Genomic DNA, 72089 nt, shown 5'->3' on the forward strand with positions numbered 1-72089 from the left:
AGCACTACCGTATCCCTCACCACCAACACGGATACGAAGGGATACTACCTTCCCGCCCTTTGCTGACAGATAAAGTCTGCTTGTGTTCGCTAGAGCGGATATGTGGAGGACGGACGAGCCGCCAATTGATAAAGCTAATTATTTATCTTATAACATTCACTATATATTGGTAAGAGACTCAGTACGCAATGGGCGTACGGGGTACCGTAATGGTACGCACTTAGCGTAGCAGACGCTAGGCCGTGGTCAAGACGCACGAGCGGCACGTTCGCTCACGGCTTACGCTGGGTATCGAGCACGCTATAGGCGGCCCGAACACCGTAATGCTACGCTACTAGCGTAGCGGACGCTGTGTCCACGAGAGGAACACGAGCGGCGCAGACGCTCACAGGATGACACACAGTAAACCTTGTATGCAACACACTGAAAGGCTAAGCTTATACTGTAAACCTTGGTCTAGTAATGTTAACACAATGTAACGCTGATTAACCTTTATTATATAAAAGCTGATTGAGCGATTGAGACGCTCAGAAACCCTCTATACTAGCTAGAGAAACACAGACACCTTGCTGAGGTTCCAACACCTTTACTAACGAGGTTTAGCTATGTAAAAAAGGGGAAAACAGTTAACAGCTTATACACTACAGCACTAACATAAAACAACTAAACAAAATAACTGGACATAAATATACAATAGCGTCTTAATCCTAAACAATAACAGTGAGAGAGAGAGAGAGAGAGAGAATGGCAAATACAGACAGAGAATAAGTTGGTCACAGAGAACTTACACACGTGGGGAATGATCGCTAGCGCAGTCCTGGAACCAGCTCTCTAGTTAGTCAATGATGAAAACCGTTGTGGAGAGTAGACCGAGCTGGCCCAGGCTGGCTGTTCTTATATACACTACATACAGTACACTACAAAGGGCCCTACAATCTCATTGTTCATTGGACACAGGAATCTGTCTTCACATTATAACAAAAGGTCATAGGTTGATTCGAACAGGTGGGCTGTGACTATTTCAAACTGCTCAGGTGGGAGGGAATCTCAGGTTTCCCGCCGCATGGATAATGAACTGCAAATACAGTAAATATCCATAAACTTCTTATGAACATAACTATACGCAGGAGCGATTAATCTCTTTTAAACCAACAACGGAATGTTACTAATAATATACTCTTCCGTTGCATACTAAACACCACTGCTCAAAACCTGTCTGACCCTTCGTATCATGTAAAGAGGGATCTCTCTGTCCATGAACCAGTTACACTAAACAAACTTACTGATATTATTAAGGGGACCATAACCTATAAAATACACTATTTAGATTAACTATGTAACGATCGAGTCGCCCGCCAGACGCACACAAACTCTACCGTAAATGCGCATACCACGCGCCTGAGCGCACGACCGTGGAGGCGCCGTCACGCAACTGCGAATATGCGCACGCACGGGAGAGAACGTGCACGTGCAGCGGGCAAGCGCATGGGGTTAGTACAAGGCATCATAGGTCGCTATATTTTTCGACTTTGACACAGGATTGACTAATCCTGTTGTTTAGCAGCAGCATTAGAACAACAGCCCTTTTTGCGCCCGAGCACCAATCTTGGTTATTTTCTCTTTGTTGCATCACTATAGTCGACACTGGAATCAGAGTCCGTGTCGGTATCTGTATCCGCTATTTGGGTAAATGAACGCTTCTGAGACCCCAAGGGGTTCTGAACCTGCGACAATGCATCCTCCATGGATTTCCTCCATGTCTGGTTCTGAGACTCAGATTTATTTAATCTCTTATTCAACCGAGCCACATTTGCATTCAAAACATTCAACATATTTACCCAATCAGCCGTCGGCGGTGCCGACACAGTCACTCCCTCAGTCTTTTCTGTCCCCACTCCAGCCTCCTCCTGGGAAGAGCACTCAGCCTCAGACATGTCGACACACACGTACCGACACCCACAACTCACTGGGGCTATAGGGGACAGACCCACAGCAAAGCCTGTTAGAGAAACACAGAGGGAGTTCTGCCAGCTCACAACCCAGCACCTATCCCGGTTCTGAAGCGTGTAATATACTGCCCAGACCTGTTAGCGCTTTTAATATCAATAAAAATAGCACCAAATCAACTGTGCCCCCCCCCCCCCCGTTTTGCACCCTGTTACTTGTACAGCAGTGTGGGAGGCCAGGCTCAGCATGTCTGCAGCTGTGAAGAGAAAATGGCGCTGGTTAGAGCTGTGAGTGAGGGCTAAGCCACGCCCCCTTAAGGGCACGCTTCAGTCCCGCTAATTTTTATATATTTATACTGGCGGGGGTCTGTATTTAGTGCCCAGGCACTGTATACTCTTATGCCAGTGCTATTGAGGTGTTTTATGCTGCCCAGGGCGCCCCCCTGCACCCTGAACCCTGTAGTGCCTCTGTGTATGTGGGAGCATGGCGCGCAGTGCGGCCGCTGCACGGTACCTCAAAGCCGTCACTGAAATCTTCTGCCGTCACTGAAGTCTTCTGATCTTCTTCTACTCACCCGGCTTCTGTTTTCTGGCTCTGCAAGGGGCGTGACGGCGCGGCTCCGGGAACGAGAATCTAGGCGTACCTAGCGATCAGACCCTCTGGAGCTAATGGTGTCCAGTAGCCTAAGAAGCAGAGCCTTGAAACTCACAGAAGTAGGTCTGCTTCTCTCCCCTCAGTACCACGATGCAGCGAGCCTGTTGCCAGCAGTTCTCCCTGAAAATAATAAACCTAACAGAAAGTCTTTTTCTGAGAAACTCTGGAGAGCTCCACAGTGTGCATCCAGTCTCCCTGGGCACAGAATCTAACTGGAGTCTGGAGGAGGGGCATAGAGGGAGGAGCCAGTTCACACTCCTTTTTAAGTCTTAAAGTGCCCATGACTCCTGCGGATCCCATCTATACCCCATGGTTCTTGAAGCATCCCCAGCATCCTCTAGGACGTATTAGAAAATACATTACCAGGAAAGTCCAGGAACAGAGCATTTTCTCCCTCATGGAGAGGGTCAGGTAGGCAAGTATGTAATACACTTTCACGGTCCGGGTAATTTCTCATCTGTATTTACCTTCCAAATGCCTCCTGAGACTGTCCCAGCGTTCCAAGCCTGGATTCCAACTGCGCTGTCTGCGTGCAGCACGCTGCATCCGTACGGATGGTGTAATGGTTAGCATTACTGCCTCACAGCACTGAGGTCATGGGTTCGATTCCCACCATGGCCCTAACTGTGTGGAGTTTGTATATTCTCCCCGTACTTGCGTGGGTTTCCTCCGGGTACTCCGGTTTCCTCCCACAATCCCCAAAAAAATATACTGGTAGGTTAATTGGCTCCCAACAAAATTAACCCTAGATTGAATGTGTCTGTGTGTACATGTGGTAGGGAATATAGATTGTAAACTCCACTGGAGCAGGGACTGATGTGAATGGGCAAAATAATCTCTGTAAAGCGCTGCGGAATATGTGTGCGCTATATAAATAACTGGTAATAAATAAATAAATAAATAAATAAATAATAAATTGCCTCAAGTCTCTTCACTGTGATTCTGGCAGCATCATGGTTAAAACTCACATGCAAGTTACAAACAGTCTCATACCCTCCAAATGTACCTTTTTGGCAGGTACAGTACCTTTTTTTATGGTCTGTACCTTTTTTTTTATGGTCTGTACCTATTTTTTACTCCATTGAAAGTATAGGAAAGGGGGCGTGACCACGCCCCTTTACCGTGGCCACGCCCCTTTCCTAATTTGTACCGATTTTTATGTGTAAAATGTTGGAGGTTATGCAGTCTTTCCCTCCAAATTCAAACATGGGCGCAGCCATGTTTGTTTACATCACATGTTACTTTTCAGCCTATCAGCTGCACTCTGATCTCTGCCTAATTATCCAGCAGCTGCACTCTGGTCTCTGCTTAATTGCCCAGCCAATACCTGCTTCCCAGCTGTTATAAATATCCTGCATTAAGGCTGCTTAGGGGTCAGTGCTTCGGTTGTCAAACCCTGTGATACAAGTATCTCCTGCGCGGTGGTTGTTCTGCTATTGTTCCAGGTATTCCAACTCCTGTGTTCAGCTCCACTAGAGACCTGCACCAGCTACCACCTTGCGGTGTAGCCTGACTCTGCAGTGTCCCAGCATTGCATCCTGTGATCGGCAATTACCTGACACCGGCTTCCAGCTTGCAGCGGTGCTCTGCCCTGCCAGTCACCATCGGTGTTCCGCCATCGATCTCCAGTCACCATCGGTGTTCCGCCATCGATCTCCAGTCACCACCGGTGTTCCGCCATCGATCTCCAGTCACCACCGGTGTTCCGCCATCGATCTCCAGTCACCACCGGTGTCCCGCCATTTGCTTTCTGCTACATCAGTGTTCCAGTTCACCTTCGGTGCTCCCATCATCAAACTTTCTCATCATCGGTGAGTTCCGTAGCACCCTCTCCACCTGGGCCGGTTCCACCCGGCATCCCCGGCAGTTCATACGTGCTCACCTCATTACAGCGTATCAGTACCTCCAGCTTCCAGTGTGTCATCTGCTGGTCAGTTCCTAATTTATTCCATTTATTCAGCGAATGGGTGTTGGTTATGGACTTACCATCTCCAGGTCTTCCAAGACTGTATTGTGTAGATACCACACCTAACAGCATCCTAACCACTGCTGCATTCTAGGAACTGTGTACTACTTCTATGCTATTAGTTCATATTGCTGAGCACTGCTATTCCTACCAACTGCTGATGTATAATCTGAACTGTGCTTAATAAAAATACATTGACTTTTACACTGTTGTCTTTGTCACGCCTTTGGGCATCGGTGCTACAAGATTCCCTGCATGTCCAAGAATCCCATACTGCCTCCCAGGTTTAAGTACACCTCAGCCCCTACAACTGAGGCCTCCTCAGGTCAGCTCCAGCCCTCAGTTGTGACATACACTCTGCGCCAGGCAGAGCACGTTGGACACTCTGCGCCAGGCAGAGCCACCTTGCGGGAACACTACATGACATGCGCCCCAGCAGTGCCAGCTACACGTGACATGCGCCCCAGCAGTGCCAGCTACACGTGACATGCGCCCCCACAGTGCCAGCTACATAAGTGCCCCCACAGTGCCAGCTACATAAGTGCCCCCACAGTGCCAGCTACATAAGTGCCCCTACAGTGCCAGATAAGACCTAACAGTGCCCTGCCCGCCCCAATACATAAATGCCTCCAGTGCCCGATCCATAAATGCCCAATACTTGCGGTGCTGGGAGCCGGGAGGGGGAGTGCTGTTGAGGGCACGGGCGGACTCTTCAAAACTCTTGTGTGTGCGCAGACGCCGCACAGCGCGCACGCGAGAGTTTAGGCCGGGGCCGGGACACTGCAGGCTGGCTCCAGGCACGAATATGGCGGTGCCAGCTAAGGGTGGCGCCCCGCGCAGCTGCTCTATTTGAACATGCCTGGAGCCGGCCCTGGTTCCATGCTCTCTATGTACCCCGTCTGTGTCACCTGTCTGTCTACCCCTCCCCTTTTAGAATGTAAGTTCTCACGAGCAGGGCCCTCTTCCCTCATGTGCTTATCCTTTCTTACTTTAATAATCTTCAACTGCATCAACTCCAGCAGTCTTCTGCCACCTGATAATTGCAGCCCCCCCCCCCTCCAGATCCAGCAGTTCCAAGTGTAACCTGTACTATTTATTATATTGTCGGGTTTCAACCAGGCAGAGGTTTGCAACGTTTTACCCTTTTATATCCCCTTACGTATCTAATTTGTAAAGTCCCTGCTTAGTAGCTGGTTGCAAATAACTGTCACAGTTTCCAGACCACCCAGCAGGTCACATGTTGCAGGACAACCGGCAGGTGCACAGGGAGAGCTCAGCGTCACATTTTCCATAGCACAATGGTGATGCATTGTAAATGGCAAGCGGACGTTTTGCCACAAACTAAGCAACCAATTACAATGCCAATATAATTCTGCTAATCTACAGACCAAGACCTTTAATTTGGTACAGTATACGACGTGCCCTGCTCAGACAACGGCATCATATAAATACGTCACTCATAAAAGTCATCCTTCTGCTATTATTATATAGCTGTAGCCTAATTGTCCCTTAAGCCTACATGAACAATGACAGAACCCATACAATGCTGTCATGTTGCAATAACACAGCAGCATAAAACTGGGAAAACCAGAGTAGCACGTAGTAGTAACACACAATGGTGACAGAGCGTGCTGACGAGCTTCTTCCTCCCACTCACACTATAGTACATATTACACTGACTGGGGTGACTTCACGGTTGCTAGGTAAAGTAGACGGTCATAGCAACCAATCAGAGAGCGCTGAGCCGACAGAGGATGACGTCTGAGAGTGGGCGGCTACCTCCCCGCCCAACCGCTTGCGCAACCCTCCCTCTCCCGGCCAATCGGCGGCCGCGACGAGCCCCACGTGACGGGCCGCGGTGTTTTCTCCCTTGTGGTGACCGTTCCCCCGCAGTCGCCATTTTGTCGGGGGAGAACTGCCGAGCGAGAGCTGCCGCAGCGTCCCCCCCCCCGCCAGTCCGTCCTGCTCTCACACGATGCCGGGTGCGGGGCCCCGGGTGTCCTCAGTCAGCATCCGCTAAGTCTCCCGCACCCACGGCCGAGAGTCCCGCCAGCTCCCCTCATCGCCGCAGCCTGACAGACAAGATGTCGGGGGTCGAGGCCCGTGAAGACGCGTGTCGGGATTACCAGTCGTCCCTGGAGGACCTGACGTTCAACAGCAAGCCCCACATCAACATGCTGACCATCCTGGCCGAGGAGAACGTGCAGTTCGCCAGGGACATCGTCACTCTTATCGAAGCTCAGATCGCCAAGGTTTTTATGACAAAAGAATTTTATTTTATTTCTCTAAACGATCCCCCCCACCTCCACCTCCATAACTCACCTGCCCCCCTCCCCCGCCTCACTCACCCTCGGGTCACCGAGCAGGCCACCCTCCGCCCGTCACCATGCAATCCAAAATGGCGCCGGCCCCCGTCCTCTGACATAGCCTCCTCCCCTCCCTGTATATACACCGCGCTGGGGTGGTATACGATGCCCCAGTGTCCCCGGGCTGTCATAAGCCTCGCAAGATGGCGTCTTATAGGGAGTTACCCCTGCCCCGTAGTCTGTCTACCCCCACCCTCCCTAGATCAGGGTATTACCCCCGCATGTCTCCGCTCTGCCCCCTTGGGGTGGGGTAATATGGAGGGTATCCGGCCTGTGTGGTGGTGTGCCATAATTACACCCTCCTCCTACCAATCATGGTGTTACCCAGCATGTGGTGGGTGCTGTGCTGCACGTCACCCGTCCCTGGTCTATGAATGACCCTGCTATGTGTCCTCAGTGGTGGTTGCTCCTCCTTGGGATGTCATGGGTATAGCGCACTCCCTCTGCCCTATATAGTGGTGAAGTCATGATTGTATGGCCATTCCCTCTGCGTTATGTATCTTGCTTGTTGAAGGGGTCCCCAGGATGTAACTCCAGACCTCGCTGGAGGTGCGTGTTCCCTCTATTATGTAGTTTATGGGAAAAATGGGCCCCAGGGAAGTAATTGTGCGCCCTCCCCCCAATATCCTTCCCTCTGTCGGCCTGACATATTAAATACCTGGGGGCGGTCTCGACTAAGCCATGGAGAGAGAGAAAGTACCAACCAAACAGCTCCTTTAGCTTGTCAAACACAGCCTGTAACATGGCAGTTAGGAGCTGATTGGCTGGTACTTTATCTCTCTACTAGGCTTAGTACATGGAACCCCTGTACCCTCTGCCTGTAATTGGCTCCCTGGGATCTAATCCCACACTCCAACGCTGGGGCTGTCATGGTTAGATACCTGGTCCCTCTGTTTATATCTCAAATATGGTATAGGAGTCCCCGGGATATAATAACCAACAGTCCTGCCCCCCCCCTCTTCCTCCTCCCAGAATGTCACGGATAGATGCCTATACCCTCTAAATTGCTATATTTTATATGGTGCAAGGGTACCCAAGATGGAACTTCCCCCTTGGCATGTCATGGCTCCTTTTTCCCCACTCCCTACACATTTACCTCTCACCCTGTTCTACTTGCATACAATGTAGTGGTCAGGTTAAAATGTGCTTGTCAAACTTTATATTTGATCTAGTCAGTGTTGATCTCTTATGAGCAGTAGATCTTTGGAAAGTAATGCATTGTATATATAACCCCTTCCTTGTCGGCATGTCCCCCTGTCGCTGACATCCTCTAGCCGTTAATGCTTTTCTTGCTGTACTTTGTATCCACATTAAAGCCATCCTGTGGTAGCCCAGCCGCCACGTGTGGCTCCCACATGCTCTGACCGCCTTGTTTGCACCACTGTCTTCTGAGTTATCAGTACATCTATATTTTAATAAATGGCTTTACAATGTGTGACTGGTTATGCTGCAATCTGTAAATAAAATGTATAAAATATGTATTTGTCTTTTTATTTCCCATTGTTATGTATGGTATGTGTTGTACCCACAAGGTTGAACAAAGTATCTCGTTGGGAATTGAAACTACATTTGGGTACTTCTTTTGTAGGCTGAATAAGATGTTCCTATTTCACAGTCTGGGAGTTTCATTTCTCTTGTCATGGTATTCAGTATAGATGGTTTACATATTAAAGATAATGTTCTACATGGATCAGGGTTACTTTACATAACATGTATAAAACAAATAATCTCTCAACATCATAAGGGTAACATTCTAGCTGTACTCTGTTCATAGTGGCTTTGTGGTTTCACATACACGCAGTTAATCCATTTGGTGGTACAAGTTACTTGTTCGTATCCTTACGAAGCTAGATAAACATAATGTTTGGCAGAGGGTGTCCGAACTTGGATTCGGCTTAGTAGGAGTTAAGTTACGTAACAGTATGACATCTATGTAAAGTCACATGCATTGCCTGCACCATTCTATACAAGAAGTGTTCAATACAGAGAGGGCTCACAGTCGCCAATTAACTTTGATAAAGCTAGTTTATTCCTGCTATACTAAAAGTTTGCATTGTACATTAATTTTTTTAACTTTTATATTGCTTAAATGGTTTGTTGGTGAAGGGTTCCAGTAACACATTACACAGATTAACAGCAACACATTTGTGTCAGGAATTAAAAAATATAAAATGAGCGAAACTATTTTTAAATACTATTTCTGTGAACCGTACAGCTTAACCACTTAGGAAGCAGTTTCAGGCATTCTCCCTGGGCGTGTGGGTGACCCTGTGTCACACTGAAGGTGACTAATGCCATGGAACAGGTGACAGATGTCTGGGAGGAGGTTATATCATTCTTTCCTCAGAGTATATTTAAACAGGTGAAAGATTTCTCAAATTAACTTCCAACCAATTGGACGAACACATGTTGCTGTACACATCTGGGCAGTAGCTTGGATGACGTGGAATTTCACTGCCTTTACCTAATGTGCCTTCAGCCCCTGCCAGATGGTCACAAATGTCTGTGACAGTATCCAGCGTGGAGAAATGTTTCCTCTCTCTATCTGACATTGGAGGCCATGGAAGAGACGCCAATTGCTTGTTACAAAAAAATAAATAAAAATTGTCTACAGCTTAAAACTCTCTCTAAAAACGAGAGAGAAAAAAAAGATTTGGGAACAAGTCGCTATAATAACATGATGGTAACACTTAAATGATCTGGTGTAATTGTAATCAGAAGGTCAAAAATATCTCCAGCTATCTGTGCTACAGTACACTTCAGTATGGTCCATGTAATAGCCTTGTGTCTGGGTTTGTATACAGATGGGGGTTCAGTCATGGGTTGATGGTTTTGTCATATTAAACTTATCAGTTTTCTTTTATTTAGGGGCCTAGCACTGAGAAGCTTCCAGTCATGTACCTCATGGATTCCATTGTTAAAAATGTCGGAAGAGACTATCTTGCAGCGTTTGCTAAAAACATAGTTTCCACGTTTATAAATGTGTTTGAAAAGGTATAGATTCATAATTCTTGTTTGTGACTTTTCCATGTTCACTCTAGGCAGAGTTTTAGGGGTATATTCAATTGAAGTCGAAAGCTGCCGTCTGTCAAAGACTGCATTTTTCGACTTTTTAAGGTCTGATCGTGATTCAACCTTTTTCAATATAACCCAAAATTTTTCGACTACTCGAATTCGACTTGTCGAAAAAGCATGTGGATCGGCGGAATAGCTGCTGATCAACGTGCTTGTGTCAAACTTTTTTGGCCCCGTTTCGACCATCTCAGTTCGACTTTAAAAAAAAGTCGAATGAGATAGGGACAGCAGCGCCGGAGACAGGGAGAGCCGAGGCGGGGACTGAGTGAGCAGTGCTGGAGGACAGCCACTGCTCACAGCAGCGTCCACACGGCTCCAGCAAGTGAGACATCGCTTGCTGGAGCCGGGTGGACGCGACTGTGAGAGGGGGAGATGGGGACGGAGCGGCGGCTGTGAGACAGAAGGAGCGAGCTGCGGGCAGACGGGGGAGAGCAGCGCTACAGCAGCGGCTATATAGCTGCTGCTGTAGCGCTGCTCTCCCCCGTGCTTCCCCACCCCGCATCTCAATTCCGTCTAATTGAGATGTCCATTGAATAGGCCAGGTTGGACCCATTCCGACAAATGAATGTCTGAATGGATCAGACTTCAATTGAATATACCCCTTAGTCTTGTAATAACTGGTCTGCATGTGTCTGTGGGACAAGTTATGTCTTAAGCAGGGCATACAGTGTACAATTATCCGGCAGACCATCTGTCCAATCTGGCTGGTTAAGGCCCATACACGCTAAACAAGCCCCCATCGACTCAGAAATTGGCAGCGACAGGGTGCTGGCATCGTTAAGTACATACACACTTGCCGATGACAGCGGGAAAGGGAGAGACAGCGGGGGGGAAACGACGGCTATGCTGCAGCATGGCTGTCGTTAACTAGGAGCTCCCTCGTTTGTACATGTTCAGACGAGGGAGGGGGTAGTTAACCATTTTGAGTGTAAATACTAGACGAGATTGTAAAAGATCTCGCTCAGAATGACCCTTCTGAGCGAGCTCTTATTTTCTGGTGTAGTGTGTATGGGCCTTTAGAATGAAATTCTAGTAATGTGTGGCAGCAAACGCAACCATTTGCTCCCAAACATTGGAAAACAGACACAAATGGTTGTTTAGACAAATTTGTTAAATTGTGACTTAACCAGTTTGTATGACAATTTTTGCCTGTTTTCCAGTGTGTGGGAGCACATGGTCTATTGTCATTTGCTCTCATACATTACCAGATTTTCATTCCAACCAGCCATATAATTGTATAGTGCATGTCCATATTTAGACTAGTGACCGACTATACAGGTGATTACACAACTATGCTTTCTATGGGGTTTTTCCTACCTCCCCCTTTTCCATTAATTTGTATAGACATGGTGCCTGCTCTAGAAAGTCAATACGTTTTGTTGCTTTTTTTTTTTGTCAATATGTTCTGTCCCAGTTACGTCCACTTAAAACAAAAAGTAAAAACAAAACTGGTTTAATGCATTATAGCAAATGCATCAAAATTCCTCATTTAAGTTCCACAAAGACTCCTGTTGCACTTTAAGAACACAGAGCATGTTATGTTTAGGGATTATATAGCTAATAGCCCCATGTTTAATGTAACTTTGGTACGATTTTCAAGTCTTTGACAATTTATAAAAAAAAAACTAATTTATTCTGTTTCTAGTGATGTATGCAGAACACTTATTTTAAATTTCTTAATTTAGTATGAACTGCATTTAAAATTGTTGCGTTCAGGTTGAGGATGTTTAATTTGGTCACCCATTAATGATCAGCACAGGTTGAATATTTCCTTTTCAGTTCTTTGTATGGAGTTTACATAATGGGTCATTACAGCAAAACCGCAGTACAGATTAGTATGAGTGAACATTTCCATATTCGTATGCTCACCACAGTAATGGGAACTGTCCAAACAAGAAACTGTTCTTTGCTTCTAGGTGGATGAGAACACAAGGAAAAGTTTGTATAAATTACGTTCGACGTGGGATGAGCTTTTCCCTCAAAAGAAATTATATGCACTTGATGTGAGGGTCAACCAAGTAGACCCAGCATGGCCTGTCAAACCTTTACCCCCAAATGTGAATACAGCTAGCATCCATGTGAATCCTAAATTCCTAAACAAAGTGAGTACTGTGGATGTATAATGCCCTCAGTGGTTTGCGTGCTCTGTTCTCCTGGTGGAGGTAGTTTGAGCTGTTTTCCGTTTTATGGACACTGTCTTCCTGTTTGTGTGGTGTGGTGTTTTTTGTTTTGTTTTTTAAATAAATGATCTTGTTCCTCCTATATAGCCGGAGGAAGCCCCTGCATCTCCCGTTCCGGTGCCAAAACCTGTTCCTCGCGTACCACCTGTTCCTGCTGAGGTACAGAAGCCACTTGTGTCACAGGAGCAGATGATAAGGCAGCAATTGCTGGTGAAGCAAAAACAGTTATTGGAACTTCAGCAAAAGAAGCTGGAGTTAGAATTGGAGCAAACAAAGGCTCAGCTGGTAAGTCCGTCAGGTATTAGAATTTGCTTTCTGTGTCACCTGATTTTATAAACCTTAAATAAAAATGGAGTAATGTTAAATATCCATATTTTTAGTTTCATGTTTGCTGTAACCCTGTACTCCTATTTGTTGGCTAGCACTTAGGCGAAGTGTCCCTCAGTAGGTGCACTGATAATGTACAGTGCCTTGGGGGGAAAACATCACCATTTGGAATCAACAATATTCATTGTTGGCGGAAACTGAGTGGTATGACTGTTCCCTCCGTTTCTGCACCTGGAAAAAATTACACCAGGTTACAGCTCTATATTTTTGTTTTAAATAAAAAATCTGCAGTACTTTGCTGTTAAGTATTCGTCTGATTGTGCTATTTCCCAAAGGAGATGTGAAAGGTACTTTTTTAATTGCGTGTTTCTGCATTGTGTACATCCATCTGGTTGGCATGCTAGGTTACATTCTGCTGAATGTCAGTAATGCATAGATATTTGGGAACTGGTTGCATTTAAAAGTTAGAACTAAAGCTGGGTGTATACCTTTAATATGGAATATGCCGCTTTTAAGAGCACTAAATTATGTAAACGGGCAATTTGTAACACGGTCCTTCAGCAGCGTATATTCAGTATTCTTTTCTTTGTTAGGCGAGCAGTATTTCATCTTCAGTTCCTGCAAAGCCTCCTGTTGCTCCAGAAATTCCACATGCGCCAACTAAGGCTCCACAGCCTACCTCTACACATCCTGAGAAGAATAAGACGTCTGTACCCTCTCAGCATCACATCAAGCCTCAAGTGCCAACCAGAGACCCTCGACTTAACCGAGGGACTCCACATTCAACGCATTCTAAAGACCAGTCTCATAAAAAAGAGATCAAGAACAGCACGTTAATTGCACCAGACTCTAAGCCTTTGAAACCTGCACCAAACGACAGAGTAAGTTCGTCGTCTAAACAAGAAAAGACAAAGTCAAGTGAAAAAGCACCTAAAAAAGAATCTCTGCACACAGAGCTAAAATCAAAGTCTCCCTCACCTCTGAAAGCGAAGTTCCCAAAGGATAGTAAGTCCCAAGGTGCTGATGGCCCAAGAGATGCAGATTTAAGTAGAAGAGATCCAAGGTTACGCAAACACCTCCGTGACAAAACTGATGACAAACCTGAGGAAATAAAGGAGAAAAGAAAAAGTACAGAGAAAAGGGAGGATCACAAATCCACGGAACATCGACCGTCTGCAAACAGAAATAAGCTGGCTAATGGAGTGGTGCTGAAAACGGACTCCGGCGTGAATGATGGTGATAAACAAGTTAATAAACTGGGGAGAATCCCTAATCGAAAGAGGTCACGATCTCGCTCTCCAAAGTCTCGATCACCAGTACACTCGCCCAAGAGGAGAGAGAGGCGGTCATCACCAAAGAGAAGGCTGAGAAGCTTGTCTCCCATTCCCCCTCTTCCTCCTCCTACTCCTCTCATGAAAATAGGCAAGTTGCGTCCTCCTGGAGGTAAACAGTCTCATGCAGGTGACTTTCCAGCAAGTACACGTGATGACCGGAGTAAGAGAAGTCTTAAGACTGATGTCCGAGACAATAGACGACAAAAGAAAACGTCAGAGGAGAGACAGCAGGACTCTGCACTTCATATATCTGCCAAGTCCAGTCTAGAACCGAAAGAGAATGTGGAAAACTGGCAAGGATCTAAACCCAGCAAAAGGTGGCAGCCTGGGTGGGAAGAAAACAAAACGTAAGTCCGCAATGATCACATGCTGCTTTTTGTTTTCATGTGAAATAATATGCCTTATTTAAGAGACCTGTATCTCCTCTCAAAACGTGTTCCCATGCTAACAGATATGCTTTCGTTGTAGCCTACAAAATGACCACCATCAAAGCACAAGAACTCCACATCTAAGGCGTCGGGACAGTTGGCCTAATAACAAGGGCATTCTATCTCCTCGAACACCAAAGCAACAGCCGTGGTTAAGCGTTGATGCTGACCTAAAGATCCCTAAGGAGTTAACTAGTGCAAGCAAGGGAGAATTGCTTGAAAAGGTAAACTTTGTTACAAAGCTAAGAATTGATTTAAGGGGTTTGACTGTAATATACAATGTTGGTGTTATTAGTATGACTGACTAAAATCGGTAATTATACTAGTTTCTCTAACGTCCTAGTGGATGCTGGGGACTCCGTAAGGACCATGGGGAATAGACGGGCTCCGCAGGAGACAGGGCACTTTAAGAAAGAATTTGGATACTGGTGTGCTCTGGCTCCTCCCTCTATGTCCCTCCTCCAGACCTCAGTTTGAATCTGTGCCCGGACGAGCTGGGTGCTACTTAGTGAGCTCTCCTGAGCTTGCTAAAAAGAAAGTATTTTGTTAGTTTTTTTTATTTTCAGAGAGATCTGCTGGCGACAGACTCTCTGCTACGTGGGACTGAGGGGAGAGAAGCAGCCCTACTCACTGAAGATAGGTCCTGCTTCTTAGGCTACTGGATAACATTAGCTCCAGAGGGAGCGTACACAGGATCGCACCCTTTGTCGTCCGATCCCGGAGCCGCGCCGCCGTCCCCCTCGCAGAGCCGGAAGACTGAAGCTGGTGACAGAAGCAAGAAGACTTCGAAATCGGCGGCAGAAGACTCCAGTCTTCATATGAGGTAGCGCACAGCACTGCAGCTGTGCGCCATTGCTCCCACACTAAACCCACATGCTCCGGTCACTGTAGGGCGCAGGGGGGGGCGCCCTGGGCAGCAATTAGAGACCTCTTGGCAAAAGTGGGCATATATACAGTTGGGCACTGTATATATGCATGGGCCCCCGCCATATTTTTACACAAACGCGGGACAGAAGCCCGCCACTGAGGCGGCGGGGCTTCTTCCTCGGCACTCACCAGCGCCATTTTCTCTCCACAGCTCCGCTGAGAGGAAGCTCCCCAGGCTCTCCCCTGCAGAATCACGGTAGAAGAGGGTAAAAAGAGAGGGGGGGCACATAAATTTGGCACAAAAACAGTATATACAGCAGCTACTGGGTTAACACTAAGTTACTGTGTGATTCCTGGGTCATATAGCGCTGGGGTGTGTGCTGGCATACTCTCTCTCCAAAAGGCCTTGTGGGGGAACTGTCTTCAAAAAGACCATCCCCTGTGTGTGTGGTGTGTCGGTACGCTTGTGTTGGCATGTTTGACGAGGAAGGCTATGTGGAAGCAGAGCGGGAACAAATTAATGTGGGGTCGCCGCCGACACCCGATTGGATGGATATGTGGAAGGTTTTAAATGATGATGTTACTTCCTTGCATAAAAGGTTGGATAAAGCTGAAGCCTTAGGACAGCTGGTGTCTCAGCCCATGCCTGATCCTATGTCGCAGAGGCAGTCAGGGTCTCAGAAGTGCCCACTATCCCAAATTGTTGACACAGATATCGACACGGATTCTGACTCCAGTGTCGATGGCGATGATGCAAAGTTACAGCCTAAAATGGCTAAAGCCATCCGTTACATGATTATAGCAATAAAGGATGTGTTGCACATCACAGAGGAAACCCCAGTCCCTGACAAGAGGGTTTATATGTATGGGGAAAAAAGGCAAGAGGTGACCTTTCCCCCTTCACATGAGTTAAATGAGTTATGTGAAAAGGCTTGGGAATCTCCAGATAGAAAACTGCAGATTTCCAAACGGATGCTTATGGTGTATCCTTTCCCGCCAACGGACAGGTTACGCTGGGAATCCTCCCCTAGGGTAGACAAAGCTTTAACACGCTTATCCAAGAGGGTAGCCCTGCCGTCACAGGATACGGCCACCCTAAAAGATGCTGCGGATAGAAAGCAGGAGGGTACCCTGAAGTCCATTTATACACATTCAGGTACCTTACTAAGGCCGGCAATTGCGTCGGCCTGGATGTGTAGTGCTGTAGCAGCATGGACGGATACCTTATCTGAGGAACTTGATACCTTGGACAAGGATACTATTTTACTGACCCTGGGGCATATAAAAGACGCTGTCCTATATATGAGAGATGCTCAAAGAGACAGCCTACTGGGCTCTAGAATAAATGCAATGTCGATTTCTGCCAGAAGGGTCCTGTGGACTCGGCAATGGACAGGAGATGCCGACTCAAATAGGCACATAGAGGTTTTACCTTACAAGGGTGAGGAGTTGTTTGGGGAGGGTCTCTCAGACCTGGTCTCCACAGCTACGGCTGGAAAGGCAAATTTTTTGCCATATGTTCCCTCACAACCTAAGAGAGCACCATATTACCAAATGCAGTCCTTTCGATCACAAAAAGGCAAGAAAGTTCGAGGTGCGTCCTTTCTTGCCAGAGGCAGGGGTAGAGGAAAGAAGCTGCACAATACAGCTAGTTCCCAGGAACAGAAGTCCTCCCCGGCTTCCACTAAATCCACCGCATGACGCTGGGGCTCCACAGGCGAAGCTAGGCCCGGTGGGGGCGCGTCTCCGAAATTTCAGCCACGAGTGGGTTCACTCCCAGGTGGATCCCTGGGCTATAGAGATTGTGTCTCAGGGATACAAGCTGGAATTCGAAGAGATGCCCCCCCACCGTTACCTCAAATCGGCCCTGCCAGCTTCCCCCTTAGAGAGGGAAATAATGTTAGCTGCGATTCACAAATTGTATCTTCAGCAGGTGGTGGTCAAGGTTCCCCTCCTTCAACAAGGAAAGGGTTACTATTCGACCATGTTTGTGGTACCGAAACCGGACGGTTCGGTCAGACCCATATTGAATTTAAAATCCCTGAACATATACCTGAAAAGTTTCAAGTTCAAGATGGAATAGCTCAGAGCGGTCATCGCAAGCCTGGAAGGGGGGGATTTTATGGTGTCTCTGGACATAAAGGATGCTTACCTTCATGTCCCCATTTATCCACCTCATCAGGAGTACCTCAGATTTGTGGTACAGGATTGTCATTACCAATTCCAGACGTTGCCGTTTGGTCTCTCTACGGCACAGAGAATATTTACCAAGGTAATGGCGGAAATGATGGTGCTCCTACGACGGCAAGGAGTCGCAATTATCCCGTACTTGGACGATCTCCTCATAAAGGCGAGGTCCAGAGAGCAGTTGCTGATCAGTGTAGCACGCTCTCTGGAAGTGTTACAACAGCACGGCTGGATTCTAAATATTCCAAAGTCGCAGTTGATTCCTACGACACGTCTGCCCTTCCTGGGCATGATTCTGGACACATGCCAGAAGAGGGTTTATCTCCCGATGGAGAAGGCTCAGGAGCTCATGGCACTGGTCAGAGACCTATTAAAACCAAAACAGGTGTCTGTGCATCAATGCACGGGAGTTCTGAGAAAGATGGTGGCATCATACGAGGCCATTCCTTTCGGCAGGTTCCATGCGAGGACCTTTCAATGGGACCTGTTGGACAAGTGGTCCGGATCACATCCAAAAATGCATCGGCTGATCACCCTATCCCCCAGGGCCAGGGTGTCTCTCCTGTGGTGGCTGCAGGCTCACCTTCTCGAGGGCCGCAGATTCGGCATTCAGGACTGGGTCCTGGTGACCACGGACGCAAGCCTCCGAGGGTGGGGAGCAGTCACACAGGGAAGAAATTTCCAAGGGCTGTGGTCAAGTCAGGAGACTTGCCTTCACATCAATATCCTGGAGCTTAGGGCCATATACAACGCCCTACGTCAAGCGGAGACCCTGCTTCACGACCAATCGGTGCTGATTCAGTCAGACAACATCACTGCAGTGGCTCATGTAAACCGCCAAGGCGGCACAAGGAGCAGGGTGGCGATGGCGGAAGCCACCAGAATTCTTCGCTGGGCGGAGAATCACGTAAGAGCACTGTCAGCAGTGTTCATTCCGGGAGTGGACAACTGGGAAACAGACTTCCTCAGCAGGCACGACCTCCACCCGGGAGAGTGGGGACTTCATCACGTAGTCTTTGCACAGATTGCAGGTCGGTGGGAACCGCCACAAGTAGACATGATGGCATCCCGCCTCAACAAAAAGCTACAGAGTTATTGCGCCAGGTCAAGATACCCTCAGGCGATAGCTGTAGACGCACTGGTGACACCGTGGGTGTTCCAGTCGGTCTGTGTATTTCCTCCTCTTCCTCTCATACTCAAGGTGCTGAGAATCATAAGAAGAAGAGGAGTGAGAACAATACTCATTGTTCCGAATTGGCCAAGAAGGACTTGGTATCCAGAGCTGCAAGAAATGCTCACAGAGGACCCTTGGCCTCTGCCTCTAAGACAGGACTTGTTGCAACAGGGGCCCGGTCTGTTCCAAGACTTACCGCGGCTGCGTTTGACGGCATGGCGGTTGAACGCCGGATCCTAGCAGAAAAAGGCATTCCGGATGAGGTTATTCCTACGCTGATAAAGGCTAGGAAGGACGTGACGGCTAAACATTATCACCGTATATGGCGAAAATATGTTGCTTGGTGTGAGGCCAGGAATGCCCCTACGGAGGAATTCCAGCTGGGCCGTTTCCTTCACTTCCTACAGTCGGGAGTGTCTTTGGGCCTAAAATTGGGTTCCATTAAGGTCCAGATTTCGTCCCTATCCATTTTCTTTCAAAAAGAACTGGCTTCTCTACTTGAAGTTCAGACGTTTGTAAAGGGAGTTCTGCATATTCAGCCCCCTTTTGTGGCACCTTGGGATCTTAACGTGGTGTTGAGTTTCCTAAAGTCACACTGGTTTGAGCCACTTAAGACCGTGGAGTTAAAATTTCTCACGTGGAAGGTGGTCATGCTATTAGCCTTGGCTTCAGCAAGGCGTGTGTCAGAATTAGCGGCTTTGTCACATAAAAGCCCATATCTGGTTTTCCATATGGACAGGGCAGAATTGCGGACCCGTCCGCAATTTCTGCCAAAGGTGGTGTCATCCTTTCATATGAACCAACCTATTGTGGTGCCTGTGGCTACTCGTGACTTGGAGGATTCTGAGTTACTTGATGTGGTCAGGGCTTGAAAGTTTATGTAGCCATAACGGCTAGGGTCAGGAACTCAGAATCTTTGTTTATCCTGTATGCTTCCAACAAGCTTGGTGCTCCTGCTTCAAAGCAAACTATTGCTCGCTGGATCTGTAACACGATTCAGCAGGCTCATTCTGCGGCTGGATTGCCGCTGCCAAAATCAGTTAAGGCCCATTCCACTAGGAAGGTGGGCTCTTCTTGGGCGGCTGCCTGAGGGGTCTCGGCATTACAGCTTTGCCGAGCGGCTACTTGGTCAGGTTCAAACACTTTTGCAAAGTTCTACAAGTTTGATACCCTGGCTGAGGATGACCTTGTGTTTGCTCATTCGGTGCTGCAGAGTCATCCGCACTCTTCCGCCCGTTTGGGAGCTTTGGTATAATCCCCATGGTCCTTACGGAGTCCCCAGCATCCACTAGGACGTTAGAGAAAATAAGATTTTACTTACCGGTAAATCTATTTCTCGTAGTCCGTAGTGGATGCTGGGTGCCCGTCCCGAGTGCGGATCTCTTCTGCAATACTTGTGTATAGTTATTGCTTAAATAAGGGTTATGTTATGGTTGCATCAGGGTTGATCTGATGCTCCGTTGTTGTTCATACTGTTAACTGGGTAAGTTTATCACAAGTTATACGGTGTGATTGGTGTGACTGGTATGAGTATTGCCCTGGATTCCAAAATCCTTTCCTTGTACTGTCAGCTCTTCCGGGCACAGTTTCTCTAACTGAGGTCTGGAGGAGGGACATAGAGGGAGGAGCCAGAGCACACCAGTATCCAAATTCTTTCTTGAAGTGCCCTGTCTCCTGCGGAGCCCGTCTATTCCCCATGGTCCTTACGGAGTCCCCAGCATCCACTACGGACTACGAGAAATAGATTTACCGGTAAGTGAAATCTTATTTTTATTATTCACATGTTGAGCATTGAGGTGGTTTTTTTTTTTTTTTTGCGGGGGGGTGGTCCTCTTTGTCACAGTCTTACATATATTTCTTTTTTTTTTATTATAGGCCAATGAGCGATTGGCGTCTGGGGAAATTTCACAGGAAGAATTCCTTGTTGTGGCTCATCAAATTCGGCAACTCTTTCAGTATCAAGAAGAAAAACTCCGGTGCAGTGTGTGGGACAGTCCCACGGAGGATGTCAAAGGAGGGCTGCAAAAGAAACCCCTTCTTTCCAATGCTGAATTGAATTACTACCAGCATAAAGCCAAGCTGAGAAGAACACAGGTTCAACATAACTTCTTAGAGCAAGGATTCATGGATATGGATGTGGAGGATATGATTCTTGGTTGTAATGACGTTGAGCACGATGGTAGAAGACCATGCAATTTATCTGAAAGTAGTGATCTGTTTCCAGACGGCGTCCGACGTCCTTCTCCGGTGTTGGGAGCAAGATCTCACGAGGATGACCTCGGCCATGAAAGTCACAGAAGATCAGATGATTTGAGAGAACTATCTACACTTGGTAGGTTGAACCTTACTATTTCAAAGTTTGCAATGTTGCTCATGGTTTCTTGACTTTGTTGACCTATTAAGTTTAAATTCCTTATTTATAATAGTGGTATTTTTTCTTTTTCCCCCGGAAAGGTTTAAGAGAAGAGCAGAGACCCTCCTGCAATGAACGATATTCTCACAAAAGATCTAGATACAATGATTCTGAGCAGGCCACTTTTGTAGACAATACACCATTAGGAAAAGAGAACTTACAGCATGGTAGTTTGCTTGAGGAACGCAGACCGCTGCTCGATGTCCCAACGCACTTACCTGGTAATCGAGGAGATGGCCATGGTGGTAAGGTATTTGAAGAGTCCTCCACCGTTTTGAATGTTAGAGAAAGTTCTCCTGCACAACCATGCTCCCTGTTTGATGGTGCACCAGTTAATCAAGTTGGAGGTCAGCACTTTGACACCTTAAAAGGACAGCCAGTGGATACCCATTTTGATGCTGTGGCGGGTAACTTGGCTGATGCTACCAGGTTTGAAAATATTGGACAACCGGTCAATTTACAGAGTCACACTATGCATAGGTTTGAAGGAGTGCCAAATCAAATGATTACTAATATGCCAATGAACACTCAAAGAATAGAGGGTCCTCAAGGTAATCTTTTAGGTCCACAGAGATTTGATGGTGCTCCTGGCCAACAGTTGGGTCCACCACGCTTTGAGGGTGTGCAACCATTGGACCCTCAGAGGTTTGAAGGTGGCCTAGGACCAAAAAGGTTTGATACTGGACTGCAAAATTTTGATGGGCATCAAAGATTTGAAGGAGGCTCAGGTCCCCAAAGGTTTGAAGGAACTCAAAGATTTGACAGTGGCTTAGGGCCCCAAAGATTTGAAGGTCCACAAAGGTTTGAAGGTAGTTCAGGGTCTCAAAGATTTGATCAACAAAGATTTGAAGGCTCACCCAGGCCACCATTACTGCAACAAAGGTTTGAAGGAGGACCGTGCCCACCCATTAGATTTGAACAACCAATGGGGCAGCCAATTAGATTTGATGCTGTTGCTGTTAAACCTATGGGCCCAATGAGGTTTGATGGACCACACAATCCAAGGTTTGATGGGCCTCCTGGTCCAAGGTTTGAGGGTCCTCTCGGTCCAAGGTATGATGGACCTCCGGGCCCGAGGTTTGATGGTCCGAGATTCGATGGACCGCATGGTCCAAGATTTGACGGTCCCCATGGCCCAAGATTTGATGCAAATCAACCTCCACGGTTTGATCATAGATCTAATACGCAAGCTTTAATGAGGTTTGATGGACCGATGGGGCAAGGTGGACCCAGATTTGAAAATGCACCAGTTAACAGATTTGAAAGCCAAGCACCTATCTTACCAAGATTTGATGGTCTAACTGGACAGCCTTCTCAAAGATTTGATGGCCCTCCTGGACACCAGACACCTCCAAGATTTGATGCACCAATGCAAATACAGCCACGGTTTGATGGACCTATACCACAAAGGTTTGATGGCCCCAATCAGCAGCCACGGTTTGAGAGGCCTGTTGGACACCAAGGACCACGATTTGATAATGTAAATCATCCGCCCATTGGACAAAATGCTCCACCATACTCACAAACTGGTCCATTTGTTGACCCTCAGAACATATTTCCTGGGCAACCACAAGGTATGCAATTTCAAAGACCAGATCAAAGATTTGACATGCCACAAGGGCCAGGGTTTGCTGGGCCTCCTGCACCTGGAGTGCAGTGCTTCCCCAACCAACTTCCTAGGCCATCTGCACCTTATTTTGAGGATAAAAATCAACAAGGACCTCCATTTGGAAACTTCAACATGCCTGGAAATATGCAATCAAACCCACCAGTAAGTTTTTTATATTTTGTGTGAAATTGGCTGACCAAGGGGATTAAAAATATAAAATTGGCAGCGGTTGAATTTAATCATATGGATCCTAATTCATTGTTTAAATTCACATTTTAAAGTAGGTGCATAATTTTATTAAATGTATTACTATCTATTTATTTTCTGTTCCCTGCTGGCTTCTCCAGCCTAAGCAAGTATCTCTAAATTTCTGCATCGAAGCCTCTTTTCTAATTTTAAAATATACTATTCTACAATTACAACTTTACTTATTTATGTATTACCAGTTATTTACATAGCGCACGCATATTCTGCAGCGCTTTAAAGAGCATATTTGGCCATTCACATTAGTCCCTGCCCCAGTGGAGCTTACAATCTATATTCCCAATCACATGTGCAAACTCATGCTAGGGTTAATTTTGTAAGGGTCCAATTATCCTACCAGTATATTGTGGGAGGAAACCGGAGCACCCGGAGAAAACCCACGCAAGCACGGTGAAAATACACAAACTCCACAGTTGGGACATTAGTGCTGTGAGGCAGTAATGCTAACCATTGCACCATGAGTACTGCCCAATATAGATGGCTGCTTGCAATAGATGGGAATTTGGGGGGTAATTCAGAGTTGATCCTAGATGGGGAGGGGGGGGGGGGGGGGGGGACGCCGCCCAGCACAGGGCTAGTCTGCCCCGCTGCAAAGGTACAAAAGCATTGCATGGCTGCGATGCTTTTGTACCTGACAAGTAGCTCCCTGCCAGCGCAGTTCCTGTGCGCTGGCAGGGAGCTTCTTGTCGCATCCTGGGTCCCAGCTGCCGCGGGCCGCCCCAAAACGATCCGTAGTCCGGATTGTCCAGCACCAACAGCGTTCTAACGCTGTTGGCACGCCTCGCCCCACGACTGCCTCTGCCTGTCAATCGGGCAGAGGTGATCGGAGCCAAGAGATGCTGATAGCATCTCACTGGGCTCCAGGGGTGCGCACTGCGGCCACTGCATGTGCGCACACCACAAAAAGATTCAGACTGCGATCGCTGCAGTTTGAATTGCCCCCTGTGTACAAAGCAGAAAGGTGACTGCTTAAGAATGCAGTTAACATCTTGCAATCTGGATTCAACTGTTAATTACAGCGTAAACTGTAGTGTTTTTTTTTGTTTATGATACAGTAAGGTATGTCGTAACAGTATTATAGGTCCCCATCATTGCAGGGTAATTAAGAGTGTTTTGTGGCTGGGTTATTTTGAAGCGTTTTATTTACATCTTTTTCAAATTGTTTCAGTTCCTGCCTATTGGTGGTGTTTCCCAACAAGCTCCGTTTAATCAGGAACCATTAATATCCTCAGCACAAGCACCTAATACTGGAGTATTTGTTAATCACCAACCAGGTAGGCCTTTTAAGTACTTTTATTTATAAATGTGAAATCTTTTGCTTTATCTATAAAACTGTATTTCAAGCTTATAAATAAGTATGTCTAGTATATAAAGGGACCTGGCATATGCTGGGTCACCCAAGTCTGCACCATCTTGAGGTATTTTATTTTTTTGTGCATGTACACTGGACATGAAGTATTGTCTAATTGTGGTTTGTTGTGCCAACGGGTACCGGTAAAATGTGTTGCAATATATTTGTTTGGGCTACAAGTGTACTTTAAAGGAAGATTTTGGTACTGATGAATCCCTTTTTCGGAAGCCATAGGGGACACTGGCACAACTTCAAGACCGTAGGGTGGTGATGGAGGCATACAGGGAGCTGGCACTTTAAATAATCTAAAAAGTGAAACAGGCTCCTCCTCCATCATTCCTCAGTTATGAATTAGCCGAGAGAAGACTGGAATGAGAGAACAAAACTATATATGAGGGAGGAGGGCACATAGTTAAATAGAACAATAATTAAGGCAAGGTAACAGCGACGGTTGGGCGGCCAGAGTTCCCTATGGCTTCCGAAAAAGGGATTTATCGGTAAGTACCAAAATCCTCTTTTTCTGTCAGCCACTAGGGGGCACTGGCAGAACTTCCAAGACCGTGGGGACGTCCCAAAGTTCCCCCCTGGGCGGGAGATCGCTGAGGAACTTGCAAAATAAAACTGCCAAACCGTGAAGATGAAGCCGCAAAAGTATCAAACTTGTAGAATTTGGCAAACATATGAATCCTGGACCACGTGGCTGCTCTACAGAGTTGGTGGCTGCTCTACAGAGTTGAGACGTCGTAGCTCACCCTTACCCTACTAGCGGCCTAGGAAGACCCAACTGAGCGTGCAGTGTGCTGCAATGGATAATGGAGATAACCTAGATTGGTGTAGATAGGCTTGATGAATAGTCAACCGAATCCAGCGGGCCAAGGTCTGCTTAGTAGAAGGCCACCCTCAACGTGGGAGATCATAAAACGCTAATGAAGCATCAGTCTTTTTTGTAACTGTGCTGTTCGTTCCATGTAGATCTTCAACCGAGATACTGGATACGCTGTGACTGCTTGGTTGGATTTCCGAAAATTGATTATCCATCAGTGTTCTAATAGTGTGTGTTAATAGAGCATGCTACTGTAGAACGAGATTGGATGGAGCTTTGATGAGGACGTCTAGGTATGGTATTATTGTGACTCAAAATGATCTGAGGTGTGCAATCATCACTGACATGACCTTGGTAAACACCCTGGGTGCTGCGGACAGACCGAATGGTAAGGTTCCAAACTGAAAATGAAAGCGGTAGTACTGGCATTAACGCAGCCGATTCCACCAAGGACTGTATTGTAGCTTGAAGGGCAAAATCCAGAAGAAGTGGAAGACTTGTCGTAAAATATTTCTTTTGCGGCGAAATCTAACTTGTACCCTTAGGAAATGATATTGCAAATCCACGTATTGTCTGATATCTTGAACCAGGCATCCTGAAAGTTTCAAAGCCGCGTTCCCACCGTACTTGGACCCCGGTGGGAAGGGAGACTGTCATACCACGGTCTTTTCTGCAGATTTTGGGTCTGGCCGACAAGCAACGACTGGTTGCTTGCCGCGACCTCTACCTTGCAAGGGTGTATATCTACCGCATCCCCTAAAAGGTTGAGTGGAACGAAAGGAGGTTCCAGTATAAGTGCTTAGGTGGTGGTAGAAGGGTTGGTAAGAAGGTAGATTTCTCTATCGTCCTAGTGGATGCTGGGGTTCCTGAAAGGACCATGGGGAATAGCGGCTCCGCAGGAGACAGGGCACAAAAAGTAAAGCTTTAGGATCAGGTGGTGTGCACTGGCTCCTCCCCCTATGACCCTCCTCCAAGCCAGTTAGATTTTTGTGCCCGGCCGAGAAGGGTGCAATCTAGGTGGCTCTCCTAAAGAGCTGCTTAGGAAAGTTTAGCTTAGGTTTTTTATTTTACAGTGAGTCCTGCTGGCAACAGGATCACTGCAACGAGGGACTTAGGGGAGAAGAAGTGAACTCACCTGCGTGCAGGATGGATTGGCTTCTTGGCTACTGGACATCAGCTCCAGAGGGACGATCACAGGTACAGCCTGGATGGTCACCGGAGCCTTGCCGCCGGCCCCCTTGCAGATGCTGAAGTAAGAAGAGGTCCAGAATCGGCGGCAGAAGACTCCTCAGTCTTCTAAAGGTAGCGCACAGCACTGCAGCTGTGCGCCATTTTCCTCTCAGCACACTTCACACGGCAGTCACTGAGGGTGCAGGGCGCTGGGAGGGGGGCGCCCTGGGAGGCAAATGAATACCTATTTTGGCTAAAAATACCTCACATATAGCCTCCGGAGGCTATATGGAGATATTTAACCCCTGCCAGAATCCGTTAAGAGCGGGAGACGAGGCCGCCGAAAAAGGGGCGGGGCCTATCTCCTCAGCACACAGCGCCATTTTCCCTCACAGAAAGGCTGGAGGGAAGGCTCCCAGGCTCTCCCCTGCACTGCACTACAGAAACAGGGTTAAAACAGAGAGGGGGGGCACTAATTTGGCGATATGCTTATATATATATTAAGATGCTATAAGGGAAAACACTTATATAAGGTTGTCCCTATATAATTATAGCGTTTTTGGTGTGTGCTGGCAAACTCTCCCTCTGTCTCTCCAAAGGGCTAGTGGGTCCTGTCCTCTATCAGAGCATTCCCTGTGTGTGTGCTGTGTGTCGGTACGTGTGTGTCGACAGGTAGGAGGACGATGTTGGTGAGGAGGCGGAGCAATTGCCTGTAATGGTGATGTCACTCTCTAGGGAGTCGACACCGGAATGGATGGCTTATTTAGGAAATTACGTGATAATGTCAACACGCTGCAAGGTCGGTTGACGACATGAGACGGCCGACAAACAATTAGTACGGTCCAGACGTCTCAAAAACACCGTCAAGGGTTTTAAAACGCCCGTTTACTTTAGTCGGTCGACACAGACACAGACAGGGACACTGAATCCAGTGTCGACGGTGAATAAACAAACGTATTCCTTATTAGGGCCACACGTTAAAGGCAATGAAGGAGGTGTTACGTATTTCTGATACTACAAGTACCACAAAAGAGGGTATTATGTGGGATGTGAAAAAACTACCATAGTTTTTCCTGAATCAGATAAATTAAATAAAGTGTGTGATGATGCGTGGGTTCCCCCCGATAGAAAATTATGGGCGGTATACCCTTTCCCGCCAGAAGTTAGGGCGCGTTGGGAAACACCCTTTAAGGTGGATAAGGCGCTCACACGCTTATCAAAACAAGTGGCGGTACCGTCTATAGATAGGGCCGTCCTCAAGGACCAGCTGACAAGGCTGGAAAATATAATAAAAAGTATATACACACATACTGGTGTTATACTGCGGCCAGCGATCGCCTCAGCCTGGATGTGCAGAGCTAGGGTGGCTTGGTCGGATTCCCTGACTAAAAATATTGATACCCTTGACAGGGACAGTATTTTATTGACTATAGAGCATTTCTATATATGCGAGATGCACAGAGGGATATTTGCACTCTGGCATCATGAATAAACGCGATGTCCATAACTGCCAGAAGATGTTATGGACACGACAGTGGTCAGGTGATGCAGATTCCAAACGGCACAGTATGGCCGTATACAGGAAGAGGACTTGTTTGGGGTCGGTCCATCGGACCTGGTGGTCACGGCAACTGCTGGAAAATCCACCGTTTTTTACCCTAAGTCACATCTCTGCAGAAAAAGACACCGTCTTTTCAGCCTCAGTCCTCTCGTCCCTATAAGATCATATCTGCCCAGGGATAGAGGAAAGGGAAGAAGACTGCAGCAGGCAGCCCATTCCCAGGAACAGAAGCGTTCCACCGCGTCTGACAAGTTCTCAGCATGGCGCTGAGACCGTACAGGACCCCTGGATCCTACAAGTAGTATCCCGGGGGTACAGATGGGAATGTCGAGACGTTTCCCCTTCGCAGGCTCCTGAAGTCTGCTTTACCAAGTCTCCCTCCGACAAGGAGGTAGTATGGGAAAAAATTCACAAGCTGTATTCCCAGCAGGTGATAATTAAATTACCCCTCCTACTACAGAAAAGGGGTATTATTCCACACTATATTGTGGTACTGAAGCCAGAAGGCTAGGTGAGACTTATTCTAAAAATTTTTTTTGAACACTTACAAAGGTTCAAATTAAGATGAAGTCACTCAGAGCAGTGATAACGAACCAGGAATAAGGGGACTATATAGTGTCCCGGGACATCAGGGATGCTTACCTCTATGTCCCAAATTTGCCCTTCTCACTAAGGGTACCTCAGGTTCGTGGTGCAGAACTGTCACTATCAGTTTCAGACGCTGCCGTTTGGATTGTCCACGGCACCCTGGGGTCTTTACCAAGGTAATGGCCGAATTGATGATTCTTCTTCGAAGAAAAGGCGTCTTAATTATCCCTTACTTGGACGATCTCCTGATAGGGGCATAGTCCAGGGAACAGTTGGAGGTCGGAGTAGCACTATCTCGGATACTGCTACAATCAGCACGGGTGGATTCTAAATATTCCAAAATCGCAGCTGATCCCGACGACACGTCTGCTGTGCCTAGGGATGATTCTGGACACAGTCCAGAAAAAGGTGTTTCTCCCGGAAGAGAAAGCCAGGGAGTTATCCGAGCAAGTCAGGAACCTCCTAAAAACAGTGCATCATTGCACAAGGGTCCTGGTAAAAATGGTGGCTTCCTACGAAGCAATTCCATTCGGCAGATTTCACGTAAGAACTTTTCAGTGGGATCTGCTGGACAAATGGTCCGGATCGCATCTTCAGATGCATCAGCGGATAACCCAATATCCAAGGACAAGGGTGTCTCTCCTGTGGTGGTTATAGAGTGCTCATCTTCTAGAGGGCAGCAGATTCGGCATTCAGGATTGGATGCTGGTAACCACGGAGCCCAGCCTGAGAGGCTGGGGAGCAGTCACACAAGGAAAAAATTTCCAGGGAGTGTGATCAAGTATGGAGACTTTTTTCCACATAAATATACTGGAGCTAAGGGTAAATTTATAATGCTCTAAGCTTAGCAAGACCTCTGCTTCAAGGTCAGCCGGTATTGATCCAGTGGGAAAAACATCACGGCAGTCGCCCACGTAAACAGACAGGGCGACACAAGAAGCAGGAGGGCAATGGCAGAAACTGCAAGGACTTTTCGCTGGGCGGAAAATCATGTGATAACACTGTCAGCAGTTTTTCATCCCGGGAATGGAAACTGGGAAGCAGACTTCCTCAGCACGACCTCCACCCGGGAGAGTGGAAACTTCATTGAGAAGTTTTTTCCACATGATTGTAAACCGTTGGGAAATACCAAAGGTGGACATGATGGCGTCCCGTCTGAACAAAAAACGGGACAGGTATTGCGCCAGGTCAAGAGACCCTCAGGCAATAGATGTGGACGTTCTGGTAACACCGTGGGTGTACCAGTCGGTGTATGTGTTCCCTCCTCTGCTTCTCATACCTAAGGTGCTGAGAATTATAAGACGTAGAGGAGTAAGAACTATACTCATGGCTCCGGATTGGCCAAGAAGGACTTGGTACCCGGAACTTCAAGAGATGCTTACAGAGGTCTTCTGGCCTCTGCCGCTAAGAAGGGACTTGCTTCAGCAAGTACCATGTCTGTTCCAAGACTTACCGCAGCTGCGTTTGTCGGCATGGCGATGGAAAGCCGGATCCTAAGGGAAAAAAGGCATTCCGGAAGAGGTCATTCCTACCCTGGTCAAAGCCAGAAAGGAGGTGACCGCACAACATTATCACCACGTGTGGCGAAAATATGTTGCGTGGTGTGAGGCCAGGAAGGCCCCACAAAGAAATTTCAACTCGGTCGTTTCCTGCATTTCCTGCAAACAGGAGTGTCTATGGGCCTCAAATTGGGGTCCATTAAGGTTCAAATTCGGCCCTGTAAATTTTCTTCCAGAAAGAATTGGCTTCAGTTCCTGAAGTCCAGAAGTTTGTCAAGGGAGTATTGCATATACAAACCCCTTTTTTGTGCCTCCAGTGGCACTGTGGGATCTCAACGTAGTTCTGGGATTCCTCAAATCACATTGGTTTAAAACCAGTCAAATATGTGGATTTGAAGCATCTCACATAAAAAGTGACCATGCTCTTGGCCCTGGCCTGGACCAGGCGAGTGTCAAATTGGTGTTTTTTTCTCAAAAAAGCCCATATCTGTTTGTCCATTCGGACAGGGCAGAGCTGCGGACTCGTCCCCAGTTCTCTCCCTAAGGTGGTGTCAGTGTTTCACCTGAACCAGCTTATTGTGGTGCCTTGCACCTACTAGGGACTTGGAGGACTCCAAGTTGCTAGGAGTTGTCAGGGCCCTGAAAATATGTTCCAGGACAGCTGGAGTCAGAAAATCTGACTCGCTGTTTATACTGTATGCACCCAACAAGTTGGGTGCGCCTGCTTCTAAGCAGGCGATTGCTCGTTGGATTTGTAACACAATTCAACTTGCACATTCTGAGGCAGGCCTGCCACAGTCTAAATCGGTTAAGGCCCATTCCACAAGGAAGGTGGGCTCATCTTGGGCGGCTGCCCGAGAGGTCTCGGCATTACAACTCTGCCGAGCAGCTACGTGGTCAGGGGAGAACACGTTTGTAAAATTCTACAAATTTGGTATCCTGGCAAAAGAGGACCTGGAGTTCTCTCATTCGGTGCTGCAGAGTCATCCGCACTCTCCCGCCCGTTTGGGAGCTTTGGTATAATCCCCATGGTCCTTTCAGGAACCCCAGCATCCACTAGGACGATAGAGAAAATCAGAATTTACTTACCGATAATTCTATTTCTCGGAGTCCGTAGTGGATGCTGGGCGCCCATCCCAAGTGCGGATTATCTGCAATACTTGTACATAGTTACAAAAATCGGGTTATTATTGTTGTGAGCCATCTTTTCAGAGGCTCCGCTGTTATCATACTGTTAACTGGGTTTAGATCACAAGTTGTACGGTGTGATTGGTGTGGCTGGTATGAGTCTTACCCGGGATTCAAAATTCCTCCCTTATTGTGTACGCTCGTCCGGGCACAGTACCTAACTGGCTTGGAGGAGGGTCATAGGGGGAGGAGCCAGTGCACACCACCTGATCCTAAAGCTTTACTTTTTGTGCCCTGTCTCCTGCGGAGCCGCTATTCCCCATGGTCCTTTCAGGAACCCCAGCATCCACTACGGACTCCGAGAAATAGAATTATCGGTAAGTAAATTCTTATTTTACCACCTGTAGCCTGAGAAATTAACAAGTCTAGTTCTTTTCCAAAAAGAATATCGCCTGTAAACGGAAGTGCTTCCGCTGCTGCTCTTGACTGTGTCCACTTGCCATGACTGAAGCCAAAGAACTCTTCTGGCTGCAATAGTTGCTGCTGATATCCTCGAATGAACTTGTCCGATATCTCTAGCCGCTTCTCCTAAGTATATAGCAGATTCCTTGATACGTTCCGCTAAGATCACCACTACTTCTAACGGAACTCCCTCTTGTAAATCCTTTTATCAATTTAGTGGCCCAATGCTCCACTGCCTTGTTCACCCAGGAACTTACCAAGGTTGTCTGAGTGAGATGCTTGCGGCTGAATAGATAGACTTCAAATTGGTGTCCAGCTTCCTGTCAGACGGTTCTTTCAACGAAGTTGCTCCCATACAGGTAATGCCGTCTTCTTGGACAACCTGGATATAGAGGAGTCCACTCAAGGTGACTTCTTCCATTTTTCAGTCAGTCGATGGAAACCGATAAATCCTGAGGAATCTTTTGGGCTTCTGAAACAGTTTGTCTGGGTTTTTCCAAGCCTCCGTCAGCTGATCATCCAGTTTATTTGAAAAATGGTTAAGTGACCATTGAACGCCGTTTTATACCAAATAACGCTGTATCTGGCAAATCTGGTGTCGTCGTCTCGGAAATGTTCAAAACTTGTATTTATAGTCAAAATAAGAGCAACCCTTTGAGAAGGTTCCAGTGTAACTTCGTCGTCTGCGTCAGTAATTTTGCCCAACTCGCAATCGCCGTCTTCAGCTTCATCCTAAGAATCCCCGGATTCATCGGACTGAAGAATTAATGGTACTGGACGTTTCTTAGCCACCGTCTACGGTTGTTTACTGGATGTGTCCAAGCATTTTGTGAGCCCTTCTACCGACTTGGCTAGCCCTGCCACCCAGGGCGGTTCCGTAGCAATAGAGGGTACCTCATTTTGAGGCATATCCCTAACCGCCTCACGAGTCTTCCGTAAGGCAGCCACCTCAGTGTGTAATTGCGAGATGGTTCCTGTGAGTGCTACCGCCAGGGGGAAAAATTTATGTCGTGGGACGGATTAACTAAAGTAACCTCCGAGGCACATGCATAACATAGAGGAATCGTCTGTGTTGGCTTTTTGTTACTCTGCACAGACAAATATATTTTTTGTGACTCCTTATTCGCTGGTGCCTTGCCTGCCATTGTGACGGACACAGTGGAGACAGACAACTGACCCCAACAGTCTCAATAATATAGACAGAGAGAAAAAAGAGCGGAATATCAGGATACGGGGAGGTGTAATATTGGAATGCCTCCCCTATTCTACATCCCCTCAGCCACCAGCCTGTGTGTTTTGTGCAGGCTCCTTGGTTTCTGGCGGTCTGTAGCAATGTGCACCTGTCTGTTTTACAGTGCAGATTCCTGAGGGAAAAAAACAATGTTGCTATTGAATGCCTAGCTGAGAAAAGCACTCTTGATCGACGGGTTAAAACCCGCCAACTCCGCCCCCTTCCTATGCTGCGGCACCATCGCTGCTATGCTCTGGCAGCACAGAAGTGGAGAGAGGAGGGGCGGGCATTGGCTGCCACTATTCCCCCTTCTGCTGCGCGTGGCAGCAGTGATCGCGCTGAGCCGAAAAAAAAGTGGGTCCCAGGGACCGCTCACTTTTAAAAATTGGGGTCCCGTCTGTCCTTTTCTAGTTCCCATTGGAATTAAGGTTCTTATTAATCTTAATGATTCAAATAAAAAAATCACTGACCTTGATTTGGACAGTATAAAATTAGTGGGAGGGGGGAGTGACAATGCTGCTGGGCTGTGCATACACGCACACACACACACACACACACACACACACACACACACACACACACACACACACACACACACCCCAGTGACCCTCCTCTGTCTTCCCCCCCCCCCCCCGGCAGCGGTCTCCAGCGCCACCCCCACACAGTCAACGGGCCCCCCACCAGTGCCCCTTCCCCCTGCAGCAGTCAGTCACTGGCTCCCCCCGAAGCAGCACATACACACATCTGCCAGCCGTTGGATTCCCCTTAAATGCACCCACAGCAGAGACAACACAGTCTTCCGCAGCGACCCTGGGAGTTTTGCATACTGTTCCAGGGACCCTGTGAAGCCGCTGCACATTAAGAATACAGCAAACGCTGATTTGCTGCTGCGAAGCGTTCCCCCCCCCCCCCCCCGGCAGGGACCCTCCCATTTTTGAAAAGCGAGTCCCTGGACTTCAAAAGTGGGTAAAATATGCGCTACAGCGTGTTTTTGCAATCACTGGGCAATGCAGGGAGACCACCCCTACCAGAAACTTATAGCGGGAGGAAGACGCTGTGTATTGTCAGCGTGACAGTGTAGAAAGGAACACACGCGGGCAGAGGAGAGGGAAGGCGCCGCTGCGCTGGACGCGGGTTCTGCTGTGCTCCCAGAAAGGAGCTCTCTCCAAAGCAGAATGCCTCAGGTTGTGTTCAGGAGGCAGCTGCTGCTGGTGTTCACTTCTCTCGGACAGCACTTTTCTGATAAATGCTGTTCCTATTGCTGCTGAACGCTGCTGGTGTGTTACCCGGACCCCACTTCTCTCGTAAGTGGCAAAGGGTTCCTGAGGCCAAAGGGAACTAAGTCCTTAGAATATTGAACTAAAAATGAAAGTAAAAGGAACTGAGCAGGAGCTCGGTCAGCAGTGACTGGCTCCCTCAGCACAAATTCAAAACTGAGGTATGATGGGGGATAGAGGGGGAGGAGTCTTTCACTTCTTAGATTATTAAAAGTGCCAGCTCCCTGTAAGCGACCATCACCCCACGGTCTTGAAGTTGTTCCAGTGTCCCCTAGTGGCTGACAGAAAAAGTAATTTGACAGATGTTACACTTAACTTACAACCTTGAATGGTTTATGGGAGAGGGAAAGATTGGTTATTTACGGTTGTTCATATGATGTAAAGTATTTGTTAGTCCTGCACCCATTGGACTGCAAGTGGAAAGATCATATGTGGTGGAAGCTTTGTGTGTGCTGTAATTATGGGAACAATGATTTTGTTATTACATGTGTTAATTGTGATCGTGGGGTGTTTTTTTTGTTTCCAGGTGCTTCGTTTCCTAATCCTGAAAATCACTTGGGTCAGCTGGATGTTAATGAATTGTTCTCAAAACTGCTTTCCACGGGAATTCTCAAAGTGTCACAGGCTGAAACTTCTTCCTCTCGTAAGTGTACAGAATCTTCCAATACCATGAGGAACTGTGACTTATCTGTAAAACAAACTTTCTACAGACACCAGACTAAGAGCCAAATAGCAAGCTGTTGCCCCTCTCTGGTGCAGCTCCTTTAAGTTGCCCATAGCAACTATTAGCATTGAGGCAGCATTTATTAATTACGTTCTATAAGATGAGAGAAGCTGCACTGCCCAATTTGTTTCCTCTGCTGCGCACTGCTTCAAAAAAAGTACACTAGTATGGATCGTATGAATTATCTCTCGCAATTACAATAGCATTCAACGTGTTATAGGGTTGGATATACCCAAAAGAGTCTTTACACAGTCTTTGAGATGTAGTCCTTATATCTTCTGATAATGTGTTCTACGACTCTCCATGTGTCCAAATATATGAAAGAGTGAAAAACAGAAAAAAGGGCTCAGTTCCTCATATACACTTATTGTCCACCAAATATAAATTTCCCCTAATTTTGTTGGTTGTATATTCTGAATTGGGGGTGTTTAGTGACACCCAGAGTCAACCTCAACTGCTGCCGCTAAGGGCGCAGTAGTTCTCTATTTTTCTTTGTTGCACTGCCCAATTGTCTAATTGTTGGACTGCTTCGCACCTCTGTTCCAAATGGCATTTCTACTTTTTGAAAAGTCTAGTGCAGATACCCGTCTCTATTTTTATTGCTCAAACATGATGATTTATTTTTTTAAACAATATATTTTAGAATCAACCGAAAACTCTACAAAGCCTGCACCGGAGGAGGAAGAAGAGGAGGAGGCAGTGGAGGAGGAGGAGGAGGAAGAAGAAGATCCCACAGAGGATCAAGATGTTCCTGACTTAACTGGCTTCGCTATGGATGTTCTCAAACAGTGAGTGTGTTTTATATAGACCCATCAATTGATGCAGTGCCTTGCAGAGAACCTTTGTCCCAATGGAACTTAGTCTAGACTTCCTAACATACAAGTGTATGCCCAGAAGTTGCCATCTTTATAATAATCTTCCTAATGTCCAGATTTCTTGATGTGTATTCCTCTGTCTAGGCCAGTAATGGTAGTCATTTTCTAGGCAGAACAATAGCTTGAGAATACTGTATCCAATATTTAGGGTCAACTATGCCTGTAGGTGTTTTGTGAATTGATAGACTGCATATGGCTCCGTGCACACTGGGGTCTATTTAGTTTATTGCGGCCAAATGGAACCCACGGAGGGGGGTGCGAGGGGAAATCTAGCAAAGTGACAGTGCAATGCTGATTTTTGCCCTTAGCGCGTCGGATACAGCATTGCGACGGGTACTTATGTCGGAGAATGCCAGTTCTCCCGACAAAATGCCATGTTTAGTCTGGGAGAACGGGCATTCTCTGACTTAACATCGCACTCAATTGAATAGCGCCGGGACCTTCTTGGCACTATTAACATCGCAATAAATTGAATCGGCCCCACTGGAGGTTGAGTACACTTTAAGGTTGTCTATAGCACAGCATTTAAAGGAAGAACTATTATTGTGTAGTCTTAAGCTAATACGGCAAGCCAGTGCCAAAGGGAAGAGTGCACACAACAATCACTTGTGGTTTACAGATAAATGCTACATATGAATTTGTTTGGGTATCATTTATTTTTCCTATGTAGGTGTTAATGTGCATTTCTACTTGCAGGCGTTACGACAGTGTTATAAACCGGTTATACACTGGCATCCAGTGCTATTCATGTGGCATGAGGTTTACCAAATCTCAGACTGATGTATATGCTGACCATTTGGATTGGCATTATCGGCAAAACCGAACTGAAAAGGATGTCAGTAGAAAAATAACCCACCGGAGGTGGTACTATAGCTTGAGGGTGAGTTTTATATTGTGTATGTGTGGATTAATGGAAAGGGCTATACAGGGCTGGGGCATGTATAACTGGATATTGATTTTCATAAGGTGTCTCTAAGTTTGAAATTGTGCTTTGGTGATCCCTTTTTATACTGACCTTTTACTTTCTGCAAGCAGTCTACTTCACTGATTCTCTTTTACTAACCTGGAGGGTTTTTTGGGGGGGAGGGGGGGTGCGGTGAGAGTTAGTAATGATGTATGTTGTATCTCCGTTTTGCCTACATCTGTTATACCAGCCAATCAAGAGAATCAAGCTTCAGATACTATGAGCATTTTACCCCATTGCAGTACCTGCAACATCACTAGCTTTCCTGCGCAATTCTATGAAGTGTGGAGAATATCTAGCAATACTGCAATGTAATGTGCCATTCAGGAAGAGCACAACACCAAAATGGCATCCACCTCAATAGATATAGATATATACATATATATTGTGAATGCCCCTTTTCGTGTCTAGCAATATATAACTATTCTTAACTACAGATGGACATCATTATTTCCTTAGCGGAATCGGCCACCAACACCAGTTTGTCAAAAATGTGCTATGCTTTTTATAATCTGTTCGTTTGTTTTTTATTTGACTTTGGTGCTCCTTTTTCTGTTTTTTTTAATGAGAAGCAGGGAGGGGGCAGTAAAGGGCCAATACTCCATTAAAGTCTAAAACGTTTGATCTGAAATCCAAATTTTCTCCGTCCAGGATTGGATAGAATTTGAAGAAATTGCAGACTTGGAAGAAAGGGCTAAGAGTCAGTTCTTTGAGAGAGTACATGAGGAGGTCATACTAAAAACTCAGGAGGCTGCGAAGGAGAAGGAATTTCAGAGTGTGCAAGCTGGTCCTGCCGGAGCCGACGAGGTACTTCCCTACAGCCTAGAATTACATTACACCCACGACATGATCCTGCAACTCACTCTGGTAATATCCGATTTTACCCAATTTCCTAATCTGTTCCTTCCTTTGCAGATCTGTGAGATTTGCCAGGAGCAGTTTGAACAGTATTGGGATGAGGAAGAGGAGGAATGGCATCTAAAGAACGCCATGCGTGTAAACGACAAGGTGCGTGTATGAACTTCTAAATGGTCCTCTTAAAACACTTGGTCATAAGTAAATTGCAAGATACAATATTGGATTATAGTGGCTCTTGGGTTAGTGGTACATTAGTGCATTGTGTATATCTACCACCTGCCTACCAAGGTGACAGCACAAGTTTCACGTAAATGACCTGTGATAAATATATGCTGAAAGCAGAAAGTGCCCCAGTACCTTAAGGTGCAGCCTGTTATGTTTGCTGTCCCCGTGGTGACATTTTAAGCAGTGTCCTCCTTTCTGACAACGATCTAACCTCTCCAGGTGTGCTTCATGGAGAAGCATTATAGAAGTGTATTGGGTTCCCTTCACAGTGCAGACACTGGGAGTCTAGAACAAGTTTGACTAAGCTGAGAAAGACAGTGCGCACAGCAGACTGTTACCTATTAAGCCACTTCTTGTTACTATTTATTTACACATACCCGCTAATCCTCACATTCTCCTTACTCTGTGTACTCTGGCTTTATCAAGGCTTCCAACTTGTGTATGTTTTCCTACACCTGTAATATGAATGACATTACAATGAAGTGGTTGGATCATTTTATACAGGGGTTCTGTGGTCTCATGTGGCACACAGTCCCTGTATAGTTTAATTCACTTTTCTCTGACGTCCTAGTGGATGCTGGGAACTTCGTAAGGACCATGGGGAATAGCGGCTCCGCAGGAGACTGGGCACAAAAGTAAAGCTTTAGGACTATCTGGTGTGCACTGGCTCCTCCCCCCATGACCCTCCTCCAAGCCTCAGATCTCTGTGCCCGAACGAGAAGGGTGCACACTAGGGGCTCTCCTGAGCTTCTTAGTGAAAGTTTTAGTTTAGGTTTTTTATTTTCAGTGAGACCTGCTGGCAACAGGCTCACTGCATCGAGGGACTAAGGGGAGAAGAAGCGAACTCACCTGCGTGCAGAGTGGATTGGGCTTCTTAGGCTACTGGACACCATTAGCTCAAGAGGGATCGAACACAGGCCCAGCCATGGAGTCCGGTCCCAGAGCCGCGCCGCCGGCCCCCTTACAGAGCCAGAAGCAAGAAGAGGTCCGGAAAATCGGCGGCAGAAGACATCCTGTCTTCACCAAGGTAGCGCACAGCACTGCAGCTGTGCGCCATTGCTCCTCAGCACACTTCACACTTCGGTCACTGAGGGTGCAGGGCGCTAGGGGGGGGCGCCCTGAGCAGCAATAAAAACACCTTGGCTGGCGAAAATACATCACATATAGCCCCCAGGGCTATATGGATGAATTTTAACCCCTGCCAGATTACACTGAAAAACGGGAGAAAAGGCCGCCGAGAAAGGGGCGGAGCCTATCTCCTCAGCACACTGGCGCCATTTTCCCTCACAGCTCCGTTGGAGGGAAGCTCCCTGGCTCTCCCCTGCAGTCACTACACTACAGAAAGGGTTAAAAAAGAGAGGGGGGCACTAATTAGGCGCAGTATAAACAATACAGCAGCTATAAGGGGAAAAACACTTATATAAGGTTATCCCTATATATATATATAGCGCTCTGGGTGTGCTGGCAAACTCTCCCTCTGTCTCCCCAAAGGGCTAGTGGGGTCCTGTCCTCTATCAGAGCATTCCCTGTGTGTGCTGTGTGTCGGTACGTTTGTGTCGACATGTATGAGGAGGAAAATGATGTGGAGGCGGAGCAAATTGCCTGTAATAGGGATGTCACCCCCTAGGGGGTCGACACCTGAGTGGATGAACTGCTGGAAGGAATTATGACCGTGTCAGCTCTTTACAAAAGACAGTGATTGACATGAGACAGCCGGCTACTCAGCTTGTGCCTGTCCAGACGTCTCATAGGCCGTCAGGGGCTCTAAAGCGCCCGTTACCTCAGATGGCAAATACAGACGCCGACACGGATACTGACTCCAGTGTCGACGGTGAAGAGACAAATATGACTTCCAGTAGGACCACACGTTACATGATTGAGGCAATGGAAAATGTTTTACACATTTCTGATAATACGAGTACCACCAATAGGGGTATTATGTTCAGTGAGGAAAAACTACCTGTAGTTTCTCTATCGTCCTAGTGGATGCTGGGGTTCCTGAAAGGACCATGGGGGGGGGATAGCGGCTCCGCAGGAGACAGGGCACAAAAGTAAAGCTTTCCGATCAGGTGGTGTGCACTGGCTCCTCCCCCTATGACCCTCCTCCAAGCCAGTTAGATTTTTGTGCCCGGCCGAGAAGGGTGCAATCTAGGTGGCTCTCCTAAAGAGCTGCTTAGGAAAGTTTAGCTTAGGTTTTTTATTTTACAGTGAGTCCTGCTGGCAACAGGATCACTGCAACGAGGGACTTAGGGGAGAAGAAGTGAACTCACCTGCGTGCAGGATGGATTGGCTTCTTGGCTACTGGACATCAGCTCCAGAGGGACGATCACAGGTACAGCCTGGATGGTCACCGGAGCCTTGCCGCCGGCCCCCTTGCAGATGCTGAAGTAAGAAGAGGTCCAGAATCGGCGGCAGAAGACTCCTCAGTCTTCTAAAGGTAGCGCACAGCACTGCAGCTGTGCGCCATTTTCCTCTCAGCACACTTCACACGGCAGTCACTGAGGGTGCAGGGCGCTGGGAGGGGGGCGCCCTGGGAGGCAAATGAATACCTATTTTGGCTAAAAATACCTCACATATAGCCTCCGGAGGCTATATGGAGATATTTAACCCCTGCCAGAATCCGTTAAGAGCGGGAGACGAGGCCGCCGAAAAAGGGGCGGGGCCTATCTCCTCAGCACACAGCGCCATTTTCCCTCACAGAAAGGCTGGAGGGAAGGCTCCCAGGCTCTCCCCTGCACTGCACTACAGAAACAGGGTTAAAACAGAGAGGGGGGGCACTAATTTGGCGTTAGAAATATATAAAAAAGATGCTATAAGGGAAAACACTTATATAAGGTTGTCCCTATATAATTATAGCGTTTTTGGTGTGTGCTGGTAAACTCTCCCTCTGTCTCTCCAAAGGGCTAGTGGGTCCTGTCCTCTATCAGAGCATTCCCTGTGTGTGTGCTGTGTGTCGGTACGTGTGTGTCGACATGTATGAGGACGATGTTGGTGAGGAGGCGGAGCAATTGCCTGTAATGGTGATGTCACTCTCTAGGGAGTCGACACCGGAATGGATGGCTTATTTAGGGAATTACGTGATAATGTCAACACGCTGCAAGGTCGGTTGACGACATGAGACGGCCGACAAACAATTAGTACCGGTCCAGACGTCTCAAAAACACCGTCAGGGGTTTTAAAACGCCCGTTTACTTTAGTCGGTCGACACAGACACAGACAGGGACACTGAATCCAGTGTCGACGGTGAATAAACAAACGTATTCCTTATTAGGGCCACACGTTAAAGGCAATGAAGGAGGTGTTTCATATTTCTGATACTACAAGTACCACAAAAGAGGGTATTATGTGGGATGTGAAAAAACTACCGTAGTTTTTCCTGAATCAGATAAATTTAAATAAAGTGTGTGATGATGCGTGGGTTCCCCCCGATAGAAAATTATGGGCGGTATACCCTTTCCCGCCAGAAGTTAGGGCGCGTTGGGAAACACCCCTTAGGGTGGATAAGGCGCTCACACGCTTATCAAAACAAGTGGCGGTACCGTCTATAGATAGGGCCGTCCTCAAGGACCAGCTGACAGGAGGCTGGAAAATATCATAAAAAGTATATACACACATACTGGTGTTATACTGCGACCAGCGATCGCCTCAGCCTGGATGTGCAGAGCTGGGGTGGCTTGGTCGGATTCCCTGACTAAAAATATTGATACCCTTGACAGGGACAGTATTGTATTGACTATAGAGCATTTAAAGGATGCATTTCTATATATGCGAGATGCACAGAGGGATATTTGCACTCTGGCATCAAGAGTAAATGCGATGTCCATATCTGCCAGAAGATGTTATGGACACGACAGTGGTCAGGTGATGCAGATTCCAAACGGCACAAAGGTGTATTGCCGTATAAAGGAAGAGGAGTTATTTGGGGTCGGTCCATCGGACCTGGTGGCCACGGCAACTGCTGGAAAATCCGCCGTTTTTACCCTAAGTCACATCTCTGCAGAAAAAGACACCGTCTTTTCAGCCTCAGTCCTTTCGTCCCTATAAGATCATATCTGCCCAGGGATAGAGGAAAGGGAAGAAGACTGCAGCAGGCAGCCCATTCCCAGGAACAGAAGCGTTCCACCGCTTCTGACAAGTTCTCAGCATGGCGCTGAGACCGTACAGGACCCCTGGATCCTACAAGTAGTATCCCAGGGGTACAGATTGGAATGTCGAGACGTTTCCCCTTCGCAGGCTCCTGAAGTCTGCTTTACCAAGGTCTCCCTCCGACAAGGAGGCAGTATGGGAAAAAATTCACAAGCTGTATTCCCAGCAGGTGATAATTAAATTACCCCTCCTACTACAAGAAAAGGGGTATTATTCCACACTATATTGTGGTACTGAAGCCAGAAGGCTAGGTGAGACTTATTCTAAAAATTTTTTTGAACACTTACAAAGGTTCAAATCAAGATGGAGTCACTCAGAGCAGTGATAACGAACCAGGAAGAAGGGGACTATATAGTGTCCCGGGACATCAGGGATGCTTACCTCTATGTCCCAAATTTGCCCTTCTCACTAAGGGTACCTCAGGTTCGTGGTGCAGAACTGTCACTATCAGTTTCAGACGCTGCCGTTTGGATTGTCCACGGCACCCCGGGTCTTTACCAAGGTATTGGCCGAAATGATGATTCTTCTTCGAAGAAAAGGCGTCTTAATTATCCCTTACTTGGACGATCTCCTGATAAGGGCATAGTCCAGGGAACAGTTGGAGGTCGGAGTAGCACTATCTCGGATACTGCTACAACAGCACGGGTGGATTCTAAATATTCCAAAATCGCAGCTGATCCCGACGACACGTCTGCTGTGCCTAGGGATGATTCTGGACACAGTCCAGAAAAAGGTGTTTCTCCCGGAAGAGAAAGCCAGGGAGTTATCCGAGCTAGTCAGGAACCTCCTAAAAACAGTGCATCATTGCACAAGGGTCCTGGTAAAAATGGTGGCTTCCTACGAAGCAATTCCATTCGGCAGATTTCACGCAAGAACTTTTCAGTGGGATCTGCTGGACAAATGGTCCGGATCGCATCTTCAGATGCATCAGCGGATAACCCTATATCCAAGGACAAGGGTGTCTCTCCTGTGGTGGTTATAGAGTGCTCATCTTCTAGAGGGCCGCAGATTCGGCATTCAGGATTGGATGCTGGTGACCACGGAGCCCAGCCCGAGAGGCTGGGGAGCAGTCACACAAGGAAAAAATTTCCAGGGAGTGTGATCAAGTCTGGAGACTTTTCTCCACATAAATATACTGGAGCTAAGGGTAAATTTATAATGCTCTAAGCTTAGCAAGACCTCTGCTTCAAGGTCAGCCGGTATTGATCCAGTGGGAAAAACATCACGGCAGTCGCCCACGTAAACAGACAGGGCGACACAAGAAGCAGGAGGGCAATGGCAAAAACTGCAAGGATTTTTCGCTGGGCGGAAAATCATCTGATAGCACTGTCAGCAGTGTTTCATCCCGGGAATGGAAACTGGGAAGCAGACTTCCTCAGCAGGCACGACCTCCACCCGGGAGAGTGGAAACTTCATCGGGAAGTTTTTTCCACATGATTGTAAACCGTTGGGAAATACCAAAGGTGGACATGATGGCGTCCCGTCTGAACAAAAAACGGGACAGGTATTGCGCCAGGTCAAGAGACCCTCAGGCAATAGCTGTGGACGTTCTGGTAACACCGTGGGTGTACCAGTCGGTGTATGTGTTCCCTCCTCTGCTTCTCATACCTAAGGTGCTGAGAATTATAAGACGTAGAGGAGTAAGAACTATACTCATGGCTCCGGATTGGCCAAGAAGGACTTGGTACCCGGAACTTCAAGAGATGCTTACAGAGGTCTTATGGCCTCTGCCGCTAAGAAGGGACTTGCTTCAGCAAGTACCATGTCTGTTCCAAGACTTACCGCAGCTGCGTTTGTCGGCATGGCGGTGGAAAGCCGGATCCTAAGGGAAAAAGGCATTCCGGAAGAGGTCATTCCTACCCTGGTCAAAGCCAGAAAGGAGGTGACCGCACAACATTATCACCACATGTGGCGAAAATATGTTGCGTGGTGTGAGGCCAGGAAGGCCCCACAAAGAAATTTCAACTCGGTCGTTTCCTGCATTTCCTGCAAACAGGAGTGTCTATGGGCCTCAAATTGGGGTCCATTAAGGTTCAAATTTCGGCCCTGTCGATTTTCTTCCAGAAAGAATTGGCTTCAGTTCCTGAAGTCCAGAAGTTTGTCAAGGGAGTATTGCATATACAACCCCCTTTTGTGCCTCCAGTGGCACTGTGGGATCTCAACGTAGTTCTGGGATTCCTCAAATCACATTGGTTTAAAACCAGTCAAATCTGTGGATTTGAAGCATCTCACATGAAAAGTGACCATGCTCTTGGCCCTGGCCTGGACCAGGCGAGTGTCAAATTGGTGGTTTTTTTCTCAAAAAAGCCCATATCTGTTTGTCCATTCGGACAGGGCAGAGCTGCGGACTCGTCCCCAGTTCTCTCCCTAAAGGTGGTGTCAGTGTTTCACCTGAACCAGCTTATTGTGGTGCCTTGCACCTACTAGGGACTTGGAGGACTCCAAGTTGCTAGATGTTGTCAGGGCCCTGAAAATATGTTCCAGGACGGCTGGAGTCAGGAAAACTGACTTGCTGTTATCCTGTATGCACCCAACAAACTGGGTGCTCTTGCTTCTAAGCAGACTATTGCTAGTTGGATGTGTAATACAATTCAGCTTGCACATTCTGTGGCAGGCCTGCCACAGCCAAAATATGTAAATGCCCATTCCACAAGGAAGGTGGGCTCATCTTGGGCGGCTGCCCGAGGGGTCTCGGCTTTACAACTTTGCCGAGCAGCTACTTGGTCAGGGGCAAACACGTTTGCTAAATTCTACAAATTTGATACCCTGGCTAAGGAGGACCTGGAGTTCTCTCATTCGGTGCTGCAGAGTCATCCGCACTCTCCCGCCCGTTTGGGAGCTTTGGTATAATCCCCATGGTCCTTTCAGGAACCCCAGCATCCACTAGGACGATAGAGAAAATAAGAATTTACTTACCGATAATTCTATTTCTCGGAGTCCGTAGTGGATGCTGGGCGCCCATCCCAAGTGCGGATTATCTGCAATACTTGTACATAGTTACAAAAATCGGGTTATTATTGTTGTGAGCCATCTTTTCAGAGGCTCCGCTGTTATCATACTGTTAACTGGGTTTAGATCACAAGTTGTACGGTGTGATTGGTGTGGCTGGTATGAGTCTTACCCGGGATTCAAAATTCCTCCCTTATTGTGTACGCTCGTCCGGGCACAGTACCTAACTGGCTTGGAGGAGGGTCATAGGGGGAGGAGCCAGTGCACACCACCTGATCGGAAAGCTTTACTTTTGTGCCCTGTCTCCTGCGGAGCCGCTATCCCCCCCCCATGGTCCTTTCAGGAACCCCAGCATCCACTACGGACTCCGAGAAATAGAATTATCGGTAAGTAAATTCTTATTTTTCCTGAATCTGAGAAATTAAATGAGGTGTGTGATGAAGCGTGGGTTTCCCCCGATAAAAAAACCTGATAATTTCTAAAAAGTTGTTGGCATATATCCTTTCCCGCCAGAGGTTAGGGTGCGTTGGGAAACACCCCCTAGGGGGGATAAAGCGCTCACACGCTTGTCAAAACAAGGGCTCTACCCTCTCCTGAGATGGCCGCCCTTAAGGATCCTGCTGATTGAAAGCAGGAGGGTATCCTAAAATGTATTTACACACATACTGGTGTTATACTGCGACCAGCAATCGCCTCAGCCTGGATGTGCAGTGCTGGGTTGGCGTGGTCGGATTCCCTGACTGAAAATATTGATACCCTAGATAGGGACAGTATATTATTGCCTGTAGAGCATTTAAAGATGCATTTCTATATATGGGTGATGCACAGCGGGGTATTTGCCGACTGGCATCAAGAGTAAGTGCGCTGTCCATTTCTGCCAGAAGAGGGTTATGGACACGACATTGGTCAGGTGATGTGGATTCCAAATGGCATATGGAAGTATTGCCTTATAAAGGGGAGGAGTTATTTGGGGTCGGTCTTTCAGACCTGGTGGCCACGGCAACAGCTGGGAAATCCACGTTTTTACCCCAGGTCGCCTCTCAACATAAGAAGACGCCGTATTATCAGGCGCAGTCCTTTCGTTCCCATAAGGGCACGTGGGCAAAAGGTTCCTCATTTCTGCCCCGTGACAGAGGGAGAGGGAAACGGCTGCAGAAATCAGCCAGTTCCCAGGAACAGAAGCCCTCTCCCGCCTCTGCCAAGCCCTCAGCATGACGCTGGGGCTTTACAAGCAGACAGGGAGGCAGTGTTGGAAGCCATTCACAAGCTGTATTCCCAGCAGGTGATAATTAAGGTACCCCTCCTGCAACAGGGAAAGGGGTATTACTCCACACTGTTGTGGTACCGAAGCCGGACGGCTCGGTGAGACCGATTTTAAATCTAAAATCTTTGAACACTTACATACAGAGGTTCAAATTCAAGAGAAGGGGTGTCACGAACCTCGGGCAGCGGCGACCGCGCTTGTCCCTGCGGGTGGCCTGGTCTGCCCGGCGCCTCTCTTCCCCTGTCAGTCTCCGGCTTCAGCGGCGGGTCGGCGCTGCTCTCCGGCGGCTTCCCGGAAGCAAGGGCGCCGCCATCACAAGCAAGGGCAAGGAGGCGGAGCAGGTCTGACGTCACCTGCCTGCTCCGCCAATCAGGCTAGGGCGGGGAATTTAAAATCAGATACCAGGCAGAGATCCGATGCCTGAGTATCTTCGTTTCTCCTGTGGAAGCTATGATCCAGAGCTCCCTCGTCCCTGCAAGCATCCTGTGCTTCCAAGCATCCTGTCCCTGCAAGCATCCTGTGCTTCCAAGCATCCTGTCCCTGCAAGCATCCTGTGCCTACAAGCAACCTGTGCTTCCAAGCATCCTGTGCCTACAAGCACCTCCGTGCCTCCAGTTACCTCCGTGTCTCCAAGCACCTCGTGCCTCCAAGCACCTCCGTGCCTCCAAGCACCTCCGTGCCTCCAAGCACCTCGTGCCTCCAAGCACCTCGTGCCTCCAAGCACCTCCGCGCCTCAAGCACCTCCGTGCCTCCAGTTACCTCCGTGCCTCCAGTTACCTCCGTGCCTCCAGTTACCTCCGTGCCTCCAAGCACCTCCGTGCCTCCAAGCACCTCGTGCCTCCAAGCACCTCGTGCCTCCAAGCACCTCCGCGCCTCAAGCACCTCCGTGCCTCCAGTTACCTCCGTGCCTCCAGTTACCTCCGTGCCTCCAGTTACCTCCGTGCCTCCAAGCACCTCCGTGCCTCCAAGCACCTCGTGCCTCCAAGCACCCCGTGCCTCCAAGCACCTCCGCGCCTCAAAGCACCTCCGTGCCTCCAGTTACCTCCGTGTCTCCAAGCACCTCGTGCCTCCAAGCACCTCGTCCCTCCAAACACCTCGGTGTCTCCAAACACCTCCGTGCCTCCAAGCACCTCCGTGCCTCCAAACACCTCCGTGCCTCCAAGGGTCTCCCAGCACTCCCTGTACTCCCAGTACCTCAGTGCCTTCAATACCACAGTGTCTCCAATATCTCAGTACCCCAGCCTTCATTATTTCTACAAGTCTTGTCTTACAGGAGACCTACAAGAATTCCTCTGGGCCTCCCGCCTGCCGTCTTAGTTCTGCATGAGGAAGACCTACATCCGGCCATCTCTACTACGACCCAGTGGCGGTTCCTCTTCCCGGTCATCGGAAGAAGCCCCGAGTCCACAACACTCCCAAACCAGGTCAGTGATAGTATACTCAGGCCACATGGACTCGGGGGATCGGAACACGGACTCTAGTGCCATCCAGAACCTGGCTTCTCGAGTGCAAAGTCAGGAAGCAGCACAAGGTCAGGTGATGCAGTACCTCCAGCAGTTGTCCGGGCGTCTGGATCAGATTCAGGCGTCTCTGGCCTCAGTAATTCCGGCTCCTGTTCCAGCAGTCGCACCAGTTGCCGTTGCCAGCAATGTTCAACCATCGGCCGGTGTCACTCCACGCCTTCAGTTGCCTACTCCGTCCCGCTATAATGGGAATCCCAAAAATTGTCGTGGTTTCTTGAACCAGTGCGAGGTACATTTCGAGCTACTTGCACACAACTTTCCTACAGACCGGTCCAAGGTAGCATATATTATTTCTCTGTTGGAAGGTTCTGCTTTGGATTGGGTGTCTCCATTATGGGAACGATCTGATCCCATGGTTTCCAACTACACCAACTTCATCTCGTCCTTTCGAAGGATTTTCGACGAGCCCGGCAGAATGACCACTGCTTCTTCCGATTTGCTCCGTGTTCGGCAGGGCGCCCGTTCCGTGGGCCAGTACGTGGTTCATTTCCAGACCATTGCTTCCGAACTACGCTGGAATAATGATGCCCTGAGAGCTGCCTTCTGGAACGGTCTTTCCGACCGGCTGAAAGACGAGCTGGTTACTAGAGATCTGCCGGATCCATTAGAAGATTTGATTTCCCTTTGCGTCAAGGTGGATCTTCGGATGCAGGAGCGTGGAAGAGAACGTAACCGTTCGGATCGTTCCAGGTTCCGGAATCCTACTCCTAGGCCGGTGGCCTCACCTAGCTCAGATGAGCCCATGCAAATTAACCGCTCCCGACTGTCTCCGGAAGAACGACAGCGTCGTCGTGAGGGTAAACTCTGCCTTTACTGTGGAGCCGCAGATCATTTTCTTAAATCTTGTAAAGTCCGTCCGGGAAACGGGCAGACCTAGCTTGTTCCGGAGGAGTCAAGCTGGGAGTTACGACAAAAGCTTCTCCAACTTCGGACTGCTTGCTTCCAGTAACTCTAGTCTCCAATTCAGTCTCCAGGTCTTGTGAAGCCCTATTGGATTCCGGAGCTGCAGGGAACTTCGTTTCTTCCTTCTGTGCCCAAAGTTTGGGTTTAAAGTTACGGCCTATCGAGCGGCCAATTTCACTGACGGCTATCAACGGGACTAGAATTTCCAAAGGTCTCATAATGTGGCGCACGGGGCCAGTTAAGCTGCGGGTCGGGGCTCTACATCAGGAAGATTTGGAACTCTTGGTAATCCCAGAAATGCCCCATGATCTGGTTCTTGGAATGCCTTGGCTGAAAAGTCATAACCCCCACATCGATTGGAAGTCGTCACAAATTCTGTCCTGGAGTTCCTTTTGTCACACTAATTGTCTTACTCCTGTTTGTCCGCTCCGTGTTACCTCCAAAACGGATGAAGAGCACATTCCGGAGGCATATCAAGGGTACAAGGACGTATTTTCGGAACAAGCTGCTGACCTGTTACCACCTCACAGGCCTTGGGACTGCCCTATTGACCTTGTCCCAGGGAAGACGCCACCTCGTGGTCGCACATATCCTCTGTCTCTTCCCGAGACTCAAGCCATGTCGGAGTATATTAAGTCCAATATGCTCAAGGGATTCATTCGCCCCTCTTCCTCCCCTGCTGGTGCAGGCTTCTTTTTCGTGAAGAAAAAGGACGGGGGGTTGAGACCATGCATCGACTACCGCGGCCTAAACGACATTACTATTAAGAATAAATACCCCTTGCCACTAATCACAGAGTTATTTGATAGGGTTCGTGGTGCCCGCATTTTTTCAAAACTCGACTTGAGAGGAGCTTATAATCTTATACGCATCCGAGAGGGGGATGAATGGAAGACTGCCTTTAATACCCGAGATGGGCATTACGAATACTTGGTGATGCCGTTTGGTCTTAGTAATGCTCCCGCGGTTTTCCAGGGATTCGTCAACGAAATCTTTCGTGATATGCTGTATCAGAGCGTTGTGGTATATCTGGACGACATACTGATTTTTTCCAAGAATCTTGTCGAACACAGGACTCAAGTCAAAGAGGTGCTACACCGTTTACAAGAGAATCATCTCTACGCCAAGCTTTCCAAATGTACCTTTGAAGTAACATCTATTCCGTTCCTCGGTTATGTCATCTCGGGGACGGAGCTTCGCATGGATCCGGAAAAGTTGTCGGCCATTCGTGATTGGACTCAGCCTCTTTCCCTGAAAGCAATACAAAGGTTCCTGGGCTTTGCGAACTACTACAGGAAATTCATTAAAGGTTTCTCCACCATTGTTGCACCCATTACTGCCCTGACGAGAAAGGGTTCTAATCCTAGTTTGTGGCCTCCGGAAGCCATTGTAGCTTTTTCTCGCTTAAAGTTAGCTTTCACGACGGCTCCAGTTCTCCAACAACCAAATTTCGAGGAACCCTTCTTCTTAGAAGTTGATGCATCTTCAGTCGGGGTGGGGGCTGTCCTCTCCCAGCATTCCTCTGATAAGAAATTACATCCGTGTGGCTTCCACTCTCGTAAATTCTCTCCAGCCGAACGAAATTACTCTATTGGAGACCAGGAACTCTTGGCAATCAAATCTGCCTTGGAAGAATGGAGATATCTTCTAGAAGGGGCTAAACATGTGTTTACCATCTACACGGATCACAAGAATTTACTGTACATCAAATCCGCACAATGTTTGAATCCTCGCCAGGCGAGATGGGCACTTTTCTTTTCCCGATTCTCGTTCATTATCAAGTACCGTGCCGGGACTCTCAATATTAAAGCAGATGCGCTTTCCCGTTCACAGGTTCCCACAGACGAGGATGAACCTCCGGAGCGGGGTTTAATTCTGAATCCAGTTTCTGTCTCTGCTGCTTTAACTACTCCAGCTCCTCCTCCTGGAAGAATGTCCGTACCAGCTAGATTCCGCCCAGGAATACTACGGTGGGTCCATAACTCCAAGTTTTCCGGTCATCCCGGCGCTCAGAAGATGTACAAGTTTCTGCAAAGGTCTTACTGGTGGAACACCATGAGGAAGGATGTACAAGATTGCGTTAATTCATGTCCCCAATGTACACAACATAAATCTCCTCGTCTGCCTCCTGCAGGGTTACTTCGTCCTCTGCCTATCCCTGTGAGACCCTGGACTCACATTTCCATGGACTTCATCACTGACTTGCCCTGTTCCAAGGGTTGCAACACCGTTTGGGTTATCGTTGACCGTTTTTCGAAGATGGCACACTTTGTGCCCTTGACTGGTCTTCCGACAGCACCGAAACTGGCTCTATTGTTTATCCGAGAACATTTTCGTTTGCATGGGTTGCCACAAGAGATTGTTTCTGACCGTGGAGTACAGTTCACCGCCAGGTTTTGGAAAGCCCTTTGTTCAACTCTACACATTAAACTTAAGTTTTCGTCGGCTTATCATCCCCAAACAAATGGACAAACGGAACGAGTCAATCAAGATCTAGAGACTTTTCTTCGGTTGTATCTCTCTCCTTCACAGGACAACTGGGTGGAGTTGTTGCCTTGGGCGGAGTTTGCCCATAACCATTTGTTTCATTCTTCCACTGGGGAATCACCATTTTTCGTCAACTACGGGTTCCATCCCCGTGTTCCGGAATTTCCAAGCCTTCCGATAATAGAGGTTCCTGCTGTAGCGTCCACTCTACGACACTTTGGACAAATTTGGAGAAAGGTTCATGCTAATCTTAAGCAGGTTTCTGTTCGGTACAAGTTCTTTGCAGATAAGAAACGGCAAGCCGCACCTCAATATAAAGTTGGGGACAGGGTATGGCTGTCCACACGGAATCTCCGGTTGAAGGTGCCCACCATGAAATTCGCTCCAAGGTTCATCGGTCCTTACCCTGTGCTACAAGTCTTAAATCCTGTGGTCTGTAAACTGGGTTTGCCTGCCCATCTTCGCATACCTAACGCCTTCCATGTTTCTCTACTCCGTCCCCTCATACTGAATCGATTCCACTCAGCACTCCCAAGGCCAACGTCCGTAGTGGCAGAAGCTGGAGCGGAGTTTGAAATCAAAGCTATTCTGGACTCTCGTTATCTTCATAAAAAATTACAGTACTTGGTGGACTGGAAGGGTTATGGACCTGAGGAGAGAAGTTGGATTGGGGCTACTGAAGTAACGGCTCCTCGTCTGATTCGGATCTTCCACTCCAGACATCCGACTAAGCCCGGGAAGTGTCCAGGGGCCACTCCTGGAGGAGGGGGTACTGTCACGAACCTCGGGCAGCGGCGACCGCGCTTGTCCCTGCGGGTGGCCTGGTCTGCCCGGCGCCTCTCTTCCCCTGTCAGTCTCCGGCTTCAGCGGCGGGTCGGCGCTGCTCTCCGGCGGCTTCCCGGAAGCAAGGGCGCCGCCATCACAAGCAAGGGCAAGGAGGCGGAGCAGGTCTGACGTCACCTGCCTGCTCCGCCAATCAGGCTAGGGCGGGGAATTTAAAATCAGATACCAGGCAGAGATCCGATGCCTGAGTATCTTCGTTTCTCCTGTGGAAGCTATGATCCAGAGCTCCCTCGTCCCTGCAAGCATCCTGTGCTTCCAAGCATCCTGTCCCTGCAAGCATCCTGTGCTTCCAAGCATCCTGTCCCTGCAAGCATCCTGTGCCTACAAGCAACCTGTGCTTCCAAGCATCCTGTGCCTACAAGCACCTCCGTGCCTCCAGTTACCTCCGTGTCTCCAAGCACCTCGTGCCTCCAAGCACCTCCGTGCCTCCAAGCACCTCCGTGCCTCCAAGCACCTCGTGCCTCCAAGCACCTCGTGCCTCCAAGCACCTCCGCGCCTCAAGCACCTCCGTGCCTCCAGTTACCTCCGTGCCTCCAGTTACCTCCGTGCCTCCAGTTACCTCCGTGCCTCCAAGCACCTCCGTGCCTCCAAGCACCTCGTGCCTCCAAGCACCTCGTGCCTCCAAGCACCTCCGCGCCTCAAGCACCTCCGTGCCTCCAGTTACCTCCGTGCCTCCAGTTACCTCCGTGCCTCCAGTTACCTCCGTGCCTCCAAGCACCTCCGTGCCTCCAAGCACCTCGTGCCTCCAAGCACCCCGTGCCTCCAAGCACCTCCGCGCCTCAAAGCACCTCCGTGCCTCCAGTTACCTCCGTGTCTCCAAGCACCTCGTGCCTCCAAGCACCTCGTCCCTCCAAACACCTCGGTGTCTCCAAACACCTCCGTGCCTCCAAGCACCTCCGTGCCTCCAAACACCTCCGTGCCTCCAAGGGTCTCCCAGCACTCCCTGTACTCCCAGTACCTCAGTGCCTTCAATACCACAGTGTCTCCAATATCTCAGTACCCCAGCCTTCATTATTTCTACAAGTCTTGTCTTACAGGAGACCTACAAGAATTCCTCTGGGCCTCCCGCCTGCCGTCTTAGTTCTGCATGAGGAAGACCTACATCCGGCCATCTCTACTACGACCCAGTGGCGGTTCCTCTTCCCGGTCATCGGAAGAAGCCCCGAGTCCACAACACTCCCAAACCAGGTCAGTGATAAGGGGACTACATGGTGTCTCTGGACGTCAAGGATGCTTACCTTCATGTCCAAATTTACCCTTCTCACCAAGGGTACCTCAGGTTTGTGGTACAGAACTGTCACTATCAGTTTCAGACGCTGCCGTTTGGATGGTCCACGGTACCCCGGGTCTTTACCAAGGTAATGGCCGAAATGATGATACTCCTTCAAGGGAAGGGAGTATTTAGTTATCCCTTACTTGGACGATCTCCTGATAAGGGTAAGATCCTGGGAACAGTTGGAGGTCGGTGTAGCACTATCTCAGGTAGTGTTGCGACAGCACGATTGGATTCTCAATATTCCAAAATCGCAGCTGGTTCCGACGACTCGTCTTCTGTTCCTAGGGATGATTCTGGACACAGTTCAGAAAAAGGTGTTTCTCCCGGAGGAGAGAGCCAGGGAGTTATCCGAGCTAGTCAGGAACCTCCTAAAACCGAGCCAAGTCTCAGTGCATCAATGCACAAGGGTTCTGGGAAAAATGGTAGCTTCCTACGAAGCAAAGCCATTCGGCAGATTCCACGCAAGAACTTTCCAGTGGGACCTGCTGGACAAATGGTCCGGGTCGCATCTTCAGATGCATCAGCGGATAACCCGGTCACCAAGGACAAGGGTGTCCCTCCTGTGGTGGTTGCAGAGTGCTCATCTTCTAGAGGGCCGCAGAGTCGGCATTCAGGACTGGGTCCTGGTGACCACTGATGCCAGCCTGCGAGGCTGGGGAGCAGCCACACAGGAAAAAAATTTCCAGGGCTTATGGTCAAGCCTGGAGACATCATTTCACATAAATATCCTGGAGCTAAGGGCCATTTACAATGCTCTCAGCTTAGCAAGACCTCTGCTTCAAGGTCAGCCGGTGTTGATCCAGTCGGACAACATCACGGCAGTCACCCATGTAAACAGACAGGGTGGCACAAGAAGCAGTCAATGGCAGAAGCTGCAAGGATTCTTCGCTGGGCGGAAAATCATGGGATAGCACTGTCAGCAGTATTCATTCCGGGAGTGGACAACTGGGAAGCAGACTTCCTCAGCAGGCACGGCCTCCACTCGGGAGAGTGGGGACTTCACCCAGAAGTCTTCCACATGATTGTAAACCATTGAGAAAAACCAAAGGTGGATATGATGGCGTCCCGCCTAAACAAAAAATTGGACAGGTATTGCGCCAGGTCAAGGGACCCTCAGGCAATAGCTGTGGACGCTCTGGTAACACCGTGGGTGTACCAGTCAGTGTATGTGTTCCCTCCTCTTCCTCTCATACCAAAAGTACTGAGAATTATAAGACGGAGGGGAGTAAGAACTATACTAGTGGCTCCGGATTGGCCAAGAAGGACTTGGTACCCGGAACTTCAAGAGATGCTCACGGAGGACCCGTGGCCTCTACCTCTAAGAAGGGACCTGCTCCAGCAAGGACCCTGTCTATTCCGAGACTTACCGCGGCTGCGTTTAACGGCAGGGCGGTTGAACGCCGGATCCTGAAGGAAAAAGGCATTCCGGATGAAGTCATCCCTACCCTGATCAAGCCAGGAAGGATGTAACCGCAAAGCATTATCACCGCATTTGGCGAAAATATGTTGCGGGGTGCGAGGCCAGTAAGGCCCCGATGGAGGAATTTTCAACTAGGTCGATTCCTGCATTTCCTGTAAACAGGAGTGTCTATGTGCCTAAAATTGGGGTCCATTAAGGTTCAAATTTCGGCCCTGTCAATTTTCTTCCAGAAAGAACTAACTTCAGTTCCTGAAGTTCAGACGTTTTGTAAAAGGGGTACTGCATATACAGCCTCCTTTTGTGCCTCCAGTGGCACCTTGGGATCTCAATGTAGTTTTGGGGTTCCTAAAGTCACATTGGTTTGAACCACTTGAGTCTGTGGAGTTAAAATATCTCACATGGAAAGTGGTCATGTTGTTGGCCCTGGCCTCGGCCAGGCGCGTGTCAGAATTGGGGGGCTTTATCCTGTAAAGGCCCTTATCTGATCTTCCAGACAGGGCGGAATTAAGGACTCATCCTCAATTTCTCCCTAAGGTGGTTTCAGCGTTTCACGTGAACCAGCCTATTGTGGTACCTGCGGCTACTAGGGACTTGGAGGACTCCAAGTTGCTGGACGTAGTCAGGGCCCTGAAAATATGTTTCCAGGACGGCTGGAGTCAGAAAATCTGACTCGCTGTTTATCCTGTATGCACCCAACAAACTGGGTGCTCCTGCTTCTAAGCAGACTATTGCTCGTTGGATTTGTAGCACAATTCAGCTTGCACATTCTGTGGCAGGCCTGCCACAGCCAAAATCTGTAAAAGCCCATTCCACACGGAAAGGGGCTCATCTTGGGCGGCTGCCCGAGGGGTCTCGGCTTTACAACTTTGCCGAGCAGCTACTTGGTCAGGGGCAAACACGTTTGCTAAATTCTACAAATTTGATACCCTGGCTGAGGAGGACCTGGAGTTCTCTCATTCGGTGCTGCAGAGTCATCCGCACTCTCCCGCCCGTTTGGGAGCTTTGGTATAATCCCCATGGTCCTTACGGAGTTCCCAGCATCCACTAGGACGTCAGAGAAAATAAGAATTTACTTACCGATAATTCTATTTCTCATAGTCCGTAGTGGATGCTGGGCGCCCATCCCGAGTGCGGATTGTCTGCAATACTTGTACATAGTTATTGTTACAAAAATCGGGGGTATTGTGGTTGTGAGCCATCTTTCCAGAGGCTCCTCTGTTATCATGCTGTTAACTGGATTCAGATCACAGGTTGTACGGTGTGATCGGTGTGGCTGGTATGAGTCTTACCCGGGATTCATAAATCCTTCCTTATTGTGTACGCTCGTCCGGGCACAGTATCCTAACTGAGGCTTGGAGGAGGGTCATAGGGGGAGGAGCCAGTGCACACCAGGTAGTCCTAAAGCTTTACTTTTGTGCCCAGTCTCCTGCGGAGCCGCTATTCCCCATGGTCCTTACGGAGTTCCCAGCATCCACTACGGACTATGAGAAATAGAATTATCGGTAAGTAAATTCTTATTTTCTTGTTCTTGCATTGGGATAAATGGGATATATTATGTATCCATAAGAAAGTACACTGGTCACTAATGGATTTCTTATGTAGGTTAATTTGTGGGGGGTTTCTCTGTGTCTTTCAGATTTACCATCCTTCATGCTTTGAAGATTATAAAAATGTAAGTATCTTCTGTAGTGATCAGGTAATGCGCACTGTATCCCAGTTGTGTAAGTAGTTACACTTGCAGTCTTCTGACCCTTTACCTAGGGATGGGACGTCACAAGACAGCATTGATGTTACTGGTGTTTCACCATGTGTAACAAAACATTGATTACACATGAATGTTTTCTTTCATTGTCCTATCCCTTTGCATTGCCTGCCTTTATGGTGTGACAGGTACTCGTTTTGATTAGCTCCTGTGGCCCGTCTCCAGCGAATCATTATGAAGTGTGCGTGGCAGAGGTCCGCCTGCTAAGTCTCTGTTCTCTGAGTCGTCATCACAAGCTGTCCAGAGTCACACTGCTGTGACACGGAGCAGGCGGTGGTCTGCCACCTACTCTTTATATAGATCTGTTGGAGATTGACTGCAGCAGCCAGTCAAAAAGAGTACCTGCCGAGGCACTACACCACAAGAAATCAATCGATCGATGCTGATGAAACATTGGTTATTCGCCATTGGACATCAGAACTAATCTCATCAGTCGCTATGAAACTTCTTACAATTACCATTTTTCTTAAGATTATGTGGAACCTGCCATATACAGGTGTCCTCGTACACCCAGCCTCTATACGCCAAACACAGTGCGGGATGCCTGGCATGAGTGAGCCCCCAGGTCCTGTGCAACTCTGCGTCAGGTTTTTTTCCCACCAGAAAACCATAATGTAGCATTTTGTATGCAGATACAGCTACAGTAGCACACCGAATATAGCCATGCCGCATATCATTTTAATCATGCATTTTCGAGGGGGTGGGGGGGGGGAAGCACAAAGATGCTTGGCGTTATTAAATACGCTCACTACTAGGAAGGGCTGTTTAACAAACTATGCAACCACAATGAGGGAGGGCACATCTGTAGTTTGCACCTGTTTCCCTTTATCTGTTGCTACAAGTAGAACTGTCCCCCTGTGCTACCAGTCTCTAATTTTAAATTGAATGAAAATAAATAAATAAATCAGATTGAATTAAATTCTGCTTGGTTTAACCAAGCAATAACTTAACAAACATGAGGGATTCTTTGTGAAGATGAACGAGTCCTAATATTACTGGGGCAGTTAAATTGTCCATCTCAACTTTTTTTTTTCTATTGCTAGTGCCATTTTAATCCATTTTTTTTTTCTTTTTCTGTTTTGCCTTTTCTTACAGACGTCCTCCTTTTTAGACATCACACCATCCCCTAGTAAAACACTCCTAGAAAACCCACTGAGTGCAATGTTAAACCTGGTTAAGGAGGAGGTGGTAGACCCTCCCGATGCCGCAGTTAAAGTAAAGGAGGAGCCGACTGATTTTGCCGCCACAAGTTGTGGTGACAGCATACCTTTGTTAACGGAGATCAAACCAGAGCCCGCCGAACCCGTGTAACTTCTCCAGTGCTGCCGTAACAGTTAACGTCTGCAAAGGCTAAGGAACTGTCTCCGACCTGTAACCTGGGCAGGGTCCGTGGTTGCAGTTATGGTTACTGAATACATTTTTGTATTTGAATTTTCTTATGTCTGCACAGTTTAATGTGTAAACCTTCTGTAGATGTGTGCAGAGAAAGAGGTGTTGTAAAAATTTTCACTTGACTGTAAATTATAAATAAAAATATTTTTGCTATACATGGAGTGTAATGTTTATGCACACCATTAAAAGGTTTAAAAAAAAAAGTGCTTTAATTCCTTTGGTTGACATTGTAATTTTGGAAAGTGTTTTTTTTTTGTACTAAGATTATATGATCCGCATTCTGGATATTTCTTTTCCTATGTTACGTATTGGACTAGTGACTTGTGTTTGGATCACACGTAATTTTAATTTATAAACTCCTAAAAAGGTAAAAGTCTATACAGGTAATGACTAAATTAAGTTTAATAAAAATGAAGAAGAAAAAAAGTTTGTGCTAAGGAAGAAGCACCGGTACCTGGAGAAGAACTTTACGTTGCGGATGCATGTACATATATAAAATGGCTTCTACTTTCAAGATACAGATTGAGTGATTTTGCCAGTCCTTTTCTCCTCCCTACCATTTATTTTCAGTGTTCGACTTTGATGGCATTAGATGCAACGTATGAAAAGATTTTGCCATTAATTAATAACTAATAAAAATACATTGAATCAAGATAAACTTGTTAAATTGTTTTTGTTGAGTGGCTGTTTTGATTTTAACGTGAGTGGTGGATTAAAATGTTTTAAATGCAGTAAACAGTGTCTCAACATTACAATAGCAACTCATGGTTGAGGTCTGTTTTTCTGTCGGCCACTAGGGTACACTGGCACAAATTCAAGACCATGGGAGGATGATGGTGGCTTACAGGGAGCTGGCGCTTTACATAATCTAAGAAGTGAAATAGGCTCCTCCCTCTCTATCCCCCATCATCCCTCAGTTTTTAAATTGTGCAGAGGGAGCCGGTCACTACTGACTGAGCTCCAGCTCAGTCTATATTTACTTTCATTTTTCTCAAGCATCCATAAGGGATATTGGAGAATTAGTACAATGGGGTATAGACGGGGTCCAAAGGAGTTGGTGCACTTTAAATTTCTTCAACTCCTCCCCTCTATGTCCCCTCCCACAGCCAGTTTAGAAAAAAGTGCCCTCAGGAGAGGCTGCACACTCTGGAGCTCCAGAGAGTTTTCTTCAGTTTCTTTTCAAACTTTATTATTTTTGGTATGCTGTTTGGGCAACAGCATGCCTGCACTGGGGGGCTCTAATTTGTCAGAGCCGCTTCCCCGCTGCAGGACCACTGTCCTGAGAGGTCGTTGTACAGCGAGGCACTGCGCCTTAGCGGTCACAATCGCAGCACATCCCTAACATTGCCTGAAGGTGACAGTGGTGAGTACAAACCAGGGGGTGTCCCCCGATTCTTAGTGCGGCAACGATTCAGTGGTGGCATATGGGACCCCCCTGGGTACATTGGCAGCGGTAGAAAAAACGAACTTGCTGTGATGTGTTACACTTTTATGTGGAGACTTTGCTAGTATAAATATCACTGACACTCTGGTGCCATTACAGGAGGCGGCGCATCCTTAGAGAAGGACCAGTTGCGTTTTGGTGCCTTCCTCTGCTTACAGCTACAGCAGCAGGCACACACAGCTACTCCAGATATGCAGCAAAACTAGTACAGGGGAGTAGCAAAGTGGGAGAGCTGCTATTGTACACAATCTGTGTCCTGAAAAGGATGAATACTCCGTGATAGAACAGCTTGCAGCCTCACTGGGGTTGTTTAGCTTGGGTGTGCTGTTCCCTTCTCTCTGTCTTCCTCTCACATACAGTAAGGGCAGGCTTGCTATTGTATTATGTGTTTGTGTATATATGTTTACTGTAAACATGATAAAACACCAATTATGCAGTATATATCACACCAGATGCTCTCCCTCTACATCTGGTTCCGTATCGTGAACAGTGCAGCCAGTCCTCACAACTCAGTGCTGTAAAATCCATGATGTCAGATATGTCATCTCAGCTCACTGCTAATACTCAAACTCAACTGCAGCAGGCTGTTGCAGACCGAACTGCAAGGGTAGTTGTTCCACAGCCCCCCCTCTCTAGATCAGGAGACACAAGCGTGGGTTACCTGCTTTACTCTCAAACTCTGATGAGGAGGGGGGAGGAATTGGATCCTGTTACTGGGAATTCACCTTCACAGGGTGTTGAACCCCTCATTCTAGCTATACGGGACGTGTTAAAACTCCATCTAGGGCAATGATTTTCAACTTCTTTTCTTTTTCATCCACTAGGGGTCACTGGAGTACTCTTGGGATATGGACGGTTCCACTGGAACTAGGCACTGAACAGTTAAACTTTGACTATATCTCCCCTCCATATCCCAGAGTACCTCAGTGTTTTTTCGGTGCTACAGAGCAACTAGGCTTGTGGAAGTGGATCCACAATTATTGATTTTTCTCTGACGTCCTAGTGGATGCTGGGAACTCCGTAAGGACCATGGGGAATAGCGGCTCCGCAGGAGACTGGGCACAAAAGTAAAAGCTTTATGACTAGCTGGTGTGCACTGGCTCCTCCCCCTATGACCCTCCTCCAAGCCTCAGTTAGATTTTTGTGCCCGGCCGAGAAGGGTGCATGCTAGGTAGCTCTCCAGAGCTGCTTAGAGTAAAAGTTTTAAATAGGTTTTTTTATTTTCAGTGAGACCTGCTGGCAACAGGCTCACTGCATCGTGGGACTAAGGGGAGAAGAAGCGAACTCGCCTGAATGCAGAGTGGATTGGGCTTCTTGGCTACTGGACATTAGCTCCAGAGGGACGATCACAGGTTCAGCCTGGATGGGTCCCGGAGCCGCGCCGCCGGCCCCCTTACAGAGCCAGAAGAGCGAAGAGGTCCGGAAAAATCGGCGGCAGAAGACGTTTCTATCTTCAATAAGGTAGCGCACAGCACTGCAGCTGTGCGCCATTGCTCTCAGCACACTTCACACTCCGGTCACTGAGGGTGCAGGGCGCTGGGGGGGAGCGCCCTGAGACGCAATAAAACATGTTTTAAACCTTATATGGCTAAAGAAATGCATCACATATAGCTCCTGGGCTATATGGATGCATTTAACCCCTGCCAGTTTTCCTAAAAAAAAAGCGGGAGAAAAGGCCGCCGAAAAGGGGGCGGAGCCTATCTCCTCCGCACACAAGCGCCATTTTCCCTCACAGCTCCGCTGGAAGGACGGCTCCCTGACTCTCCCCTTCAGTCCTGCTACAGAATCAGGGTAAAACAAGAGAGGGGGGGCACTAATTGGCAGAAAATACATATACAGCAGCTATAGAAGGGAGAAACACTTATATAAGGTTATCCCTGCATATATATAGCGCTCTGGTGTGTGCTGGCAAACTCTCCCTCTGTCTCCCCAAAGGGCTCGTGGGGTCCTGTCCTCTATCAGAGCATTCCCTGTGTGTGCTGTGTGTCGGTACGATTGTGTCGACATGTATGAGGAGGAAAATGATGTGGAGGCGGAGCAATTGCCTGTAATAGTGATGTCACCCCCTAGGGAGTCGACACCTGACTGGATGGTCGTATGGAAGGAATTACGTGACAGTGTCAGCACTTTGCAAAAAACTGTTGACGACATGAGACAGCCGGCAAATCAGTTAGTGCCTGTCCAGGCGTCTCAAACACCGTCAGGGGCTCTAAAGCGCCCGTTACCTCAGATGGTCGACCCAGACACGGATACTGACTCCAGTGTCGACGGTGACGAGACAAACGTAATGTCCAGTAGGGCCACATGTTACATGATCACGGCAATGAAGGAGGCTTTGAACATTTCCGATACTACAAGTACCACAAAAAAGGGTATTATGTGGGGTGTGAAAAAACTACCCATAGTTTTTCCTGAATCAGATGAATTAAATGAGGTGGGTGACAAAGCGTGGGTTTCCCCCGATAAAAAACTGCTGATTTCTAATAAATTATTGGCATTATACCCTTTCCCGCCAGAGGTTAGGGCGCGTTGGGAAACACCCCCTAGGGTAGATAAGGCGCTCACACGCTTATCAAAACAAGTGGCGTTACCGTCTCCTGATACGGCCGCCCTCAAGGAACCAGCTGATAGAAAGCTGGAAAATATCCTAAAAGGTATATACACACATACTGGTGTTATACTTCGACCAGCAATTGCCTCAGCCTGGATGTGCAGCGCTGGAGTGGCTTGGTCGGATTCCCTGACTGAAAATATTGATACCCTGGATAGGGACAGTATATTATTGACTATAGAGCATTTAAAGGATGCATTACTATATATGCGAGATGCACAGAGGGATATTTGCACCCTGGCATCAAGAGTAAGTGCGTTGTCCATTTCTGCCAGAAGAAGTTTATGGACACGACAGTGGTCAGGTGATGCGGATTCCAAACGGCATATGGAAGTTTTGCCGTATAAAGGGGAGGAGTTATTTGGGGTAGGTCTGTCAGACCTGGTGGCCACGGCGACGGCTGGGAAATCCACCTTTTTACCCCAGGTCACCTCTCAGCAGAAAAAGACACCGTCTTTTCAAACTCAGTCCTTTCGTCCCCATAAGGGCAAGCGGGCAAAAGGCCACTCATTTCTGCCCCGGGGCAGAGGAAGGGGAAAAAGACTGCAGCAGGCAGCCTCTTCCCAGGATCAGAAGCCCTCCCCCGCTTCTGCCAAGTCTTCAGCATGACGCTGGGGCTTTACAAGCGGACTCAGGCACGGTGGGGGCCCGTCTCAAAAATTTCAACGCGCAGTGGGCTCACTCGCAAGTGGACCCCTGGATCCTGCAGGTAGTATCACAGGGGTACAAATTGGAATTCGAGACGTCTCCCCCTCGCCGGTTCCTGAAGTCTGCTCTACCAACGTCTCCCTCCGACAGGGAGGCAGTATTGGAAGCTATTCACAAGCTGTATTCCCAGCAGGTGATAATCAAGGTACCCCTCCTACTACAGGGAAAGGGGTATTACTCCACGCTGTTTGTGGTACCGAAGCCGGACGGCTCGGTGAGACCAATTTTAAATCTGAAATCATTGAACACTTACATAAAAAGGTTCAAATTCAAGATGGAGTCACTCAGAGCAGTGATAGCGAACCTGGAAGAAGGGGACTATATGGTGTCTCTGGACATCAAAGATGCTTATCTCCATGTCCCAATCTACCCTTCTCACCAAGGGTACCTCAGGTTTGTGGTACAAAACTGTCATCATCAGTTTCAGACGCTGCCGTTTGGATTGTCCACGGCACCACGGGTCTTTACCAAGGTAATGGCCGAAATGATGATTCTTCTTCGAAGAAAAGGCGTCTTAATTATCCCTTACTTGGACGATCTCCTGATAAGGGCAAGGTCCAGGGAACAGTTAGAGGTCGGAGTAGCACTATCTCAGGTAGTGCTACGTCAGCACGGGTGGATTCTAAATATTCCAAAATCGCAGCTGATTCCAACAACACGTCTACTGTTCCTAGGGATGATTCTGGACACAGTCCAGAAAAAGGTGTTTCTCCCGGAGGAGAAGGCCAGGGAGTTATCCGAGCTAGTCAGGAACCTCCTGAAACCAGGACAAGTGTCAGTGCATCAATGCACAAGGGTCCTGGGAAAGATGGTGGCTTCTTACGAAGCGATTCCATTCGGAAGATTCCATGCAAGAACTTTTCAGTGGGATCTGCTGGACAAATGGTCCGGATCGCATCTTCAGATGCATCAGCGGATAACCCTATCTCCAAGGACAAGGGTGTCTCTCCTGTGGTGGTTGCAGAGTGCTCATCTTCTAGAGGGCCGCAGATTCGGCATTCAGGACTGGATTCTGGTGACCACGGATGCCAGCCTGAGAGGCTGGGGAGCAGTCACACAGGGAAGAAATTTCCAGGGCTTGTGGTCAAGCATGGAAACGTCTCTTCACATAAATATCCTGGAACTAAGGGCAATTTACAATGCCCTAAGCCAAGCAAGGCCTCTGCTTCAGGGTCAGTCGGTATTGATCCAATCGGACAACATCACGGCAGTCGCCCACGTAAACAGACAGGGCCGCACAAGAAGCAGGAGGGCAATGGCAGAAGCTGCAAGGATTCTTCGCTGGGCGGAAAATCATGTGATAGCACTGTCAGCAGTGTTCATTCCGGGAGTGGACAACTGGGAAGCAGACTTCCTCAGCAGACACGACCTCCACCCGGGAGAGTAGGGACTTCATCCAGAAGTCTTCCACATGATTGTAAACCGTTGGGAAAAACCAAAGGTGGACATGATGGCGTCTCGTCTCAACAAGAAACTAGACAGATATTGCGCTAGGTCAAGGGACCCTCAGGCAATAGCGGTGGACGCTCTGGTAACACCGTGGGTGTACCAGTCAGTGTATGTGTTCCCTCCTCTGCCTCTCATACCCAAAGTACTGAGAATCATAAGAAGGAGAGGAGTAAGAACTATACTCGTGGCTCCGGATTGGCCAAGAAGGACTTGGTACCCGGAACTTCAAGAGATGCTCACGGAGGACCCGTGGCCTCTACCTCTCAGAAAGGACCTGCTCCAGCAGGGACCTTGTCTGTTCCAAGACTTACCGCGGCTGCGTTTGACGGCATGGAGGTTGAACGCCGGATCCTGAAGGAAAAAGGCATTCCAGATGAAGTCATCCCTACCCTGGTCAAGGCCAGAAAGGATGTAACCGCAAAACATTATCACCGCATTTGGCGGAAATATGTTGCGTGGTGTGAGGCCAAGAAGGCCCCTACAGAGGAATTTCAACTGGGTCGTTTCCTGCATTTCCTGCAAACAGGACTATCTATGGGCCTAAAATTAGGGTCCATTAAGGTTCAAATTTCGGCCCTGTCAATCTTCTTCCAAAAAGAACTGGCTTCAGTGCCTGAAGTTCAGACGTTTGTCAAAGGGGTACTGCATATACAGCCTCCTTTTGTGCCTCCAGTGGCACCTTGGGATCTCAATGTAGTGTTGAGTCTCCTAAAATCACATTGGTTTGAACCACTTACCACTGTGGAATTGAAATATCTCACATGGAAAGTGGTCATGCTGTTAGCCCTGGCTTCAGCCAGGCGTGTCTCAGAATTGGCGGCTTTATCATATAAAAGCCCTTACCTAATTTTTCATTCAGACAGGGCAGAACTGAGGACTCGCCCTCAATTTCTCCCTAAGGTGGTTTCAGCGTTTCACATGAACCAGCCTATTGTGGTACCTGCGGCTACTAGGGACTTGGAGGACTCCAAGTTGCTGGACGTAGTCAGGGCCCTGAAAATATGTTTCCAGGACGGCTGGAGTCAGAAAATCTGACTCGCTGTTTATCCTGTATGCACCCAACAAGCTGGGTGCTCCTGCTTCTAAGCAGACGATTGCTCGTTGGATTTGTAGTACAATTCAGCTTGCACATTCTGTGGCAGGCCTGCCACAGCCAAAATCTGTAAAAGCCCATTCCACAAGGAAAGTGGGCTCATCTTGGGCGGCTGCCCGAGGGGTCTCGGCTTTACAACTTTGCCGAGCAGCTACTTGGTCAGGGGCAAACACGTTTGCTAAATTTTACAAATTCGATACCCTGGCTGAGGAGGACCTGGAGTTCTCTCATTCGGTGCTGCAGAGTCATCCGCACTCTCCCGCCCGTTTGGGAGCTTTGGTATAATCCCCATGGTCCTTACGGAGTTCCCAGCATCCACTAGGACGTCAGAGAAAATAAGAATTTACTTACCGATAATTCTGTTTCTCATAGTCCGTAGTGGATGCTGGGCGCCCATCCCAAGTGCGGATTGTCTGCAATACTTGTATATAGTTATTGTTACAAAAATCGGGTTGTTTATTGTTGTGAGCCATCTTTTCAGAGGCTCCTACGTTTATCATACTGTTAACTGGGTTCAGATCACAAGTTGTACGGTGTGATTGGTGTGGCTGGTATGAGTCTTACCCGGGATTCAAGATCCTTCCTTATTTTGTACGCTCGTCCGGGCACAGTATCCTAACTGAGGCTTGGAGGAGGGTCATAGGGGGAGGAGCCAGTGCACACCAGCTAGTCATAAAGCTTTTACTTTTGTGCCCAGTCTCCTGCGGAGCCGCTATTCCCCATGGTCCTTACGGAGTTCCCAGCATCCACTACGGACTATGAGAAATAGAATTATCGGTAAGTAAATTCTTATTTTTTCTTTATTTTTTATTTTTGGAAAACATCCCTTTCCCCCTTCCAAGAAGGCGAGGGTTTGGGATAGTGAAAGCTGTTGTTGCAGCTGTGGGTGTCGGACCTCTCTAAAAGAGCTCCCTCACTTCCACGTGCAGGACACCTGCAGTAAAAGGCTGACAGTGCTTACAGAGAAGCCCCGTCATTGCCCTCACCACAGCGTCCAGGTATGTTGTTTGGGGTGGTCAGCTCATGCTGCCGCCCCGCTGTGTGGGATTACTGTATGTATATTTGTGCCGCGCCGCTTCCAGCGCCGCTGTGTTAATGTCTCTTCCGCTGCGCTGAGCCACGCTGGTCTTTGGAAGCCGCTCCACGCGGCATATCGTCTGCTCCGATGCACTACCGGAGGGCGCACAAGGCCGGTCTCCGTGTACAGAGTAGCGGTACACGGGGGAGAGGGGGAGGCACACTTCTTTGAAAGTATGTATGACCTAACACAGAGCCAGCAGCGCTGTATAGATAAGTAACAGGAATGGCATATATGCATTTAAGTATAATCTGCTACATAGATTAATGTTTGCACTTTGTGATATTCTGTGAGCATGGGGACATATATAAACCATGCTTCCTGTTTTTCCGGTTTCTTTTCAGAATTTCCTGTATACATCTCTCCACCATTGAAGGCGCTGGGGTGTTAGGGGGATTTTGGGATTAGACATATTACTGGCACATTTGGCCAGAGATATAGAGACACCTTAGTGCTATTTACTGAGTCGCACAGGTTCTTTTGTATTTGTATTGTTTTTTTTTTTTTTCTTTGGCATAATGAGTAAGACACCAGCAAAGTCCAAGAAGCAGGTTTACTGCAATGTCTGTAAGGGTGTATTACCTGATGGATTTACCACATGTAAAGTATGTGTTGTAAATTCTGAAACAAATACAATTCCTGCTCCGGTTTCAAATCCCATTTCAACCCCGGACCCGCCATGGGCTATATTAGCAGATGTTTTAGCTGGATTGCAATCAGAGTTGGCCACCTCTCGGCAGGAGCGAGAGGCGGCAAGATCTGAATCTAGGGTGAGACCGCTAGAACTTCCTGAGGGGTCTCAGCCTTACCAAAGGTCCAGATCTTCTTTGACTAAAGGGGATAAGTTTCATTTTTCCTATAAGCTACTGGCTGCTATGTTAATGTCTGATGATTCTTCGCCAGACCTCACTTTACAAGATATGGGTGAGGAGGGCGAAGTAGACCAGCAGTCAGAGAGTGACTATTTTGACAGGCCAGGTATTGATAATCTCATCAGAGCAGTGCGTCAGTCTCTGAATTTTACAGAAACTGAGGAGCCTCTGACAAATGATGAGGTCGTTTTTACTAAACGACAAAGAACTCCAGTTTGTTTTCCTGTGTCAGAATCTCTTAATAAAATGTTACTAGAAACAAGGAAGAATCCGGATAAACGGTTTTCTGTACCTCACAGAGTTAGGTCTAGCTATCCGTTTCCAGAGTCTATGACCGCTACATGGGAGAATCCGCCGTTGGTGGATTCATCTGTGTCTAAACTTACAAAGAAATTAACCATACCAGTACCAGCTGCAACTACACTCAAGGACCCTTCGGACCGTAAAATAGAGGTTATGCTGAAGTCCATGTATACAGCGGCAGGAGTGCTGCTTAGACCTGGGTTGAGTGGCATTTGGGTAACTAAAGCACTAATGGTATGGATAACAGAACTCAGATCTGCCTTAACTGATGATCATCTTATACTTCTCGCTGATCAAATCTGGGAAGCGGCTGACTATTTATGTACAGCTTCTACTGACGTCTGTCAGCTTACTTCTCGCCTTTCTTCCTCACTAGTCCCAGCACGACGTGCACTCTGGCTACGCTCTTGGCGAGCTGAGGTAGAGGTCAAAAAAGGAATAGAAGCATTACCTTATGAGGGCGAGAGGTTATTCGGTCCTGAATTGGACAAATGGATTTCTGAGGCCACGGGAGGAAAGTCGGTTTTCTTACCATTTCCTCCAACAGTGCCTAGAAAAAGATATTCTGGACCGGCGTTCAAATCTTTTACACCTCAGTCCTTTCGCGGGCGTGGCAGGGGAACGGCCACACCAGGTAGACGAGGTCGGGGACGTAGTTTCCAACGAGCCAATACCACTCGTCAGGATACTAAAGTCACCGGTAAGCCAGTGGCATGACGGGCTCCCAGCCCATCTCAGATCTCCTATTGTAGGAGCACGTCTTCAGTCATTCCAGTTGGCGTGGCTTCAGACGTCCACAGATGGGTGGATCCGCAATCTAGTTTTAACAGGTTACAAAATAGAGTTCGACTGTCTCCCGCCAATGCGGTTTTTCAGGACAGGACTGCCTCGGTCGGACGACAAGAGGGCGATTCTACAGACTGCCATTCAGTCTTTGCTGGAAGCAGCAGTTTTGGTTCCGGTCCCTGTGCACCAATAGGGTCAGGGTTATTATTCCAGTCTGTTTGTAGTACCGAAGCCGGATGGCTCGGTCAGGCCAATATTGAACTTAAAGGGCCTCAACCAGTACGTCACTTACTACAGATTCAAGATGGAATCTCTACGATCAGTAATTGCAGGTCTAGAGCCACAGGAGTTTATGATTGCGCTGGATCTCAAGGATGCGTACTTACACATTCCGATTTGGCCTCCTCATCAAAGGTTTTTGCGGTTTGCAATACGGCCGAACCATTATCAGTTTCAGGCTCTACCGTTTGGCCTCTCGTCAGCACCTCGGGTATTCCCCAAGGTGATGTCTGTTGATAGCTCATCTCAGATCTCTAGGAGTGATAATAGTTCCATACTTGGACGATCTGCTCATCAAGGCTCCGTCTCAACAAATACTCCTTCAACAGGCATTACTGACATACAATGTTCTGGTTCACCACGGTTGGATTGTCAACTTCAAGAAGTCACATCTAGTTCCGTCCCAACGACTTCAATTCCTAGGTATGATTCTCGATACGGTAGACCAAAGGATTTACCTACCCGAGCAGAAGATACGGGTCATTCGTCATCTGGTACAATTAGTGCTCAAGCCACGCACAGTCTCGGTTCATTTGTGCATTCGCCTCTTAGGCACAATGGTGGCGGCTTTCGAAGCACTTCAGTTCGGGAGATTTCACTCACGTCCTTTTCAACTGGATGTGCTCGCCCAGTGGTCAGGCTCACACTTACAGATTCACCACAGGGTAAGGTTGTCTCCAAGGACCAGAGTGTCTCTACTCTGGTGGCTCAGGGTACAGAATCTAACCGCAGGGAAACAGTGCGGCACCTGGAATTGGATAATTCTCACGGCAGACGCAAGTCTCAGAGGTTGGGGAGCTGTAGTTCAGAATCTTCAGCTCCAGGGTCTCTGGGCGGATCACGAAAGATTGCTGTCCATAAATGTCCTGGAACTCCGGGCAATTTACAATGCATTGCGACAGGCAGTGCACATCCTGCAGGCGGTTCAGGTGCAATCAGACAATGCGACGGCGGTCGCATACATCAACAAACAAGGCGGAACGAGAAGCCGCATGGCAATGCGGGAAGTAACTCGAATCCTCAATTGGGCAGAATACCACCAGGTCATATTGTCGGCAGTGTTCATTCCGGGAGTGGACAACTGGGAGGCGGATTATCTCAGTCGTCGGGATTTTCATCCAGGAGAATGGGCATTAAATCCAGAAGTATTTCTCATGCTGGTCCAGAGGTGGGGTTACCCGCAGGTGGACTTGATGGCATCTCGCCACAATCATCAAATGCCCCAGTATGTATCCAGAACGAGAGATCCAGAGGCAGTGGCGGTGGATGCTCTCACAGTCCGGTGGCCATACAGTCTAGTGTATCTGTTTCCACCGTTTCCGCTGCTCCCGCTATTGCTAAAACGGATCAAAAGAGAGTTCGTCACAGTCATACTAGTGGCGCCTCATTGGCCACGGAGAGCTTGGTTCTCGGATCTTCGCGGATTACTCGCAGACGATCATTGGCCGCTCCCACTACGTCCGGACCTGTTACAACAGGGTCCGTTTCTTTACCCCGATTTAGCGCGGCTGCGTTTGACGGGGTGGCTGTTGAGACCGCCCTCTTAAGAAGAGAGGGCATTCCAGAATCAGTCATTCCAACCATGTTACGAGCTAGAAAGCCGGTTACGGCAGCTCATTATTACAGAATTTGGCGTGCCTATATAGGTTGGTGTGAAGCTCACAAACTTCCGACATCTGCTTTCAAGTTATCCCGTCTTTTGTTATTTCTACAGATGGGGTTAGATGGAGGTCTACGTCTATCCACACTAAAAGTGCAGATATCTGCTTTGTCAATTTACTTTCAAAGACGATTGGCTCTTTCTCTGACGTCTTAAGTGGATGCTGAGACTCCGTAAGGACCATGGGGAATAGCGGCTCCGCAGGAGACTGGGCACAACTAAAAGAGAGCTTAAGACTACTGGTGTGCACTGGCTCCTCCCACTATGACCCTCCTCCAGACTTCAGTTAGAATCTTGTGCCCGGCTGAGCTGGATGCACACTAGGGGCTCTCCGGAGCTCCTAGAAAGAAAGTATATTTTAGGTTTTTTATTTTACAGTGAGATCTGCTGGCAACAGACTCACTGCAACGAGGGACTAAGGGGAGAAGAAGCGAACCTACCTAACTGGTGGTAGCTTGGGCTTCTTAGGCTACTGGACACCATTAGCTCCAGAGGGATCGACCACAGGACCCGACCTCGCTGTTCGGTCCCGGAGCCGCGCCGCCGGCCCCCTTACAGAGCCAGAAGCAAGAAGTGTTCCTGAAAATCGGCGGCAGAAGACTTCTGTCTTCAGCAAGGTAGCGCACAGCACTGCAGCTGTGCGCCATTGCTCCTCATGCACACCTCACACTCCGGTCACTGATGGGTGCAGGGCGCGGGGGGGGGGGGGGGGGCGGCAGGGGCGGCCCTGAGGGCAATATAAGACACCTTGGCTGACAAATCTACACCATATATAGTCAGGAAGGCTATATGGGTGTAAAAATACCCCTGCCAGAATTCCAGAAAAAGCGGGAGAAGTCCACCGGAAAAGGGGCGGAGCCATCTCCCTCAGCACACTGGCGCCATTTTTCCCTCACAGCTCCGCTGGAAGGACGCTCCCTGGCTCTCCCCTGCAGTTGTCAAGCTACATAAGGGTAAAAAAGAGAGGGGGGCACTAAATTTAGGCGCAGTATATATAAAATAAGCAGCTATAAGGGAAAACACTCATTTATAGTGGGATCCCTGTGTTATATAGCGCTCTGGTGTGTGCTGGCATACTCTCTCTCTGTCTCCCCAAAGGGCTTTGTGGGGTCCTGTCCTCTGTCAGAGCATTCCCTGTGTGTATGCGGTGTGTCGGTACGGCTGTGTCGACATGTTTGATGAGGCTTATGTGGAGGCGGAGCAGATGCCGATAAATGTGATGTCACCCCCTGCGGGGTCGACACCTGAGTGGATGGTGCTGTGGAAGGAATTACGCGACAGTGTCGACTCCTTGCATAAAAGGTTTGACGACATACCAAATGTGGGACAGCCGGCTTCTCAGCCTGTGCCTGCCCAGGCGTCTCAAAAGCCACCAGGAGCTCTAAAACGCCCGCTACCTCAGATGGCAGACACAGATGTCGACACGGATACTGACTCCAGTGTCGACGATGATGAGACTAATGTAACTTCCAGTAGGGCCACACGTTACATGATTGAGGCAATGAAAAATGTGTTGCACATTTCTGATGTTACCCCCGGTACCACAAAAAAGGGTATTATGTTTGGAGAGAAAAAACTACCAGTAGCTTTTCCTCCATCTGAGGAGTTAAATGAAGTGTGTGAAGAAGCGTGGGCTTCCCCTGATAAGAAACTGGTAATTTCTAAGAGGTTACTAATGGCGTACCCTTTCCCGTCAGAGGATAGGGCACGTTGGGAAACATCCCCTAGGGTGGATAAAGCGCTCACACGCTTGTCAAAGAAGGTGGCACTACCGTCTCCAGATACGGCCGCCCTGAAGGAATCTGCTGATAGAAAGCAGGAGGCTATCCTGAAGTCTATATATACACACACAGGTGTTATACTGAGACCAGCTATTGCTTCAGCATGGATGTGCAGTGCTGCAGCTGCGTGGTCAGATTCCCTGTCGGAAAATATTGATACCCTAGACAGGGACACTATATTGCTAACCGTAGAGCATATTAAAGATGCACTTTTATATATGAGGGATGCACAGAGGGATATTTGCCGGCTGGCATCTAAAATTAGTGCAATGTCCATTTCTGCCAGGAGAGGGTTATGGACTCGGCAGTGGACAGGAGATGCAGATTCTAAAAGGCACATGGAAGTTCTGCCTTATAAGGGTGAGGAGTTGTTCGGGGATGGTCTCTCAGACCTCGTTTCCACAGCAACAGCTGGGAAGTCTACATTTTTACCCCATGTTCCCTCACAGCCAAAGAAAGCACCGTATTATCAGGTACAGTCCTTTCGGCCCAATAGGGGCAAGCGGGTTAAGGGCGCGTCCTTTCTGCCCAGA

General features: G+C 48.2%; 1 protein-coding gene across 1 annotated transcript; it reads left to right on the forward strand.

Moving 5' to 3' along the window:
- The first annotated feature begins 6410 nt into the window (after positions 1-6410).
- On the forward strand, positions 6411-57647 carry PCF11 (PCF11 cleavage and polyadenylation factor subunit). Its single transcript, XM_063951338.1, has 16 exons — positions 6411-6819; positions 9802-9927; positions 11925-12110; positions 12276-12473; positions 13109-14196; positions 14318-14501; positions 20381-20837; positions 20960-22689; positions 23960-24065; positions 34408-34524; positions 35249-35393; positions 36177-36360; positions 37096-37251; positions 37360-37452; positions 55975-56010; positions 57196-57647. Exons 1-16 carry the CDS (start codon positions 6652-6654, stop codon positions 57409-57411), a joined length of 5190 nt encoding a protein of 1729 aa, XP_063807408.1. The 5' UTR covers positions 6411-6651; the 3' UTR covers positions 57412-57647.
- Positions 57648-72089: the final 14442 nt, after the last annotated feature.

Source organism: Pseudophryne corroboree, chromosome 2, assembly GCF_028390025.1.
Source record: "Pseudophryne corroboree isolate aPseCor3 chromosome 2, aPseCor3.hap2, whole genome shotgun sequence".
Lineage (NCBI taxonomy): Eukaryota > Metazoa > Chordata > Amphibia > Anura > Myobatrachidae > Pseudophryne > Pseudophryne corroboree.

Excerpts from the sequence above, each read along its gene's own strand:
- PCF11 (XM_063951338.1), top strand. The coding sequence starts at position 6,652 with ATGTCGGGGGTCGAGGCCCGTGAAGACGCGTGTCGGGATTACCAGTCG. Across the intron at positions 14,197-14,317 it reads GGGTGGGAAGAAAACAAAAC|CCTACAAAATGACCACCATC; the intron begins GTAAGTCCGCAA and ends CTTTCGTTGTAG. Across the intron at positions 35,394-36,176 it reads GCTATGGATGTTCTCAAACA|GCGTTACGACAGTGTTATAA; the intron begins GTGAGTGTGTTT and ends TTCTACTTGCAG.